At 43.5% G+C, this 72,089-nt stretch overlaps 2 protein-coding genes across 5 annotated transcripts; one reads left to right on the top strand and one right to left on the bottom strand.

Moving 5' to 3' along the window:
* Positions 1-41,638: 41,638 nt before the first annotated feature.
* Positions 41,639-45,269, bottom strand: LOC109504180 (uncharacterized). 2 transcript variants are annotated; one of them, XM_025299448.1, is made up of 4 exons: positions 45,124-45,269; positions 44,782-44,940; positions 44,579-44,719; positions 41,639-44,459 (listed from the first exon to the last, which is right to left on the bottom strand). In XM_025299448.1, exon 4 carries the CDS (start codon positions 43,270-43,272, stop codon positions 41,929-41,931), a length of 1,344 nt encoding a protein of 447 aa, XP_025155233.1. In that variant the 5' UTR covers positions 43,273-44,459; positions 44,579-44,719; positions 44,782-44,940; positions 45,124-45,269; the 3' UTR covers positions 41,639-41,928. The 2 variants fall into 2 exon arrangements, with proteins under 2 accessions (XP_025155233.1, XP_025155234.1); XM_025299449.1 differs by having other exon boundaries at positions 43,310-44,459; positions 45,124-45,247.
* Positions 45,270-45,345: 76 nt separating this feature from the next.
* On the top strand, positions 45,346-51,250 carry LOC105186908 (small integral membrane protein 14). 3 transcript variants are annotated; one of them, XM_025299451.1, is made up of 5 exons: positions 45,346-45,531; positions 47,291-47,401; positions 48,020-48,074; positions 49,901-50,049; positions 50,107-51,250. In XM_025299451.1, exons 2-5 carry the CDS (start codon positions 47,330-47,332, stop codon positions 50,167-50,169), a joined length of 339 nt encoding a protein of 112 aa, XP_025155236.1. In that variant the 5' UTR covers positions 45,346-45,531; positions 47,291-47,329; the 3' UTR covers positions 50,170-51,250. The 3 variants fall into 3 exon arrangements, with proteins under 3 accessions (XP_025155236.1, XP_011145742.1, XP_025155235.1); XM_011147440.3 differs by having other exon boundaries at positions 47,288-47,401; positions 50,125-51,250; XM_025299450.1 differs by having other exon boundaries at positions 47,288-47,401.
* Positions 51,251-72,089: the final 20,839 nt, after the last annotated feature.

Genomic DNA, 72,089 nt, shown 5'->3' with positions numbered 1-72,089 from the left:
CGTCACGGCCGCCATCTTGCTAGCGTGACATCGTATCCCCACCCACAGTTCCCCTTCCCCGCGCGACGTCATACCCCGCGCCCTAGGTTTCCCGCATCCCCGCGGCCCCTTCAGCATTCCTGGATTAGAACCGGCCCAGCTATTCTACTTTCTATTATATTATCATCTTTCTCTACCAATTTATTTAAACAACTTTTGTTTGAAACATTTTTTTATTTGCTTAATATATTTTGAGATATTTAAAGAAAACTTGGTAACTTTTCCATCGTTTACTTTACGATATGTCACTTATTATTCGTCGAAAGAAAAAATAGTATTAGACTTTTTTACTTTATTTACTATCAAGAATATATGCTGTGCGTACGGTATTTGAGGACACTCATACATGTGAATGTAATTTCTGGAGAACAATTTTGTTTGTTTTTTTCTTGTCAGATCATCAATGGAGGACTATAAAATAACGCAAGAAATGAAGAGACATGCAGTTATCGTCGCTATATGCGCGAAACACACCGATTTAGAAATCTCCAATTTTCTCAATTGCGCCCGATCATTCGTACATAAAGTTCGTCGTGAATTGGAAGCGTCAGCTGGTGATGTAGAAACTGTTGCAAAACGCAAAAAACATGAGGAACGTTCAGACACTACTAGAAATATACAATTAGTCCAACAAGTGCAAGAGATCGTTGACGAAAACCCTTTAAAGTCCATGAGGGTCATTGCGAGGGACCTGAATGTCTCTGAGAGCCTAATCCGTCGAGTTGTCCACGAAGACTTCCGCTATACGTCCTACGTTATGCGCAGAGGACAGTTTATGTCGGCACAAACTCGGGAACAGAGACTTATCCGAGGAAAAAGTCTTTTGAACAAGCTTAAGCACCCTGAAGTTCCTAACATGTTGTGACTTTTTTCTGACGAAAAAAATTTCGACCAAGACCAAAAAATCAATCGGAAAAATGACAGGTGGTTATGCTCACATCCTACAGAGGTTCCCCGTGTTATGCACACGAAGTTTCCAGCAACTGTCATGGTTTTAGAAGTTGTGAGCAACGAAGGACATGTTATGCCACCCCACTTCTTTCGTCAGGGGTTTCGGGTGAATGCTGTCGCCTACATCGAGGTTTTAGAAACAGTTGTGAAACCCTGCATTGATAGTGTACGTGGGGACAGACCATACATATTCCAGCAAGACTCTGCTCCTTCACACAAAGCCATGATGACACAAGATTGGATGACCGAAAATTTCTATGAACACATTACCCCAAACTTATGGACACCTAGCTCCCCAGACCTTAATCCCCTGGATTATTACGTATGGGGCGTAGTTGAGCGGGAGACCAATAAACATCCTCATAATAATATTTCATCACTGAAGGATGCTATAACAATAACAATGATCAAAATGAACAAAGAGCATTTGATTCGGAATTGTTCCGAATCATGCAATTGTTTCCGACCCCGGATTGAGTCCGTTACTGCCGCTAATGGGGATTTTATTGAGTAATTGTATAGCCTAGGAGTCAATTAACGTCGTGTAAAAATTTCATGGAATTATAATAAATTTTGCAAAAAATATGAATAAATTAGTTTTAATATCAATTTGTCCTCAAATACCGTACGCAACCTGTATTATTAGATGTACAAATGAATAATCCAAATTATTTTAAACAGTTATGAAATCAATTTTAAATTGAATAGATTTTCCCGCCCTTTTGTGATTATGCAATGTTGACATATAGCTATTAAAAAGAACATAGTTCGGCGAAAGGCCCAACATAACCTTCAAAAGTATTCAGTTCAGTACAGTCGAAAATAGCAACAGATAAGGTGCACATCCGACACTGTATTCTTTATGAACTCCAACAAGGAAAAATGCTGTAAGAGCGTGCGAATCGATTTGTTCCTTTCTCGGCGAAGATGTTGTATTGTACGATATGTGCGCATTTTTATTTAAGCGGTTTAAAAGCGGTAATTCCAGTCTAATCGACAAACAACGCCCTGGAGGACCTCCGAAGTGCGATAATGATGATTTGGAACAACTGCTCGCTAAGAATTCGGCACAAACACAAAAAGAGCTTGCAGAACAGTTGGGAGTGACGCAGCAAACGATTTCCAAACGCCTACATGAGATGGGAAAGATCCAGAAGGAAGGAAAATGGGTTCCGCATGAACTCACTGAAATTAACAAAAACCAACGAGTGGCAGTGTGTCTTTCTCTTCTCAATAAGCAGCGTCGAAAGTCTTTCTTATGAAAAATCGTTACGGGCGATAAGAAATGGATACTCTATGACAATCCGAAACGCAGAAAGTCACGGGTAAATCCCGGCGAATCATCAAAATCGGTCGCAAAACTCAATCGCTTCGGAAAGAAGATTCTTCTCTGCATTTGGTGGGATATCAAGGGCGTGCTTTATTATGAGTTGTTGGAACCGGGTGAAACAGTTACTGCGGACTGCTACCAATGTCAATTAATCTGCTTCAAGTCAAGAATTGGAACGAAAACGCCCGTATACTGGCAAAGGAGAATGTCCAGTGAAATTGTTGCATGACAACACCAGGCCACATATTGCTTTCAATATAAAAGACACCATAATGAGTCTTGGCTGGGACCCGGAGTCTTACAGCACCCGGCGTATTCACCAGACATTGCTCCATCCGATTATCACTTGTTCTGGTCGATACAACATGCCTTGTCCGATATGCACTTCCAAACAGTGGATGAGATCCGAAAATGGCTTGACGACTTTATCGTGTCTAAAGACGTAACATTTTTCCGAGATAGAATTCATCAGCTGCCTGAAAGGTGGCTTAAAGTTATAGAAATCAACGGCGAATACTTTGATTGAACAATTTAATTTACTTTCTTTTAAAATAAACCTTGAATGTAGCTGAAAAAATTGGATTATTCATTTGTACATCTAATACTATAATAGTACCCTAACTTTTATTAACTTATCGACCTTTGAAAATTTCAAAATTATTAAATTAAAATTTAGGGTACTATTGGATTGGCAACTAAGTGATTGCGGATATGGTCGACAGATGGATTTTACACTTTCTTTTGTTTTGTTAACGTGTTCAAAGTACCTAACCTATATTTTTTTCTTATTGTTTGGACTACTACCTTTCATTTAGTACAAAAATTATATCGATTAGTTCTTTAGTTTTATTTTTATCCCAATTTAAGAATGGGAGAGCAAGACGTGCACTTCAGACATATTTTATTGTATTATTTCCGAAAAGGCAAGAACGCATCGCAAGCACACAAAAAGTTATGTGCCGTATATGGGAATGAAGCCTTGAAAGAAAGGCAGTGGCAGAAAATTGGTTTGTCAGATTTCGTTCTGGTGATTTTTCATTGAAAAGTGCTCAACGATCTGGCCGTCCAGTTGAAGTCGATGAGACCCGTATCAAGGCCATTATCGATTCAGATCGTCATAGGACAACACGTGATATTGCAGAGAAGCTCAATGTATCGTATATATGCATTGAAAAAAATTTAAAAAAGCAAATTTAAAATTTTGAATTTTCATTCTTATTTAAAATCTGCAATCACTTAGTTGCCAACCCAATATTATAGTAGTTCTATTACTATAGTAGTTACTATTATAGTAATTATATTCTTGATAGTAAATAAAGTAAAAAGTCTGATACTATCAGATGTAGTAAAAAGAAATCCATTATTTTTGCATGAAATTGAAGGCTTTAATTACCATAGTTAGAATGATCCGATTTAGGTCAAATATGCGCCGTTTTGTTCGATAACTTGTTGCCATTTTGAAGGTAATTTCATTATGCCTCTCTCATAAAAGCCCTCGTCCCTATTGGCAAAAAATTGAGACAGTCGATTTTCTCAAGCCTCTCTTGAAGCGAATTTTTCACCAGCAAAATTGATCGCCATGGACAGGAACAGATGGTAATCACTTGGTGCCAGGTCCGGACTATAAGGTGGATGCATAAGAACCTCCCAACCAAGCTCCCGCAGCTTCTGGCGAGTCACTATCGATGTGTGTGGCCTGGCGTTGTCCTGATGGAACACAATTCCTCTCCTATTGGCCAAAGCTGGCCGCTTCTGGGCGATTGCTTCCTTCAGACGGTTCAATTGTTGACAGTACAGTTCCGAGTTAAGAGTTTTGCCGTAGGGGAGCAGCTCATAGTAGATAATTCCCTGCCAATCCCACCAAACACACAGCAAAACCTTCCTGGCCGTCAATCTTGGCTTGGCCACCGTTTCCGCCGGCTCACCGCGATTCGACCACGACCGTTTTCGCTTGACGTTGTCGTAAGTGATCCGCTTTTCATCACCAGTGACCAACCGCCTCAGAAATGGGTCGATTTTGTTGCGATTCAGCAGCGATTCGCAGATGGAAATTCGGTCCATGAAGTTTTTTGCGTTAACTCGTGTGGCACCCATAGATCGAGCTTCTTTTTGTATCCAGCCTTATTCAAATGGTTCCAAACGGTTTTTTGTGCAATCTTTAGCTCTTGGGCAATCGAAACAGTGCTTACATGACGGTCGGACTCGACAATCTCCATGATTTTATCGATATTTTCGACAATTGGCCTTCCAGTGCGTGGTGCATCTTTGACATCGAAATTACCGGAACGGAATCGACGAAACCAAAATTGCGCGTGATTGGCTGTTACAGTATCAGGACCATAAACACTATTCATTCACATTTTCAGCCGCCTGGCTTGCGTTTTCGCCTTTATCGAAGAAAAACTGTAAAATATAGCATATTTTCTCTTTGCTAGTGTCCATCTTTGACGCGCGCTCAAACAAAACTGAGCCAACTAATCACAAAACTGTCAGAAAAGTTTTTTTAGTACGAAATCTCATCTTTCTAACGCCATCTAGTGGAACCCGATCGGACTTATACAACGCGAGATACAGATAACTAAAGCCATCTATTGGAAAAATAATGGATTTCTTTTTACTACACCTGATATATGGTTAGTTGCCGTCAATGTGTCAAATTTGTAGAGACGCACACAGTCGAAATTATATAATATCATAAATATGATAATTATTTTATTATTTAATGATTTAATTTAACACGTTGACTGCCAACTACGAGATATCTCGTAGGTTGTTTACTTGCCCAGGACGCCTAACTACGAGTTATCTCGTCCCTTCATTACTTGCCATATTTGTACAGCTACGAGGAAACTCGTAGCATAACAGTGTAAATATGAATAGATGGCCTCAGGAAAGGGAAAAAAAATGTTTAAAAAAAACAGTTTTATGCTTTTTGATTATTACTATGTACTATTATTAAAGTTTTTAATAATATAACATGATTAAATCAAATTGGCTCCTTAGACCGGAATCGTGAAAAATTCCGTGGCAGTCAACGTGTTAAAGATACTTTGCTTTTGGAAGCCATGAATATAGAGATATCGATTTTTAGTAATAAATTGATATGAAACATATTTGTAGAAAACTTTTCAGGCAAATAAATTTCCAGAACATACAATATATGAACTAGCTTTGCGAATAGTAAGATGACTAGAGATTATATTTATTTTATACCAATGTAACTTGTTATATTTTGATAAGTTATGATTCATCTGGCAATATTTTAATGAATTCCTAAATATTAGACATATTAGAATACGGGGTTCTCAAAAAGTCTTCGAACGATAAAATATCTTGAAAACAATCAGTTTTTGGAAAAAATGTTTCAGGCAAAAGTTATAAGGCTTAAAATGATCTATTTACTGATCTTATCGGTTTGACCTTGGCTAGCGTCAACAAGGTCAGGGCAAAGTCATCTTAAACTTTTCAAATAGAATGCTCTACTTTTTTTGGCATATTCTTATAACGTATTTTAAGAGCTTTCCAAAACACTACAACAAAGTATTTTTTTGTTAAGTACATCCTGAGTTATGAAGCTTCAAAGTTACAGTACCGTCGGCATTAGCATTACCCAAGATGTACCGCGTGGAAGTTACACGATCGGATTTATACCTCTTGTGTGTGTGTGTGTGTGTGTGCGCGCGCGCGTGTGTATGTGTGTGTGTGTGTGCATGTGTGTGTGCGCGCGTGTGTGTGTGTGTGCGTGCGTGCATGTGTGCGTGTGTGTGTGAGTGTGTGCGTGCATGCGTGTGTGTGTGTCTGTGCATGTGTGTGTACGCGCGTGTGTGTATGTATGTGTGTGTGTGTGTGTGTATGTGCGTGCGTGCGTGCGTGCGTGCGTGCGCGTGTGCGTGTGCGTGTGCGTGTGCATGTGCGTGTGCGTGTGCGTGTGCGTGTGTGCGTGTGCGTGTGCGTGTGTGTGTGTGTGTGTGTGTGTGTGTGTGTGCGTCTGCGTGTTATGTAACAGAAACAAGGACCTCACGGTTCGTCACTCCCATAGTATTTCATGACTCCAAACCCTTTCTGTTGTGTAAAGTGACTTTATCTCATCTTTTAAGATGTGCAACATTTTTCAATTAATTAAAGTTCAAGTTGTCTTCCTTCTACCATTTGACAATGAGCTAAACGTTCATAGGGATAGCAGTATTTCAGTAATAATTTGGCCAGTGATTAATCACTGTAAATTTTTCAGTAATTCTTAGTACTTTATTTTCGTAAGGGAACTCTTAAGAAAATCTACTTTAACGAACTAGGAGTAAACTACAAAGCTCATTAAGAGTTTAGTTTGCAAGGAGTTTACTTTGGCAAATTGATCTACTAACATCAAAGGCGATCATTAGTGAACATCGGACACCACGAGGACTTACAGCTAAAACTCGTGCATACTGGTGGTTTTCGAAAACGCTTCTTGCTCCGTGTATTCTACAAACTAATCGTATTCGCTTGCGTCTCGATCTTTATCTGTTTTGTTCTTTTTTCGTTCTACAATTTCAAATTTCTATCTGAAAAATGTTGATTGAAAAAGAAAGGATTTTGCTGCTTATGTATCGAGTGTTTGAAGACCGTGTTAGATCATATCAGGAAGTAGCTGATCTCTTCAATGCTACACATCCTGATCGCAACCCAATTTCTAAGTCTATTGTTCAGTACACAATAACACGTTTTTTGGAAACTGGAACAGTTCAAGACCGACCTCGTAGCGGAAAACCAAACTCCGCAACAAATGATGATATGAGTTTGGATGTTTTGCTGTCATTTCAAGAAAATCCTTATACATCTGTGCCAAGAACAGCGGAAGCCCATGATATCAGTCAAGCATTCTTAACATTTTAAAAAAGCATAAATATTATCCTTACAAAATTGTTATCACTCAATAACTTATGGAAGACGATTTTGATAGAAGAATTCAATTTTGTGAAGAAATGATGAATCGAATTGATGATAACCTTTTGAATTTTATTGTTTTTTCAGATGAAGCTATGTTTCAAATAAACGGTTCTGTTAATCGTCACAATTGCAGATACTGGAGTGATAAAAATCCACATTAGATGAGTGATCTTCGCACACAGTATCCACAAAAATTGAATGTCTGGGCAGGAATTTGCAGTCGCGATATTATTGGTCCATTTTTGATAGACGGTAATTTGAATGCGGAAAAGTATGAAAATTTATTGCGAGATCATATTATACCCGACATACGAAATAAATTTGGCGCAGACATGCAACATGTTTGGTTCCAGCAAGATGGAGCACCGCCTCATTACGCAATAAGAAGTCGAGGATTTCTGAATCGTTCTTTTCCTGGTCGATGGATAGGTAGGAGAGGTGCTATTGAGTGACCTGCTAGATCACCTAATTTGTCTCCTCCAGATTTTTTTCTTTGGGGAAATCTCAAAAACAAGGTTTATGCAACAAAACCACGTAATTTGGAAGACCTTAGCAATCAAATAATGCGGGAAGCATCTCTCATCACTTTAGAACAAATAAACGATGTGCTCAGTCATTTCTATGAACGTTTAGCTCATTGCCAAATGGTAGAAGGAAGACAATTTGAACATTTAATTAATTGAAAAATGTTGCACATCTTAAAAGATGAGATAAAGTCACTTTACACAACAGAAAGGGTTTGGAGTCATGAAATACTACGGGAGTGACGAATCGTGGTGTCCTTCTGTCACATGACACGCAGACGCACACACACACACACACACACACACGCGCACGCGCACACACACGCACCACATACACGCGCGCGCGCGCGCACACACACATATACACACACGCACACGCACGCACGCGCACACACATACACACGCGCGCGCGCACACACACACACACATACATCCTGTAAATCCGATCGTGCAACCTCCATGCGATACACCTTGGGTAATGCTAATGCCGACGGTACTGTAACTTTGAAGCTTCATAACTCGGGATGTACTTAACCAAAAAATACTTTGTTGTAGTGTTTTGGAAAGCTCTTGAAATACGTTATACGAATGTGCCAAAAAAAGTAGGGCATTCTTTTGAAAAGTTCAAGGTGACTTTGCCCTGACCTTGTTGACGCTAGCCAAGGTCAAACTGATAAGATCAGTAAATAAATCATTTTAAACCTTATAACTTTTGTCTGAAACATTTTTTCCAAAAACTGATTGTTATCGAAATATTTTATCGTTCGAAGACTTTTTGAGAATCCTGTATATTCACCATAAAAATTTGTGGATGCTGATATAAAAGATGAAAACTTGTTAATGAATTTACAATCCTACAATCAAGTTTATTTAGTGGATTTTAGTTTAGCTTCTCACTGTACAACAAGCACTGAACTAAAACTGGATCTAAAGAAGGCACATAATGGAACTTTACAATACATAAGCAGAGATGCCCATATGGGAGGTAACAATTAAGGAAAATTCTAATTTGTATTGCAATATATGTTTCTTCTTGAATCTGAACTAAAAAAATAATATATTCTAAATGTATGTCTCTTCTTTTAGTGCCAATACTATGCGGTGATATTGAAATTTTGTATTATAATATGATTCTTTGGCTGTGTAGTTCACTTCCGTGGGAAAAATTGACTGATAAAGTTAATGTCCAGGAAGAGAAGGAAAAAGCTTTCGGAAATATAAAAAGATATAGAAGATATAGATCCTGATGGTGAATATGATATTAAAATTGTTCAGAAAACAAAGAAATTAGAATTGGTTGATGAAATACCTAAAGCAGTAGAGAATGCAATTGAGTAGTAAAAAAATACGAGTTAATCATATCCATGATGAATAATAATAATGTAGCAAATACACAAAAAATAACGTGACGTGTTTATACGCACGCCGTTTCACGGTTTCTATAAAATGTCGAAATACGGTGGACTGGGACAGAAACGCAAGATAATTAATTAATTATTAATTATTAATTACTTCTGAAAAGACTGCGGGAAGGAGGGAGGAATAAATGCAACATCCTCCTTTAAATGCTATTTAAAATGTAGGCTCCGCTCTTGAAAATATAAAAAGAAATTAGGAGACTGAATAATAATAAAAATTACAGTAATAATAACGAGACTCTATACAGCATCTCCTGAAACCAGAGAAAAAACCTTTTTTTTATATAAAAAAGTCGATCGATCGACTTCAGCATGTAGTTACATACATATTCGAAACATGTCTATCTATCGTGTGAACTAGCGAAATTAAAAAATATTAATTTTTTATATGCACCGCGCTGTCTCTATACGTGTCTCGCTCGCTGTAATAGCCACGTATCGCGCTTTTCTCTTTTCTCCTTAGCAGATGCCGATTATTATATTATATTATTATTATATTATTATTATATTATATTATTATTATATATATTATTATAATTATATATTATTATATATTATTATTATATGCGAGGGGGGGGTGAGTGGGAGAGAGTGTAAGAGTGAGTGTGAGAGAGGAGAGTGTGAGAGAGAGAGAGAGTGTGAAAGAATGAGAATGTGAGAGAGAGAATGGGTGTGAGAGAGAGAATGAAAGAGAGGAAGTGCGAGAGAGAGGGAGTGAGAGAGGGAGAGAGTGTGAGAGAGAGTATGAGAGAGAGAGAGAGATTGTGTGAAAAAGTGAATGAGAGGGAAAAAGAGAGAGAGTGTGTGTGGGAGAGAAAGAGAAAAAGAGTGTGTGACAGAGAGTGTGTGTGTGTGAGAAAGAATGAGAGAGAGACAGAGAGAGGGAGAGAGAGAGAGAGAGAGAGAGAGAGAGAGAGAGAGAGAGAGAGAGAGAGAGAGAGAGAGAGAGAGTGAGAGAGAGAGAGAGAGAGAGAGAGAGAGAGAGAGAGAGAATGTGACAGAGTGACTGGTAAGAGAGAGTGAGAGTGAGAGAGAGAGAGAGAGAGAGAGAGAGAGAGAGAGAGAGAGAGAATGTGACAGAGTGACTGGTAAGAGAGAGAATGTGACAGAGTGACTGGTAAGAGAGAGTGTGTGTCAGAGAGAGAGGATATGAGAGAAAGATTGTGCGAGAAAGTGTGAGGGGGGAGTGAGTGGGAGAGAGAAAGAGAATGTGAGAAAGAGAGTGGGTGAGAGAGAGAGAGAGAGAGAGAAGGAGAGATATTATATATATTATTATATTATTATTATCTGTAATAATAAATGGTCGTATCTAGATATAAATAAACAAATTATAATTACAATTACAAACATAAAAATTACAATTATAAATAATAGGTACTCATCTTCATTAATAACATTTATTTGTTGTTTTCTATTTTATTGTTTTATACTCACTTCGAAATAATTCTTTTCTTTATTAATCTAGATGATTCGAATGCACATGATGCTTCAATTTCTTTACTAATCTCACATAATTGAAATATAGGTTTTTCATGCTCATGTTTTCCACTAACAATATAATTATCACTTACAATTTTTAATTTTGCTTTATATTGCACTTTATTTTTACGAAAACTACATTCATAATATCTATGAAAAAATCATTCATAATTAAATACATCAAATATATGAAATAAATCTAATACATAAGTACATCAAATTATTCATAATTAAATACATCAATACATCAAATACTGATACGCTTCTGTGCTGATTACGTAAATTAATAAAAAATTATCTTCTGAATAATTTTTACAAAACTATATAATGAATTAAATAAAAATTTAGATAGATTCTCAAAAATTAATAACTGTGATTCAAAAGAAGATAGTATATACGATTAAACAATTATTAAATTATAAGCTGTTTTTCTATTCATAAATCAGATTTTTTATGGCATAATAATTTAATGAATTAATTTTATTCTGTTTAAGAAATCTGCTTACATTGTATCCCTATAGGATTTATTATAATGGAAATGATATCCCTCGTATTCTAATTTTGGATGTTGTATTCTTTTATTGCACTCAGTATTGCACTTCTTTTTTTCTGTCATCTCGAAATATAATATAAGATGATAACAGTACAATAAACAATTCATTCACCATAATACCACTGTAAAAGTGCAAAAAGACAATCGGAAAAAGTGACAATCAAAAACAAAATCATAATGAAGCGCAATATTTGATTTCGAAAAAGTTGAAAAATATTACAGACTTCTTCATCGCATCACAGAAATTTAAAATAAAAATCATAAAAGAAAGTTTTAAAGAAACGATTAGTAAGAAACGATGAAAAAAAATGATGAAGACAATCTGCTATTTATAATTTGTAATATAATTTATAATATATAATATAATTATAATTTATAATATATATATTATATATATATATATATTATAATATGTATATTATAATTTATAATATATAATATAATTTATAATTTGTAATTAGTATATTTACACATAAACATAAATATTTACTGGACTTGACAAGTATTCTAATACTGAACAATCTATTAAACGTTAAAGAAAAAAAATATTAAACAGATTTCAAAAAATCTTAATATGATTTACATGATTACTTATAAGAAAAAAACATGGTAGGAAATATTAATAATGGATGCAACAAACTCTTATATTGTTGATTATATGATTATAAATAACAACATAAAAGCTGTTCTTATTGATAAAAGTAACAATCAATTACAAATATAATTAATGAAAAATTAACTATTTTTCCCGATGAATGTTTGCGACAGTACTCCAACTACAAATATCAATTATAAAAAATTACAATGAGACATGATAGAATGAATAAAATAATTTATCATTTCATTCATTATTAGTAATTAGTTCATTTAATTGCAAAATATCTTTACATTCTATGTAGATATATGAGTAAATTTAATTGCGCGCAAAGTTCAAATATGTCCAACTCTGTACACAATAATGGAAGAACATAATGCCAAAAATTATGTATTATATTAGATGTGTATATATTATATTAGACGTGTTAAGAAAGGTAATAAATTTTGTAAACATTAAATCTGATAAAGCTCTATAAAGCTAATAAATCTCTATGAACTTCTATGAGACATCCATAATTCTTATCGAAATCGGAGTATGATACCTTCAAACAGAAAGAAGTTGAAGTCCAAAAAATTTGGAATAAAATCCAAGAAATCTAAATTTTTAATATTTTATTAATATTACATTCATTATCTGAATTAGTTGGAAAAAAAGAGATTATTTAATAAATACTTTAATATACTTCTTATTCTTTTTTTAATTTTCCTTGTTGTTCCTCTGGCTATTGACATTCTGCAAGTACTCCTGGTTAGCTGGGAAGCTGGAACAAAACAATTAATCAAAGAAAAGAATCAATCCAACAACATCTACAATTACAGATAGCACATACATACATAATCTTTTCTTTCATGAGAATATTTGTTACTTATCTGATATATATTTGTCTATTTTCCATTTACTTCTTTCATTATTAATGCTCCTTTCATCTTGTATAGACTTCATTCCGTTATTGACGATGACAGAAATGCGAAGAACGATACCACAACTATAAGTAATATTTATCAAGATACGTTGAAACATTGAAGAACTCAAATTGTTTAATTGCATATAATAATTAATCCACTTATACGTATAATATCATTGTTTTTCATTTCGTTCATATTAATAAATTTTACGTTTTCTCTTATTTGTAATATTTTTACTTAATTTTATTTTAAATAAATGTCGTAATATATATATATATATATATATATATTATACTTACATTTATAAAATATTACGATCGTAAATATTTATTATAAACACGCGCGCACATCTGTCAAAAAGATTCAACAAACTGGCAGACTACTACTTGAACAGTGTTACTAATCGACGGAAATTGAAATTAGGTTGCCTAGAGGTTTTCGTTGATGCCAACGTTATCCCCTCTACTTTTCGGGAAAATGTCGTGTAACCGAGAAAGGACATGATCCTAGTTGATGGGGACTCCGATCTAGAGAAAAGTTTTTATGTTTCAAGGATGGGGTGAACAAAAGAAGAGGACGACGCTCATGTAACGAAAGAGAATGTAGCAACAAAGCACGAGAAGAATTACTGTATCTTAGAACGAATATACACTATTATATTAGAAGTGTTGTGATTATCTGGTATTTCGTAACCTTCCCGCCTCTCAATATGTATATTCCTATGTAAACGCTTGATCAGTAAATTAATCTTTAAGTTTAATGATACTATTTAATTATCACGTAGTTGTGCAATATTTGAAATAATAGAACGCTCACAGCTCGCAAAACATATTACTATTTACATTTGTCTTTATTTTCAGATAATATTGTGCAACCAGACAATATTTTATTCATTTATTACGTAAGAAATAAAGGCAGTACTTATTTTATTAACTTTTCATTATTTAAGCAATACAAATATGAAAGCAGGTCAAATCCCGGTATTGTTCATAATTGATTCTTATTATTTAAAATTGCCTTAAGCACAGTCTTAAAATGTCGTAAACTAATCACAAGAGAGTATAAGCGTCTTAAAAGACACTACTTATGATTACTAATCACGGACTAGGTACATGCGAGTGAGGCGCGCGCGCCGGCTCTGAGCGCTACATAGACAAGAGCGCTTATTCGTTAAATTTAACACGCTCTTCTGCAAAAACTACTTGTCGGACGCAATTTTAAGGAAAAAGTTGTTTGTTTTAGCATAAAGTATCATGTCCTGTACTCCGAATGCGGGAATTTCGGATCACCCAGTATATGCCGCTGATATCTATAATTTTGTATTTTCTATACAATTATTTTATAAAATTATATAGACATAAAAATTCTATCATTTCATTTTACCTAATAATTTTGAAATTATACATACTCATACAACTCAATATGCATGCATGTATATATACAATCTTATACAAATGTGAACATAGAAAAAGAAATATTTTTTAGAGGTATTTTACAAAACTTTATTAATAGGGCAAAATAATGATTAATTAGCATGTATAAGTAGACATAAAAATAAAATTTTGTAAAATACTTCTTAAAAATATTTATTTCTCTGTGTTCACATTTGCACAAAACAGTACCACGGTAGGTAAATATGAAACCGGAATTTTTGTATAGAAAATGCACGTTTATTGTATGAAAATGATAAAAAATATTTTATTCGAAGTACTGCCCATCGCTAGCTATACATTCTTCCCACCTGTCTGACAATTTGTGGATGCCACGCCAAAAAAACTGTTGCTCTTTTGAGGCAAACCAGTCATCGAGCCATTTTCGTACATTTTGGTAAGAAGTGAAGCGCTGCTCAGCAAGTGCGTGTCCCATCGATGCAAATAAGTAGTAATCGGACGAAGCCAAGTCTGGTGAGTAAGCCGCATGCGAAAATATTTCCCAACTAAACGCCTCAATCATTTCCTTGACCAGTTTTGCTGTGTGTGATGGTGCATTATCATGAAGCAAAATCACTTTGTGTTGCCTTTTTTGATATTCTGGTCGTTTTTCACGCAAAGCTTGATTCAAATCGATCATTTGTTGTCGGTAGCGTTCAGTATTAACGGTTTCGCCAGGTTTTAGCAGTTCATAATAGATCACACCCTTCTGATCCCACCAAACACAGAGCATTGTCTTCCGTCCATAGCGATTTGGCCTTGCAGTCGATGTCGATGGTTCGCCTGAAGTTATCCATGATCTTTTACGCTTAGGATTCTCAAAATATATCCACTTTTCATCGCCAATCACAATTCGATGGAGAAATGACTTTCTTTTGTACCTGGCGAGCAGCATTTCGCAAGTGGCTTTTCGGTTTTCCTGCTGTCTTTCATTCAGTTCATGTGGAACCCATTTTCCCATCTTCTGGATCTTTCCCATGGCTTTCAAACGTATGGAGACGGCTTCTCGTGTCACAATTGATCCGCGAGTTGTTGTTGCGTTTGAACGTCATCCTCATCCAACAATGCTTGCAATTCGCAGTCTTCAAAATTTTTCGGTGGTCTTCCACGTTCTTCGTTTCTCACGGAGAAATCGCCACATTTAAATTTTTTAAACCATTCAAAGCACTGTGATTTACCAAGAGCATGCTCATCGTAAGCTTCGACAAGCATTCGATGCGATTCTGCAGCAGTTTTCTTCAAATGGTAACAGAAAATCAATACTGTCTGCAAATCGTAGCTTCCAGGCACAAAATTCGACATGTTCAACGCTATTACAAACTATGCTGTTGTATGAAACTTGTATTGTTGTGAGTTGAAAATCTTTGTCAGATGTCAACAAATGAAAATGGCGCCAATGACGTGGTTTGACGGTAACTACATTGACAGCTAGGGCCATCTATGGACAAATTCCAGTTTCATATTTACAGACCTGGTATATGTATGAAAGTGCGCGGCTGCATGGGTTTGAATACCACGTATCCCCACTCCGTGTCACGTGACCCATTGCAGTTCAGCACATCCGGGTACAGCTCCAAGTGGCGCCTGGCACTCGTTTTTCAAGAGGGGAGTCTGTACAGAGTTGCTGGATGCAATATTGCGACGCTACAGCGCATGCGTGAGATGACGTAGGAGCATGCTGCTTGAGTAAAAGTCTCAATATCATATCTTTTTTAAGGTATTATAACGCCTGTATTATACCATGCATTGAAAATTGCAATCGAGTAAATTAGATAATCTAAATCGTGGTTATTTTAATTGGTCCGATGGTCTCAATCTACATTACAATTTTTCACTTAATAATGTCATTGTTACATAATACAAGTATTATGTAACAGTTACATAGTCGAGTGAGAAATTATAATGTTAATGTAACGTAACTGTTACTTATAGCAAATCCGGTCGCTTGCACTAGTGTACACTGAGTGCGACAAAGGCCTATTCATAGTCCGTTTTTATATTTAACCCTCGGAGAACACAGGGTCAATTTGACCCTTACCACGAGTTTGATCGTAAATATCTCGAAAGCATTTTGAAAATTGGCGAGCCTGAGGCCCTCTAACTGTAGTTTGGGGTACTAACTATACATTAAGATGCTCCCTTTGTACAACACAACACACAGTAGGCGTTGGACATTATTTGAGGTCGGTGTAGGGTCATTCTGACGCTGTTGTGTACTAAGCGTCGGTTTGCTCCGGATAAACATTTTTAATTTCCACCTTCGTCACTTAGCAAAATAAATACCTTTTTTGAAAGGTACACTAAAGGACTATTCTGTTTTTAAATACAAGTATATCTTGGGAATATGAAGATAAATTTTTAGCCAAGAATATTGAAAATTAAAAAAGATATTTCTTTTTACTAAAGTTTGAATTTTGCAGAAAACAATTTCTTGTTGTTAATTTTTTAAATATATAAATAATTCGGACGACATTTTTTTTCTACATTAATTGATTCTACGATGTTTGAAGTGTATCTGAGAATTTTTTCAAGCTGATCGAATGCGTGTATGTGAAATGGTAGACAATCAAAACGTATGCAGGATCAAATTGACCCAGAGTGTTCTTCTTGATCGAAAAAAAGGTGTGTTCTCCGAGGGTTAAGATCGCAGATTGCGACTCCGTCGCAACATTGCAAATTTTTGGATTTTGAACTCAATTCCACCACATATATTATATCGCTCCCCATAGATAAGAAGCGTAAACTTCTCCATCTTATTAATTGTACACTTCGCCGTTCCACTATAAAAATCAGAGAATTTGCGCAGTTGCTAGGAAAACTCGTAGCAGCATGTCCTGGAGTGCAATATGGTTGGGCTCATATAAAAAAGTTTGAACGTGCGAAGGAGTTAGCGTTAGTTTTCCATGATGTAGATTATGAGCAACATCTATCTCTTTCATGTACAATTAAGACTGAATTAATTTGGTGGAGGACACATATTATCACAACAAATTCATTTTTTAGACTCGCAGTGATAGATACGACTATTTTTATTGATGCGTCGATCTCGGGATCGAGAGTGGTATTAGAAAACAAACAAATTCATGGTTTTTGGACGGAGATAGAGAAACGACAACATATAAATTGGTTAGAACTCAAAGCCATTTGGCTTACTTTGCAGTCATTCGAACCAGAACTAAAGGATCGTCACATTTTGTTACGAGTGGACAATACAACGGCTGTTGCATATATTAATAAAATGGGAGGTATGAAATATCGAAAGTTCAATAAACTAGCAACACAAATCTGGAGTTGGACAGAAAACAACAACAATTGGTTACATGCAGAACATATACCGTCTACCAGTAATGTTGTAGCGGACAGACTATCTCGTTTAAAAAATCTCGATACTGAATGGGAATTAGCGACATACGCCTTCAATAAAATTACAACATCCTTTGGATTTCCAGAATTAGACTTGTTCGCTACAAGTCTTAATGCTAAATGCGAAAAATTTTGTTCATGGGCCACAGACCCTAATGCATGGGCCATTGATGCTTTCTCGATATCGTGGTCTACATTTTTCTCTTATGCTTTTCCTCCGTTTTCCATGATTTTGCGAATGTTAAATAAGATAGTTCAAGATAAGGCTCAAGGCATTATTATGGTTCCAAATTAGAAGGGCCAAGCGTGGTACCCCATGTTTCGTAACTTACTCATGACAGAGCCCAGAATTTTTACACCATCTAGACACTTATTATTATCACTTCGCAGATCGAGGATACATCCTATGGCTTCGACGCCTACATTAATATTCGGCATTGTTTCAGGGAAGCATATTTGAGGAAAGGATTACTTACCAATGGATTCGATAGAAATATTGATGGCCTTACTAGCGGATAATCTTAAGCAATATATGATTCATCGTTACGAAAATGGTGGATTTTTTGTGCAGACAAAAAACAAAATCCTTTTCTGGTCAGGACTAACAACTTATTAGAATTTTTAACGAATTCATATAGGAACGGTGCATCATATGGATCTTTAAATATACACCGTAGTACAATATCGTTATTATCGCATACAAAAATAGGAGAAAACCCGATAATAGGTCGTTTTTTCAAGGAAGTTGCAAAATTAAGACCGATAAATTCACGTTACGCTTCTACATGGAATACCAATGTGGTATTAGAACAAAATTAAAAGTTAGTTTCCCTTATGTAAGCTTAGTTTATAACAGCTAACTGAGAAAGCAGTTATATTGTTAGCTTTAGGATCTGCTAGTAGAGCTTAGACATTAGCAGCAATTACGATAAATAATATTAAACAAACTATGGAAGGTTTGGAGATAAGAATTATGGAATGCACAAAAACTTACCGTCTAGGGAAGATGCGACCGCTATTATGCTTACCTTTTTTTAAAGAAAAACCAGAACTCTGTATTGCGAGTACAGTGATTCAATATTTGAAAGTCACTTCTGCGTTGAGAGGCAATACTCAAAAATTGTTCATTACGATGCGAAAGCCATATAAAGAAGTTACAGCTCAAACAATCAGTCGATGGATCTGCTCGGTTTTACAAAAATGTGAAATTGACATTAAGATTTTTTCATTTCATTTGACAAGACATGCGTCATCTTCTGCAGCTTTCGGTAATGGTCTCGACCTTGAATCGATTAGGAAAGCTGCAGGTTGGTCAGCTGATTCTACAATGTTTGCCAAGTTTTATAATCGCCCTATTTCAAAAAATTTTTCGTTTGCGAGAGCGGTAATTAAATAGACTTCAGTGTCTTTCAGCGTAAGAGAGATTTTCAGTTTAATTTATCAAAATGTTGCATTCCTCGCCACTAAATAAAGGTTGAGTATAAGTTTACCAATTTGTGTTAGTTGCAGGCAATAATGCTTAAATAAATATATTTTCACCAATAATAAGAAAGCCATCAAAGTCGACATAACATCTATCAGAAAGGGCAAGAATTACTTGTGCTCTAAACAACTACATGTTGTAATCTTGAGAACGAGGCCTGAAATATAATTGAAGATCAAATGAACTTACCTGTAAGTGAAGTTCGATCGAAATTATATGAAGAGCCTCGTTCGAGGAGATTACAACCCTCCTTTGAATTCTCAAATAGCAATAGAATTTCCTTAATTATGTTAAATCTCTTCCCTCCCTATATAGGCAGCTACACTCTTATTTCGGCCGCTTACTCTAAAAGTAATGAAGATCATGTGACGCGGCCTTAGAAGGAAGGAGTTTGAAATCTGAACGTTGTGAATCTAGCCACATCGGAGAGATACTACATGTTGTAATCTCCTCGAACGAGGCCCTTCATATAATTTCGATCGAACTTCACTTACGTAAGTTCGTTTGATCTTCAATCTTTCACGTTAACATTTTAATAAAGCGCAAATATATAATATTATTAAATGTTAAAAAATATGAATATATATTTTTTATGTTTATTATTATTATATTTGTGCTATATTATTATGATAACTCTTGAAATATTGTAATTAGAAGAAAAATACTGTCTATGTCATATATTAATACTAAAAACTTTGGTTCCTTGTTAAAAAGAAAAAAATTAGTAATTACATTTGTAATAGGATTTACATTACAATTATGCAAAAAAAATTATAGTAACAGTAATAAAAATTATAATAATATTAATAAAAATAATAGATAATTAATAAAATTAACATTAATTATTAAGTTATTAATTTCTAATAGCTATGCATTATGCTTATTTTTTGTTAGCAATAGTTTCCAAAATATTTAATAAGCGTTCTTGTCTTGCCTCAGTACCTTCGTACATTTTTTTTCTTTCTTCTTGATTTTCTTGTGCAATTATTGGGTGAGTGCAAAAGTTCGTGCGGAGTTTCAATAGATGGAGTTATAAGCGTCGTAAAGTGTTGTCATTAATACTTCCATCTACATATTATATAACGTTGGGAAGATGACGTCTTCAGCTGTTATTAAAAAAAAAATCATTTGTTTTCATACAAACTGCTTCGAGAAATATCACTTTAAAAATGAGTATCGATAAGGTGCATTTACGGCATGTTATGCTTTACGAGTTTCGGAAGGGAATAAACGTTGCCGCAGCCGTAAAAAACATTCAGGATGTTTATCAGGATGAAGCACCAGCTAAACGAACTGTGGAAAAATGGTTTGCTAAATTTCGGCGCGGAGAATTTAACCTTGAAGACGAGCCACGCTCTGGTCGACCTTCTGACATTGATGACGATGTTTTGCGTACTTTAGTGCTCAATAATCCGCGAATTTCAACAGAAGAAGTTGCTACAGCACTAAACGTTGACCGATCAACCGCTTTTCGGCGTTTAAAAAAGATGGGATTCGATTTGAAGCTCGATATATGGGTGCCCCATTTGCTGACCGAGAAGAACAAAATCAAGCGAATTTCTGCAGCCGTTTCTTTACTCGGGCGGCTCAATAACGAGTCGTTTTTGGATCGACTAGTGACGGGCGATGAGAAATGGGTCCTCTACAACAATGTTCAGCGCAAACGGACATGGAAACAATCAGGTGAGCATGGTGACGCAATGCCAAAGGCTAGTTTGCACCCGATGAAGGTGATGCTCTCTGTTTGGTGGGATTGCAAGGGCATAATCTATTTCGAGCTTCTCCCCGCTGGCGAAACGATTGATTCGGACAAGTACTGTCGCCAATTAACCAATCTGAATCGAGAAATAAAAGAGAAACGTCCGATTTTGTCAAATCGCAAGGGAGTCGTCTTTCATCACGACAACGCCAGACCACACGTTTCGAAAAAGACGCTGCGCAAACTGAAGAGCCTGAAATGGGATGTCTTAACGCATCCACCGTATTCTCCTGATATCGCACCATCTGACTATCACTTGTTCCAGTCATTGCAAAATTATTTAAATGGAAAAAACTTTGACTCTTTGGAGGCCTTAAAAAACGGCGTCTCTTCGTTCTTCAAATCTAAACCGCGCAGTTTTTATGATCGAGGCATCCGTATGCTGCCAGAACGTTGGGAAAAGATTATAGAAAACGATGGAGAATATATCATTGATTGAATAAAGATTTTTGTTTGCCTAATCACTGTGTGACTTTTACTCACAAACTCCGCACGAACTTTTGCACTCACCCAATATAATAAGTTTTTCTAACGTAGTTTTTTCCATTACTCTCTTACCTAAATCAAAGATAACAATATATAACAAATTTATTACAATGCATGATGAAAAAATAATAAAATACTCCAGATAGCTACATTTGCGATTTTATACAATGTATACTGCAGACTCTGTCAGCAGCATATTAGCAGAAATACAATGGTGCGGGAATGAGTGTGCCGCCAGACTCCCCCGTGGACGCCACCTTGCCGTGGTGGGGGAGCTTGCGGGTCCCAGTGATGTACACAGCTATACCGGCGGGGGCTTCGGCCCCTGGCAGGTTCTACCATGCCGGGGTGGCCTGTACGGAGGGACCTTACTAAGAGCGTCCACTCCTGGATGGGCAGCTGCGTCCAGGAAGTAACTAGGGACTGGAGGGTCGTACTTGTACGACCTAAAGGTCCCTACAACGCGGGTAGAGCAGGCTCGTTAGTCTTGTGTAGACAGTCGGTCTAGGGTAAGGAAAACCCCGAATTCAAACCCGAGTGGGTCGGACTCGTAATAATCCGACAACTGGATGGTTTCACATATGACAACGAAGGCAATCGATTTCTCGATACTCAGACCCGAGAGTCGGCGTACGGATGGGGGTAGAGTCCCGCCCTCCCCCCCCCACGTCGTTATCAAGCGACGGACAAGCACAGGGATTGACCCCGGCTCCATGTGCCGATTTGATGACCGCGAAGCGTCGTGGCGGGAACATGGTCCTGACCTCCGACACGTCGTCAATCGACGACAGGCCAACCTCACAAGTACGCTCCGAAAGGAGCAGGAGCCGGAGCAGAGGCGGTAGTAGCACGAGCTACGACCCGCCTTCCGACGAGGACCCTGACTATATTGGGTCCTCCTCTGAGCGTAGACGCCAGAGGAGGACCCCTCCAGAGCGTAGACCCCTCCACCGGAAGGGTGGCGAGGTGGGCTCTCGAGGTGCTAAAGAGCAGTCACCCAACGAGGGACAGGAAGAGGCCAGGGGGCAGGAGCAGAGTTTCCAGTCCCGGCGCCGAGGACCGGAGAACCGGGCCCTCTTTGCAGTAAAAACGGGGCAATGTGAGCGAAGGGGGATTGAGCGGACGCGGACGTGGGGGGGTGAGGACCACTGGAAAACCAGTGGTTGTTTCAGACATCAATCTCTCCCAAAAGTCTAGGTTCCGAGGAAACAGAGACCCGAGAACTGGGAGGTTCATTCCAGCGGGTCCCACAACTAACACCAGCAAGGCGACCACCAGTCGGGCGACTACCAGCCGGGCGACCCTCGCCAGCAATGCTGGTGTTGGCGGGAATAGCGCCATCGGCATGACGTTGGGTAAAAGAAGGAGAGAAGGGATAAGCGGGAGTTCAGCCTCTTCACTTGAGGTAAAGGTGTAGGGGCTTCCCGACTTTCCCGAGTTGGTCCGGAAAAAGGACCCAAGGGGGAGGAAGCCGACAACCGGACTCGGAGTGGGCCTCCAGGAGAAAAAAGAGGCAGAGGCCATCATGAGGAAAGTGGAGGCGGAGAAAAACTTAAAGAGGGAGGTGGAGGACCTCCTCGGCAGGGGCATGGTTCGCACTATGAGCGATAAACGTCCTGTCGAGGAAGTTTTCAAGGATCCTACCTCGAAGGCGCTGTTACGGGAGGCCGGGTCGGCAGAACTGGCCTCGGAGGTTGGCTATGCACTTGGCGCGGTTCGGCTGGTGGCGCAGAGGACCCGAACACTCAAAGGGACCTTCGTGGCACTGCTGAACCGCGCAGTGGCCACCTCCGAGGCGGTTTTGTCGACCCTCCTGGCAAGGATAGCGGCGCATGATGGGGGAGACGAAGCCATCTCGGAAGTGTGGAAAGAGATGGAGGCATTGCGAGATGAGCTGAAGGGGTGAGGGCGCAGAATCGGGGACTCCAAGAGAAGCTGAGCGCGACCAGGCTGGCCGCAACCGACACTGCCCCCCACTCTCGCTTCCTCACTTCCTGGCGGAGGGAAGACGTACGCTGTTGCCGTGACGGGCGATTCCTCAACAGAAGAGCAGGAGAGGGCTAGACCACCTAGCCGTAAAAGGGTCAGGAGGAATAAGAAGAGGGAGGCGGTTAGATCCCCGATCCGGGAAGACTCCAGCACAACAGAGGACGGAGAGGCGAACGTCGTCGGTAAGATTAGGTCTTACGACAACAACTTAGATCTGTTTAGGAGGGACAAAGCCACTGCCCCGTTATCAGTCTATAGATCAGCAGTACTGGGTAAGAGGAAGGAGCTGGACGACTCCTTGGCGTTCAGCAGCCTGGACGCTGAGAGTAAAGAGGCGTACAACCGACTGTCAAGGAGGATAGAGACCTGCGTGGACGCGAGGGAGTGCCTTGACCCGGAGAGCGAGGCACACAAAAGCTGGACGCAGTGGCTTACGTCGAAGAGAGATGACGTAATCAAGGGTAAGACAGGGGAAATGGTCACGGAGCCGGTGGTGCAAGCCAGGGTTCTCGACCCCGCCCCTCTCCTGAAAGGGAAGGCAATAGCCAACCCGGTTGGGAGTGCGGGGGGAAGGGGCTGACAGGCAGGCACATAAGGCTCTAGTGACCAAGTCTCAGAAAAAGAAGGAGCAGAAAAGGAGGCAGAGAGAGAGAAGGAGGCAGGCGGAAACCATCCGGGAGAAGGCAGTAGCCAAATTGGACCCCGTGGCACAACCGGGACCAAGCAGCCCCCAGAAGGAGGGGGAGATTACATATGCGCAGGCTGCTGCCCGCGCGAAAGGAGAGGGGCGAAAGGAAGGGCCCACCAATAAGCACCAACCCTCCATGGAGCCGAAGGAAGGAGAGTGGACTATGGTGAGGAACCAAAAGGAGAAGAGGAGGATGAAGAGAGAGGAGAGTAGAGATCCTCCTGTCCCTCCCAACCCTCCTCCCCAGTCCACCTCGGGGAAGAAGAAGGGGGGACAAAAGCTGAGGCCGCCGAAATCAGCCGTCGTCACCTTAACGTGCCCTGAAGACGAATATGGCAAATTTATGGTCGAGGCCAGAAGTGTCTGTGGGCGAGCTCCGAGTACCCCAACGAGGGACGGCGACAGTAGTGATACGATGTCCGCAAGCGGCGGCTGCTAAGGTCGCTGCTGCAGAGCGAGTCCAGGTTGGCTGGACCCGCGCCGGGGTGGTGGCGTTGCCTGCTCGCGCGGCGCGGTGTCTGGAACGCGGCCATGTTAGCGAGCGGTGCAATAATGCCGCCGACCGTAGCGATACATGCTATCGCTGCAGTAACCCCGGCCATCGCGCCAAGAACTGCGAGGCGGCCTCGGCAAGGTGCAGAGTGTGCACAGAGAGGGGCGGGCCGACCGACTACAAGGTTGGTGGGCCGGCCTGCCCCCGAGGAATCGGGGGAGGAGGGGTAAGGCGAGGAGGACCACCGTAGAAAAGACCGGGGAGGGGACAGGGAACTCCCCCTGCCGATCGAGGGGAATTTGCGCCGAAGAAGGGGGAGACCAGACCGAACTCCTCCCCAACGAGGGACCCCACACAGGAGAAGGGGGAGGAGAGAAGGGACTATACCCCGGAGATGGAGTGGGACCTGTGGATGGAGGAAGCACGAACCTCAGGCGCCAGGGACCCAGTTCAGCCGGAGCTGCTCCAGAAGAGGGCCCCGAGGAAGAGAAGGGCGACGGAGATAGACACCGCTGCACCCATGGAACTGGAGACAGGAGGAGAAACAGGGATGGAGGATGCGGAGAAGGTGAGGAGGGTAGAGCCTACCGGCATGCCTCCATCAGCCCTAGAGATAGAGGAGTCAGGGGATGCGCCCTCCTGGCTCCACAGATCGACGACCCCTCCTCATACTCCCCAGAGGAGGGGGACTCACAGGTAGGGACTCCGTGTGCCATCGTGGAGGCAACCGTTGATGTAGAGGTCACCATGGCCGAAATCCCCCCCGGATGGAGCCGGAGCGACACCAGTGTCGCAGGAGACTCTAACCGAGGGGGCAAAGGTGGGTAGCCCGGAGGATGGACTGGAAACCTAGCTTTCACGCCCCTCCTCCGGGTCCTACAAGCCAACCTTGGCCACGGCGCCCGGGCCCAGGACCTGTTTATACAGGGACTGGGGGACTGGGTGCCGGGCTAGGGTTGGTCACCGAGCCGTACTGGACCCCGATGAATAATTGCAATTGGTTCGGTAGCCAGGACGGCTCGGTGGCCATGGTGGCCAACCCCACATCGGGGTTCCCTTCCTATCAACACAGGAAGACGGGGACCTCGTACGTGACGGTCGACTGGGGGCCCGTTACTGTGATGGGGTGTATCTCCCCCACCGCAAAAACGAAGCTGGTCTCGGCGAACTGCCCCGAGTTATAGGGATCCTAGACGAGGTCGGGGCTGTGGGGCGGCACTGCCACCCCTGACTCGTAGTGGTTGCCGGGGACTTCAACGTCCACTCCACGGAGTGGGGTTGTCGTCCCCGGCAGGGAGATTCCCAGAGGGGTGACGCCGTGATCGGCTGGGCGGGACTCGGCCTTCTGTTAATGAACAGGGGGTCGGCCAGCACCTGTATGCGGCCAAACGGGGAGTTGGTCATTGATTTGACCTGGGCCAACCCCTCGGCCGCCCGGATTTTCTGGAAGTGGCCGGTGGTGACCGAGGGCGAGACGTTATCTGATCATAGATACATAGTCTGGGCCCTCGGTCCCGCCGCGCCTCCGCAGGTGCTGGACCGCCGCCCAGGGGGAGGGAACTTCGGTTCCCTCCCCCGGAGATGGGCTCTCAGTCAGCTGAATGCGGACATGTTCCAGGCGGCCACCCTCGTGGCCACCTGGCACCTAGAAGAGGAGCTAGGTGAGTAAAACACTAGCCCCCTGGAGGAGGTTAGGAAAATGGTGGGCATCGCGACGGCGGTTTGCGACGTCGCGATGCCCCGGTCCCACCCCCGTCGTCGCCGGGCTGCATATTGGTGGAGTGAGGCCATAGCCGAACTCCGTCAGGTCTGCATTCGGACCAGACGGGGGTATTCTAGGACCAGGGAGAACGATGGGGATGCCGCGAAGGAAAAGGAGGGCTATCTCAAAGCGAGAAAAGCTCTCAAGGTCGCCATCGCCGAGGCGAAGAAAGGAGCCTGGAGGCAACTGGTGAGCTCCCTGGACGACGACCCGTGGGGGCGCCCGTACAAGCGGATGGTCGGTAAGATCCGTCCGTGGGAGCCCCACCCACGGAGTCGATAAACTCCCAGGACCTCGCGAGGCTCCTCGACACCCTCTTTCCGAGAGTGGAGGGGGGCCCTCCCCAGCTCCCCTCCCCAGGGGGAGGGGAGTGCAGCGAGGAACTGGAGATCAGTCCGGAGGAGCTCGCTGGGACCAGGAAAAAGCTGGAGGCCAAGGGCAAAGCCTCGTGCCCCGACGGCATTCCTGGCCGCGCCTGGGCTCTCGTCCTTGGCGAGGGGAACATGGTCGCAGCCACCAGGCGGGAAATAAACAGGTGCCTTAGGGAGGGGGTTTTCCGCCAGGAGTGGAGGAGGGTCAAATTGGTCCTCCTCCCAAAGGCCAGCAAGGTACCCAACGGGCCGCCGGCTTATAGGCCGATTTGCCTGCTGGACGAGGCCGGCAAAATGCTGGAACGCATCGTCGCGGACCGCCTCGTCCAGCATTTGTCCTCAGAGGGGCCGGACCTCCACGACAGGCAGTATGGGTTCAGGCCCGGGCGCTCGACGCGATACAATACGTCCGGGACCTGACCCGTGCCATCGTGGAGGTGAAGGACGGGTTGTTGGTGGCGGTGTCACTGGACATAACAAACGCCTTCAACACCCTGCCCTGGCCGAAGATTGGGCGAGCTCTCGAACACCATCGGGTGCCCGTCTGTCTCCGGCGCATATTGGCGGCTTATTTTGAAGACAGGGACCTCGCCTACTCCAGGAAAGGCAGAATCCAAGACCGGCAGAACATGGAACGCGGTGTCCCGCAGGGGTCCGTATTGGGCCCTCTGGGACATCGCGTTCGATCGGGTACTGCGCACGCTTTTTCTCCCCGGCTGCCACGTCATCTGCTACGCGGATGATATGCTAGTGGTGGTTGGGGGGGAGAACTGGGGGGACGCCCGCCTTCAAGCGGAGGTGGCGCTGGCCTCGGTGATGGGAACCATCGAAGGCCTGGGTTTGAAGGTGGCGCCCCAGAAAATGGAAGCTGTTTTCTTTCACCACGGCAGTCGTGGGGCGCCGCCGAAACCCAGGTCTCGGTGGGCGAAGTCCGCGTCCGCGTCGGGCCCAAGATCAAATATCTGGGCCTGACGTTGGACAGCTGTTGGGATTTCAGTGCCCATTTTAGGGCACTAGCTCCCCGGGTGCGGAATACAGGTCTCGCATTGGTCTTGCACTTATGCGCACCCAGGGGTCCCGTGGTGGTACGTTCGCCGCCTATATATGGGAGTGGTTCTCTCGCTCTCTATGGGGTGCCAATATGGGCGCCCCAACTGATGACCGCCGTCCAAGGCAATCGCTTAATGCGCCAAGCGCTAAGGACGGTGGTTGTGAGGACGATACGGGGGTCCCGCTCCTTATCGTACATGGCGGTGACGACCCTGCCCGGCTGTTCCCCCTGTGGAGCTCCTCGCAGAGGAACGGAGTATCCTCTACTGGAAGATAAAAGAGCTCCACGAGAGGGGGAGGGGTTATCGGCCAGGGATTTGGCGGCCCTGAGATTCCACGCGGTCGCCCGAACTCTCGAAAAGTGGGAGGACGCGATGTTCGCCCAACGGGAGCGAACTTTGGGCGACTGACGACAGAGGCTGTCCGCCCCTGCCTTGCGGAAATGCAGGGCAGGAGGGGGCGCGGACTAACTTACTATCTGGTGCAGATGATGACGGAGCACGGCAGCTTCGGGCATTACCTGCACCAGATCAGGAAAGAACCCACCACCGGATGCCACCACTGCTCGGAGTGGGACGACACCGTGCACCATTCCCTGGCGGAATGCGAGTCATGGAGCCGGAAGCGCGGTGTACTCGCCCGGGCAGTGGGGTGCAGGGAGCAGGATCTCTCGCTCCCGCGCATGGTGCAAGCCAGGAGGTTTGGGGAGCGGCGACCTCCTTTTGTCGCGATGTAATGTCGTGGAAGGAGGCCGCCGATTGGGAGCATCGTTCCGGAGTCCGTCGCAGACAGCGACGGGGAGGACGGCGCTCCCTGGGTTTGGGCAGCGGGCCTGAGGGGGCGCCGACCGAGGAGGAGGATAGGCCACCGGCTCGCCGAAGGCCGCCTCGGGCCCGTCTTCGGACGAGCGGGGTGGAGCGGGTCGACGGATGTGTGATACCTACTCGCCTCCCCCTAGACGTCGGATAAGGTAGGCGAAGGGGGAGTGGAAGCCTGGTTGGGGCTGGGCTCCACTCTCCCGCCCCCCTCCTTAGGGGTGTAATGGGGGACGCGGGGGGAGGGTGGATGCCCCTTCCCCCCAAGTCAAAACCAGAAGGACAACCCGGACGGGAAACCGGTCGGGAGACCGCGCCCTGGACTCACTTAGTGGGACAGGGCGCGGTACTCGAGGCGTGGGGCTTCCGAAGAGCCCTGGGGCCGGGGTGTTGGGGAGGGAATACGGGAGTAGTTCCTCTGACTCCCCTCATCACGGCCCGAATGGTAGACATCCCGCAGGGGTTTTAGTCAGTAAGAGTCTGACATAATCCCCGACCCCTCAAGGGTCGGAAGTATCCATGATGGATTTCCCCTGCGTTACCAAAAAAAAAAGTGTGCCGCCAGAGAAGCGAGCGGAGCCCGCCTGTCCTGCATGACGGGCGGCATTGGTTCCCGGCGCCGGCTTACTCGAAGTCAGCGCAGCGCTCCGGTCTCTCGCAGGCGAGCGCGAGGCCGTCCTGCCGGTCGCCCTCGCTCGGCGAGTAGCTCCAGCCGTGGTCGTTACGAGGCGCGCCACCCGACTCCGCAACCCGTGGGCAAGAGTGCGCCGGCCGGGTATATACTTCGTTAAACGGCCAGCTCTTTGCTTTCGCCTGGCCCAACGCCGATTGTGGCAATCTCTGGTGTCTGGTCTGTGTGACTTATAGTGCCCATCTTTACCGACCTTCTCTCTAGGCTTTCCTAGGACAGTTTTCGCGCGTAGTCGAGATTCGAACCTACACAATATATACTCTGGTGAGTTGACGGCGGTGCTAATATATGAGGCTTTACGGTGAGAATCGACTTTAGCTTTGAGTTCGCCTTGTTGCCATGATTCAGGAGCGAACTTAATCACCTCCGTGTGAAACAGGTGAACTCGCTCGTTTCGAATGTCCATCGAGGACCTCAGCTGATAGGAATGGCCGTAGCCGTCTCCTCTAGCGCTACGATCTCTTTTTCCAAGCATCCATCGAGGATCTTGGTGATTTCTGAAGCGACATGATCGCGTCTGTGAGAACTCTAAGCTCTCGGTCCAAGCGTCCGCAAGACTTTGGCTAATCGCCCAGGAGCGACTCAGTAGCCTCCCGCGTGACAAGAGTTCCGCGTTTTCGCGCATCTCCACGGTTCTCAGGACCGTGGCAGATTGTAGGCCGTTTAGTCCGGAAGGGCAGGCCATCCGAAACGACGGAGGTCTTTTCACTTATGCGCTCGCAGACGTATCTGTCACGAGTGTCTCTCGGGTTTCTCGGCTCGGATTTACGACCCGAAGAGGCCGTACCTGAGTCTAGTATCGTCCTTGACTCCGATCCTTCTGATAAGGGTGTTCCGGCATCCGAGCATTTTCGCTCATTCTTGAGTAAAGTCGCAAACAAATAGGATTTGAAACAAAGTCTGTTTCAATATACGTAAATAGAACATATTATAGATCTTTCTTGTTTTCTGCTATTAATCTGCTGTCAGTAGGTTGTCAACGGAATAACAACATATTGTAAAGATAGGTGATTATGGAACTGTTAACAGAACCAGTTTAAATCTGACATCAAACTGCTAACAGATTACTTACTAGGACCTTTATTAATTCTTAGATTATTAATAATTACGTTTTCGAAGCCTTTCAGAAACAACTTCGGATGATGAAAGTAGAGATGGCAAAATAGTGCCACTATTGTCATTGCAAACAGAGATACTAGGGGATGGTATGAATTTTATAGAATTTAGCGTTACAATTAGACTTATCCATGGCTTATGACTAAACATTTTATCCATAATCAAGCAAAACAATAAAATGCATTTCAGTTTTTTCACTTCATTTCTATTCTAAATCTGATACTAAATCTAAATGTTGAAGATACACACATATAAGTAGGGGCAAGTACGTCTATGGTTACCACTCTTAGCGTTGTGGTCTTTAATGTTTTTGTAGGTTTTTTTAACCCATTTAATTTACTTTTGCACTGTAATCCCGTGATGTCGTATGATGCTTTTTTCAATTTTTCAGAGATTATTCCCCAAAATCTTTTTACCGATACTTTCCTACTGTTCAATAAATCTTCTTGTTCTTTGTATGTTGCTAAGAATAATCTAATAGCTCCATCTACCCATCTGAAACCATTTGAAAGTAAACGTTATACATAATCTATTGAAACTCATTAAAATTTTACTTGTTAAAATGGATATAAGGACAAAGCATATATCATTGTATGCTTCACTAGTATTGGATGCTTCTTTTTCTTCTTCATCCACTGTATTACTACCTTTTTTTTTGTTCACGCAGGGGAAATCCATCATGGATACCCCCGCCCCCTTGGGGAGGAGCGGGGGTTATGTCGGACTCTTACCGACTAAAACCCCTGCGGGATGTCTACCTGTCGGACCGTGAGGAGGGGAGTTAGGGGAACTGCTCCCGCATTCCCTCCCCAACCCCCCGGTCCCAGGGCTCTATTCCAAGAGCCCCTCGCCTTCTTGTACCGCACCTCCCCTTCTCCTTTCGGGGAATTAGTGGGAGAGGTGCGGTCCCCGGCGGGTATCCCCGCCGGTTGGCCTTCTGGTGTTACCTTGGAGAAAGGGGACATCCACCCTTCCCCCTTATCCCCCCTCTTCCTTAAGGGAGAGGGAGGGATTTTGGGAAGGTGGGCCCGACCCCAATCGGGTTCTCCACCTCCCCCTTTCACCCCTATCCAATCATTCAGAGGAGCGGGAGTTGCCCTCCCCGCTCCCCTCTGAATGACGGAGCCTAGCCCGAGGTGGCCGAGGGAGGCGCCGACCCGTGTAGGCCGGCGCCCTCTCCTCGTCTGATGCCACCTCGGGGCCGCTTCCGACTCCCCCTCCCCCGGGGGAGCGCCGGCCCCGCCGTCCTCTCCGACGGCGTTTGCCAGTCCGGCGCCTCCACTCGGCGGCCTCCTTCTGGGAGATTACCTCCCCGCAGAAGGAGGCCGCCGCATCCCACGCTCTCTCGCTCCCGCACATGGCTCGCACCAGGTGCGGGAGCGAGAGCTCCCCGCCTTGGCAGTTCACCGCCCCGAGCAGGACCCGGCGCTGCTCCTCCCATGCCGCGCAGGCGGCTAGGGTGTGCAACGCCGTATCCTCTTGCTCGGGGCAGTGGTGGCACCGAGCGGTGGGCTCCTTACTGTATTACTATCTTATACCATATTTTGCGTTTTTACTTTTTCACGTAATTGTGTGCAATATATTAAATCTGAGAAAAGAGAAAAGATTTATGCACACCAACAAATTACAAAAATACTTTTCTAACTGTTCGCGCGTAAAACTGTGGCGAACGTTCGCCGGGACCGCTCCGCACGAAGCGCGGTAGAGAATGGAACGGACTGAAGAGGACGGGGTGCAAAAAAACTCTTTCACAGCGGCGGGATGCAATTAACTATGTTTATTCCAGCCGATTCACAAATAATCCGAGCGCCGGGAAAAGTTTTTCGGAGCTGCGAGCGGTTGAATCTCGCGGCGGCTGCGAGGTGCGTGAGCGGCGGATGGTCGGCGCGCTCGGCGATCAGAAGCAGTCGGCGGAGGACGATCCAACGTTTTAACAAAGACTCGCGAAAAGAGACAATAAGATTAACGATTAATAGAGCATCCGTCCAGAACAGCGAGAAAATTCGGAGTGAGATCAGGCGGCGGAATTCTCGTTAGCAAAAGACTGCTTCGAACGGATTCTCGATTAGAAAAAAAAAGTCTGATTTGGGTACTCGGCGCTCGGTGATTGGCTCAGCCTCGCGACACGTCACAAGTTTTGTTGTGATTAAACGTTTTCAGGTGTCGGGAGGCCGAACAACAATCACGCCGAAAACCACGAGTATCGCACGAGGCATGAAAATGTCGGAGACTCGCCTCGCACGTGTAAGCCGACGTCAAGCAATGACCCAGCGACCATGGTCGTGTAAATATCACGCGCAGAGTTGCTGACTCTCAGCGAATCTGCAACACTAACCTAAACTTTTTTATACATATTTTAAAATGTACGGAATAACTACGGAACATATACCTGTTGAAGCACAAGAATATTCTTCTTCGGTTAAATTTAATATGTAACACATTTGTTTCGTCGCTTATTATTTGCAATTGAGACATTTTGGCAATCACACTTTACATTTTTAACTACGCACCACGCAACGTTCTTCACTAATTGATATTGACTGCGTTCAGAAAACATAACGGTTACAAAACGGTTAAGTAATTCGTCAACCATGAAAGAAGGAGGGCGTACTAAGTGGCGACGGGACGCTATGCGTTCGGGACCTGCACCTTATTTTCGTTCCGAAGAGAGAAAAATATCGAGAGCGCGGTAGTCGCCAGACCGGGTCAACGTTATTGGTCTGAATGTAAGGATCTAACAGTAAGGACCAATAGCTATTAAGCGTTCAGTGAGCGCTTTGTTTTCTGAACGCAACCATTTCTCGCCAGATGTAAGAAATGCTACCGCTAACCCACCTCTTAAGGTGAGGCGTTTGGAGCGCGATGAGAGCAAAAATAATTACTTGATGACGTATTTGATGACCTCATGAAGGTTATTGTAGCGTTTCAAAACACAAGTGGACCGGCCGTAGCGTCGCTACATACCAGAGAGAAGCCTGAGAGCGAGCATGGTTGCATTTACAGCGTTATGGAAAAGTTGGCTGATTCGCAGCGCCAATCTGGGTCCATTTTTCATGGACATGAACTACTAAGCCAATGTCCACGATTTGTTGGTACTATTCCGTACTATATCCATAATTATTTGGTTCTGTTCTGTCCTATGTTCACGAGCGAGCTAGATTAGTTAGATAAAAACGAAGAATCGGTCTTTGTCTCACCACCAGCGAATAGACAATCGCGACGAAGCGAGCCAGCAGCGATGTTATCGTAAAGCAGACGTCGCCGCCTCTTCTTTCACCCCCTTATTTTCCTTTCCACATTGTTTTATATTCATAATTCGGGAAGAAAATAATTTCGAGAGTTCGGACGATTTCTAGCAATGACGCGACAAAGATAACACACGGCCACATTCATTTGTCATGACTTTTATATTACTTATGATTACATACATAAACGCTCATATATGCAAATTATAGATAATTATTGCGCGTATGTTTTAACATTGTACAATATGGTATATAATAACAAAAACTTCATTTCTTGCAGTAATTTTTTTAAGATCTTCGTTGAGATCGTGAATTAATTTTCTTCTTCATCAATCAGTTTTCTGCAAAAATTAAGATTTTTTAAATAAAATATAAAATGTTTCTCTTCTCTTCTCTCCGAAGAGTTAATTAAAAAATATGTACTCCACAGAGTCAACTAACAAATGTGTAGTCAGAAGAGTCAACTCAAAAGTGTACTCCGAAAAATCAGTCAATTTAATAGCGTATTCCGAAAAGTCAATTTTAAAGCGTACTCTGAAAAATCAAATTAATATTGTAATCCGAAAAGTCAATTTATAATAGAATATTTACTTCGATGATTCAGCTAAAGAAAAAAACATTTATTTATTATTATATTCAGAGAATAATATTTAATTTATTATTTATACTTATCTTACTTATGCTTACCCTACATATGCTTCTTTGAATGAAAAATTTAATTTGTTGACTGATTCAGATGCAGATTTGTTGAAATATCTCTTATGCGCAACTCTTGAACAGGTAGGTAGTAAAATAATTTTTTTTCTTTACGAATTTTATAAACTTTTCACGAACATAAAAATTGAAAGATTCTCAGAGAACAAATAACTTTTCTTGAACATTTAAACCAAAGGAAAATCTTTTCCCATTAATAAAGAATGAATAATTAATATCTCACACAAGAGGAATCTTCATCCTTGAAATCACCGTGCGATTTTGCTTTTAGAAAAGTATAATATTGATGTAATAGTAACAAATGCTATCCAAAAACGGTGCAAATCTTAAACGTTTTTGAGAAATGTAGTTTGCAGTTTAGTCTTTTCTGTTAATGTCGTTATAGCAGAAGAATTACCAATTTGCTTCAGTAGCGCAGTGGATCAGGCTTTGTGATATGAGCGTAGAGGTTGTTCAAGTGTGTTATTTTTACTATCACAGGGAGAACTATGTAGAATGTATAATAATACGCAGACAAATTCTTTACATAATCATACTTATTTCTTTTAGCATGAATAAAAATGATCAATGCTAACGTAATAAGTGTATATCGCAATTGTACATGTACGCAATTGTACACATACACACGTACACACGTATACCAGTGATGTCAAAACTGAACAATTCGTGAAAATTTTTTATTGGTCGCAATTGTACGCAAATACGAAAGAGAAGTACACGGGTCTCCGCGGGTATCTCGTCATATTAATTGTCTATGAGCTGATAAACAGTTGATCTCCGGTATTTACAAGTTACGCTTGTCCGCAGCTTGTCCGGTTTTGATATCATTGGTATCAGTGATGCGAATTTGGTGACGGGCTTGCACGAGGATTCTCTCCCCCTTCCCCCCTATACGCACACAGCCAGCTCGGTCAATCCGTGTGAGCCACGCGATCGGCAATTGTCGACGCGCCGAGCGAGCGAGAGAGAGAGAGAGAGAGAGAGAGAGAATATCATTCCCTCCTTGTCGCTCTCATTCTCGCTCAGCGAGCGAGCCTAATTCTTTCTTACCCATAATCTGAATCACGGGCGCGACTATCTCTCTCTCCTTTCCTCTCTACGACAATACTGAAAAGTTTTGTCTACTCGGCGCACCGAAATTATTACAAATAATATTTTATTATTAATAATATTATTATTTGTAATATATATTATTTGTAATATTATTATTTGTAATTTTATTTGTAATTGTATAATAAGGTTACAAATAATACAAATTTTTACAAATTTTATTTGTAAAAATTTATATCACTCGTAATATTATTTGTAATAGTATTAATAATATTCGGCGCCAAGAAAATGAAATATATTTTAATAAAATGAAATATATTTATTAATTATTTTGCGGAGTCGGGCAGGTTCACAGGTTTGATTATTGAATTGTTTAATAATATTTTAAGAATAATTTTAAGTTATACAAAGATGTAGTATGAAATATAAAAGAATATTGTAACAGAATCAAGAAGTACGAAATGAAACCTCTTTGCTTTTATTACAATATCCTGTAAGTTAATAAATATTTTTCATACAGTATTAAATAATCTCCAGAAACAATTACATCCGTGAAATTTGTTATCTGCGCGAAAAAAATTCATAAAATATATTTGTTTCGTCGCTCTAAATGAGAATATTCTCAGAACAATGTTATAGTTGTTCAGTGCACTATTCAATAAAAATATAATAATATGTTTGTATGTGTGAAGAATATTTGCTAACTTACAGGATATTGTAATAAAAGCAAGGAGGTTTTATTTCGTACTTCTAAGACCACGACTTGTTAACGGCTAAAGACATATTCGAATTGATCTTGCCTTAATTGGTCGGATCAGTGCTTGGTCTTGCCTTAAGTTTCAAGCCTCACAACTCGGAAAGTACTCGATGAAATGTAACTTTGTTAGAGTGTTTTGGAATGCTCTCGAGATAAGCTACAAAAATATGTAATAAAAAATTGTAGTTTCTATTTAAAAAAACATTAATGACCTTGGCCTGATTTTGACAAGGTCACTTCACTCAAGGTCAAGTCCACATTTCCGTTATGTGTCGTCCTTCAAGCCATGCAACTTTCGTTCGAAAAATTTTTTAATAAAATCATCGATAATGGACCATATCACTTTAGTTAGAAAAGTCTGGAAACGGTCAAATACCGCGAAAACGAAACATTTTTAAGACAAATATTTCCAACTAAAGTTGTAAGGTTTTAAAAGTTCTGTTGAATGATCATATCCGGTTGACTTTGAGTGGAGGAGTCAAAGCGAGGTCAATGCCAACATGATTTTTTTAAATGGAATATCCCATTTTTTATCACACAGTGTTAAAGATGACAGCGAGACATTTCCGAAATACTACTTGATGACCTATTTTTCCCAACAACTAAAGTGTCAGTAGCAGGACAGTTGTATAAAGTAATGAGTGCCATATTTCATCATGGATCGTGCATTGCAAGCGGTCATTACACAAGTATATGTAGAGAAGGTAAATCTGATTGGATTGAAGCTGATGATACGCAAATAAAAAACACTGGCCCAGAGGCGCTACAAATGTTTATATTCTTTTCATGGCAAAAATTTAACACGTTTATTAATAGTATCCAATATTTCAAAAAAATATCTTTTTAAAAGTTATTATTATTCAAGAAAAACCTAACGACAGAAAATGTACGTAACGTAAATTTTTACAATTGTAAAATTTATTATAAAACTTACTTTTTTAAACAAAAAGGTAAAAAAAGGCGCCAAGTATAAGCACAACATTTATTGTGTTATTATTAGAAATTTCAAATTCAAATTTTTTTTTGAAGGTATATATGTGTACATAACAGGTTTTTACAAGTAAAACTTAAAGATAATACATACGATTTTACAAGTATAACTTATATAAAAATTACCTTCTTAAACAAAAAGGTAAATAAAGGTGCCAAGTACAAGCGCAACACGTATTGTTATTTTTAGAAGTATCAAACTCAAATTATTTTTTTAATGTATATATCAGGTGTAGTAAAAAGAAATCCATTATTTTTCCAATAGATGGCTTTAGTTATCTATATCTCGCGTTGTATAAGTCCGATCGGGTTCCACTAGATGGCGTTAGAAAGATGAGATTTCGTACTAAAAAACTTTTCTGACAGTTTTGTGATTAGTTGACTCAGTTTTGTTTGAGTGCGCGTCAAAGATGGACACTAGCAAAGAGAAAATACGCTATATTTTACAGTTTTTTTTCGATAAAAGCGAAAACGAAAGCCAGGCGGCTGAAAATGTGAATAGTGTTTATGGTCCTGATACTGTAACAGCCAATCACGCGCAATTTTGGTTTCGTCGATTCCGTTCCGGTAATTTCGATGTCAAAGATGCACCACGCACTGGAAGGCCAATTGTCGAAAATATCGATAAAATTATGGACATTGTCGAGTCCGACCGTCATGTAAGCACTGTTTCGATTGCCCAAGAGCTAAAGATTGCACAAAAAACCGTTAGGAACCATTTGAATAAGGCTGGATACAAAAAGAAGCTCGATGTATGGGTACCACACGAGTTAACGCAAAAAACCTCATGGACCGAATTTCCATCTGCGAATCGCTGCTGAATCGCAACAAAATCGACCCGATTTCTGAAGCGGTTGGTCACTGGTGATGAAAAGTGGATCACTTACGACAACGTCAAGCGAAAACGGTCGTGGTCGAATCGCGGTGAGCCGGCGGAAACGGTGGCCAAGCCAGGATTGACGGCTAGGAAGGTTTTGCTGTGTGTTTGGTGGGATTGGCAAGGAATTATCTACTATGAGCTGCTCCCCTACGGCAAAACTCTTAACTCGGAACTGTACTGTCAACAATTGAACCGTCTGAAGGAAGCAATCGCCCAGAAGCGGCCAGCTTTGGCCAATAGGAGAGGAATTGTGTTCCATCAGGACAACGCCAGGCCACACACATCGATAGTGACTCGCCAGAAGCTCCGGGAGCTTGGTTGGGAGGTTCTTATGCATCCACCTTATAGTCCGGACCTGGCACCAAGTAATTACCATCTGTTCCTGTCCATGGCGATCAATTTTGCTGGTGAAAAATTCGCTTCAAGAGAGGCTTGTGAAAATCGACTGTTTCAACTTTTTGCCAATAGGGACGAAGGCTTCTATGAGAGAGGCATAATAAAATTACCTTCAAAATGGCAACAAGTTATCGAACAAGACGGCACATATTTGATCTAAATCGGATCATTCTAACTATGGTAATTAAAGCCTTCAATTTTATGTAAAAATAATGGATTTCTTTTTACTACTACACTTTACTACACCTGATATGTGTACATAAGTTTTTACAAGTAAAACTTATAACTATAATAAAACACTGCAACACTATTCTACTGTACAAAAGAATTGATATATTAGTTTCACTATATAGTGATATAGTGATATAGTGATATATAGTAGTTAAGTGATATCAAGTTTTAGTTCGATATAGTTTTTTAAAGTCAAATTATAGATGTCATTGATATTTCGTTAATTATAATAAGAATAACATCTTTGAATAAAAAAATATCAAAATATGTAGAATATATATACATTCGATATGTATATTCTATAATGAAGGTTTATAATTTATTATAATACTATATAAACTTAATAACAAGTAAAATAAGCATATAACTCAGTGTTCTAATAAAGAATGATAAATTTTACTTGTAAGTTAGGTTTTCTTGAATATTTTGAATAATATAAACTTTAAAAAGATATTTTTTTGAATATTGGACACTACTAACAAACGTGTAAAATTTTTATAACACGATATAATTTTTACTTTTAAAAATTTATGTTCATATATTATATAATATACACTCAAACGCCAAAAACCTGGTACACTAAAAATTTGGGAAAAAATTACAAAATTTCAAGTGATCATAACTTGGTAAATAATGAAGATACAAATATGCGCAGAAATGCAAAATGAAGTTTGAAACGTCTTCTTTAAGAATATCTGAATGGCAATTATGCTCGGCTATTTTTTTCAAAATGGCGGATGATAAAGTGAGAGGATGCAAAATTGATAATCAAAGGTCCGTGTTTGCGATAGTGCATGGTGTGCATCAGATATCGCAGCGTAATGGGACCAAATGCACATGAAAGTATAGAGTGTTATCTTTAAAATGCTACTTTACCGAGCTCGATATGACCATTTTTCACTGAGTTGTTCCAAATTTTGCTAAAAATGCGGTTTTCTTGCTAAATTTGCATAATTCAGTGAATAAGTATCGCATCAAGCTCTATAACGAAGTATTTTAAAGAAAACATTCTATACTTTTAGATACTTTTCGTCCTATTGAACTGCGACACTTACTTTGCTCCATGCGCTGTCGCACGCTCGAACCTTTTTTTAGTAACTTTTCATGTTCTCCTTTTTATCATCCGCCATTTTGAAAAAATATCGTTGCGCACAATTTCGATAGATCTTTCGAAAAGTACGGTTTCAAAGCTTTCAAACCGTTTATGAAATTTGCTGCTAGGATATTTAGGTGTCGAGATATTCAATTTCGAATTTGCAACAAATGTTGATTCAGCGAGGCTTAAGGGGCTAAGAGGCTCTGCGGTTCGTTTGGCTCTTTCATAATTTCAATAGCTGTGTTCATGTTTCTCTATATAATAATTTACATATCCTGCACAATATATTCAATGATTTGCATTTATTATTTTGAAAGCCAGGGAAATGAAAGTAAAATTCAATTTAGGTTCTTCATTTTGTGTAATCGATATTACGTAATAAAGATGAATTGCGTTTTAAGATACCGCTGTTAGCGGTAGCTTAAATTATGGTTGTAAGTCTTCCCAATATAAACCGCTTGGAGTTTTACTGGTAGGAAAAGTTCCATTGTATGTAGTGTGAGTGTGTGTATGTGTGTGTGTGTGTTTGTATACCATAAGGATAAGCACCCCGTGGTTCGTCAGCTCCACAGTATTTCAAGGTTTCACACCCTCCTTGTGGTGTGTGTGTGTGTGTGTGTGTGTGTGTGGAGTTACAGCAGAGATAAGGACCCCGCAGTTCGTCACTCCTGCAATAATTAATGACTCCAAACCCTCTCTGCTGTGTGTGTGGTGTGTGTGTACTAATAGTGGGTATGACTGCCTCGTGCGCGTATTACCTCATTCATACGATCAGGCATACTCCTTATTAGTCTTTTAATTTCATCCTGCGTAATTGTATTCCATTCGTTTTCGAAAATTATTCGCAGTTCTCGCAATAAATTAAATATTATTCTCTGAATATAATAATGAATAAATGTTTTTTTCTTTAGCTGAATCATCGAAGTAAATATTCTATTATAAATTGACTTTTCGGATTACAATATTAATTTGATTTTTCAGAGTACGCTTTAAAATTGACTTTTCGGAATACGCTATTAAATTGACTGATTTTTCGGAGTACACTTTTGAGTTGACTCTTCTGACTATACATTTGTTAGTTGACTCTGTGGAGTACATATTTTTTAATTAACTCTTCGGAGAGAAGAGAAGAGAAACATTTTATATTTTATTTAAAAAATCTTAATTTTTGCAGAAAACTGATTGATGAAGAAAAAAATTAATTCAAGATCTCAACAAAGATCTTAAAAAAATTACTGCAAGAAATGAAGTTGTTGTTATTATATACCATATTGTACAATATTAAAACATACGCGCAATAATTATCTATAATTTACATATATGGGCGTAATTATAAGTAATATAAAAGTCATGACAAATGAATGTGGCCGTGTGTTATCTCTGTCGCGTCATTGCTAGAAATCGTCCGAACTCTCGAAATTATTTTCTTCCCGAATTATGAATATAAAACAATGTGGAAAGGAAAATAAGGGGGTGAAAGGGGAGACGGCAACGTCCGCCTTACGATAACATCGCTGCTGGCTCGTTTCGTCGCGATTGTCTATTCGCTGGTGATGAGACAAAGATCGATTCTTCGTTTTTATCTAACTAATCTAGCTCGCTCGTGAACATAGCACAGAACAGGACCAAATAATTGTGGACATAGCACGGAATAGTACCAACAAATCGTGGACATTGGCTAAGAAGTTCATGTCCATGAAAAATGGACCCAGTTGGCGCTTCGAATCAGCCAACTTTAGTGTCCCTAGAACTAAGAGTCTGGCCAACATGTACGTCTGTTTTGATTGGCTGATGTTAACTTGCACACACAATGGCGGCTCCAATCAGAATCGAGCGTCAATTCAAACACTTGTACACGTCAAATAACTAAAAACATATTTCATATTTGCTATTTATTCATATTGCACGTTATACATACTAGAAAGTAATATAATTGTCTTTATATAAACATAACGTAGCATTATAATGTAACATAACATAACATATTAAATAACAAGCAAAACGATGGCAAATCAATCCACCGTAACATATTATTAAAATGAAATATATACTTAAATATATTTGTAACATATTATGTTACTGTGGAGTGCATTGCCATCGTTTTGCTGTTATATGTATTTTTTAAGCAATTTCGCTTGCAAGAAATGCGCATTCGATATATAATGAAACGCTTTTGTATCTTTAACAACAAGTCATGACAATTCAGAATTGTAGTACATGTAACATTTTTCATTTTATCTGTGTAAAACTCTAAACAATTTATAGTGTTATTTTTGACATAAGAAAGATAACGTCTTATAATAAGTTCCATTATATGAACGTAGTTAAAAGTTTCGTCATTCACAAAAAACTATGTTTTTGCACGGAAACATCTCAATTGCACAAATTTATTATATTTTTGAATGGGATTATACGTTTTAGAGCCAACAGAAAGTAAACATTTAGAACATATATTCGTGCATATTGCAATACTCGATATAATATAGCCAGCTATATTGAATAAAACATTTAATTCTATATTATCTAAAGAAATATTACTGTTAGACTTCAAAACATGTAATATATCCACAGACGTTTGTGTACACTCTCCAATATCGTTTACTATTTTGGGTTTATTGAAAAAATCACCAATAATTTGCCCATCATCTTTTTCATACGAAGAGGTATGTGGTGATTGTAAATATTGCGATATTGCGATAAGTTTCAGATTTTGTTTAAATTGCAAGGCAGTAGGAACGGGATGCTTTACTCGTATGGAAGAAAACAGGTTTTCCAGGCAGTCTTGCGTGAAACGAGATGTCAATACGTATACATATTTGCGTTCATCAATAAGAAATTGTGTCAATTCAATAAGTGACGTTGTAGTAATCATAACACCGCTCTGTACAGGTTTAAATTTCGCGTCGTGACCAATTTTAATCTCTCTGAAAAGTTCCACAACTGATTTTAGGAAAGCGATATTATCGTTAAATTTAATTTGTATATTTTCATCACTCGCTGTTTTTCCTAACGCAACTTTTGATGTTCGTGATGTTGCTAAAGTGAACCATTTTGAAACAATTTCAACAAATGCCGCTGTCGTATTAAATTCAGTTTTCTTGTTCTCTTCAGCATAAAAATATATTGCGCTACTGACATCCCGACTCCAAATATGTGTCGCCTTGTTCACTTTCATTTTGTTGAATGTACTATACATCATGTCGCTTTTTTTAAGTTTTGGTATTAATTTTAACTCTAAGTTTTCTTGAATTTCTATCAATTCAAGTAAATGTTGGCATTTCACAACAGGTTGGGATAAATTATGTGCCTGTACAAATTCTATGGGTAACTCTATAACTTTATTATTTAATGAAGACGCCCTTAAGTATTTTAATAAATGCGGAACATCGGCCATAAAAAACAATCGTCGTGTATGATCTATAGGATGCACTATAGAATTTTTAATTTTTGAGTATCTGTTACCTATGATACCACCAAATGCTCTCCACATTCCTAAATTAAGTGGACCCATGTCAGATGTTATACTATGGACGTACAAACCAATAGCTTCTGCCTTTGCAATAATAGTTTCTACAATAGGTTTCAATATAGCACCATCTACGCTATTAGGAGTAAAGTGATTGGCAACGGGTATTTTCCATCTTGTAAAAATGCCTCCAAGCATGAACACTAATGCATGAGTAGCGTTGATCATCTCACCTACATTAATATAAAATTAGAAACGACTGTAATGTTCTTTAAATAAAATATGTTATTAGATATGTACAAAAGTTATGGTCTTTCGATCATATGTAAATACAGCAAACATTTGCGTGTAAAACAAAATCTTTTGTGCATACATAAGTTGCTGTCCTACACAAAGCATAAATTATACCACATGACATTATGTTGCCTGTCGTTTGCTGTAGAGAACATAATCATAATATATGCAATCTACTATATAAGACATATACAAGACATATACAAGATATATACTTCCATATACAGGATGGATATTAATGGAATCAGTGAGCTGATTAGACATATCCACTCTGTAAACATAGTTAACATGTATAATTGGATATATTTCAAGTTATAGTTTATCATTACGATCAGAGAGAGTCGAAAAGCCAATACGTGACATTATACTTGGATCGATTTGTTCGCCTACATTGATCATCTCATCGATGGCGAGCATACAGTCTCTTTCTCGATTATCGGTGAAGTGTGATATTCGTTCACTTAGTACGTCAAAAATATGATCAGAAATTCCAGGAATAAAATCCATTCCTTCTAATCTTCTTCTAAGTGTGCGCTCAGAAGATAAAGGAATTCCCTGATGTAAAATCTCTTTGTACCCGTTACTGCCGCAAGATAATTTCAATCTAACAGCTTTTTGCAGAGTAGCTTTAGACCAACTGTTACATCGTTTAGATGGTTTACACAGAGTTGTGATTTGATCGTCATTCAGTATGTTTTTAATGTTCTTACTTTGTTTCAGATAAAACATTTCTTGTATTAATTTCTTTTTTTCATGCGTTAGAGTGTTCACGCGTTTTATCAACATCCTTTTTGATTTATTTAATTTTGTAATTATTTTGTTTGCTTCTTGCAACTTCAATTGTGCCTGTCTCTCTTTTGATAGAGCTTTCTAAGTTCTATTCTCAACATCTCTAACAATTTCTTCACGTTTTCTTCATTTATATTTAATTGCACAGGTATGGCAGGTTTTGCAATGGGTGACATTATTGGAATTACAGCTGTTTCTGTTTCATTTAAAATCTTGCTTGTGTACTCAACATTGTCATTACTTGATTTTATTTCTTCTATATCCTGCTCCACCAAATCAACTGAGAGTTCTTCATCACCGGTTCTATTTAATGTTGTACTATTGACGTCAACCTATAATGGATAACCAACACTATTATTAACGATATATCTCATGACATGTAAATTCTGCAATGCAAGTACATATATACATGATACAATGTTACTGTAAACTTACTCACTTATATACTTACATTTGCTGAAGTAGAATCCATTTGAACAATATTTGAACTTATTTCCTTGTTTGTTGAAAAAATTGTTGGAACTGCACAACGTTTTAATTTTTTCTTGCTGTCCACACGTGGTTTCTCCCACATTTCTGGTGCAAAATGTGCCTGTTAAATATAAATAATATTAATATAGATTGTCAATGTTGTAAACTACAAAGATAGCTTACCTCGCATACACAATATATTGCTGTAGGATCTAAATTAGGCCTATTAATATTCTGCACCCATTTCTTTCTTCTTTCTGTTTCAGTAGGCAAGCGATGTACTGAATTTTTTTTTTGACGAATTTGTACATTGTACTACACAGCAAGAAGGCATCTTGTATCCTGTAAATACATTTCATTTCAATATTATCATATATAAATAATAATGATATAAATGTGAACATTTATTTTGTGTTTACAGAGTACATACGTGTTTTATTCTCTTAAAGTAATACGTAATAACTGATAGTTACATATAATTTCCGTTTCTTATTAGAATAATACATCTTTCCATTTATTACTTACCTTTCTGACGTCTTCTTATTTGTCCTTTTATATCACAATTTTACGTCTTTTATTCATAGCCTCTCTTTGTCACTTTAACGACCCTATTTTTCGTCTGTTTTTCAGCGCGAAAAGTGCAAAGAGTACAAGCACCACGAACACTTATCTACACTATTTAGTCGCCATTTTGTGTGCATGGCCAGACTCTTAGTTCTAGGGACACTAGCCAACTTTTCCATAACGCTGTAAATGCAGCCATGCCCGCTCTCAGGCTTCTCTCTGCTGTACCCCCTGTTCTTGACGTTCGTAATGGCTGACAAGGTCCAAAGAATATAATCGTAATACATTTGAGGTGTAGTGACAAGCTGTTTTTTATTAGCGAAGATAATCAATTTTTATTTCCGCTCATTTTGTTCTTCTATCAGTACGGTAAGTTTAATAGAATATGCCGTCTTGACGGTATTTTCCATTATAATAATTGTTCAATATAATATACTAAATTGACATATGGACTACACCTTGGCCATCCGGTAGTTATATATAACACAACATACCATTCAGTGTCATTATACTCGTATTCTTTTGATACGCATCATAGTATGATGTATCAAGTTAACCAATTATAATCGACTCTCGAGAAAATATCTGTTCATATGATTGTTTATTATATGATCTAATGGCATATTTTACATTGTTGATATTGAAATGTGTTACATGTTATAAACTTGCAACACTGACGAATTTTATTTTTGTTGTATAAAAATTGTATTTTAACACTGGAATCAGATACTTGAAAATATCATAAGAAAGCAATTAGATTTTTTACTGTATTGTCTCATTGGTGCGGGTTTCATAAATTATATAGCAACCTGAATTTATGCAAACTATCCGTTTGCATTTAAATATATATGAGAAATTTATTAACATTATGATTTTGATTATACCAACTATTTCATGAATTGTTTGTACTTTTACATTTCACCACAAATATGTAAAAAATCAAGGAATATCTATCTTAGTTTATTTTGTGTAAAATGTGACATTTTCTTGACAAGCATATAAACATTGCATTATGTTTATTATGAAAACAAAGTAACACAATGTTTTATTATTAGAACAAATGGATATCTATCTGACTGATTTAATGTGTAAGAAGAAAGTATGTTATTGAGGTTATATATATATGTACGAGGGCAGTCCAAAAAGTTCTCGGCCTAATAATGAAAAAAATTTTTTTTGCGGTGAAACGTATTTTATTTTTCAATATAATCTCCTGAAACTTCAATACATTTATTCCAACGTTTTTCCAATAATTCAATACCATCATTAAAGTGTGATTCCGGAAGGTTCTCACTCTGGTGTATAGTGGATCCAAGATTCATCAACAGTTATGAAACGACTCTTGAAATCTATTTTATTTTGCTTAAAACAATCCAAACACGCTTGAGAAATACACATTCGAATGCGTTTTTGGTGAATTGTTAGCAAATGTGGCACCCATCTTGCACAAAGCGTTTTCAACTGGTACTACTATTACTCGAATAATTTGATAGATCAAATAAAATGTTACATTGGTTTATATCAGGGATGCCACTTTCCAATACAATTATAGTTTGACAGTTTCTAATGCCATGTATGTGTCAGATCGAGAACTTTTCAAACTGCCTATGTATATACTGTATATTTAATTATAAATTATATATATACATAAATATATAAATGTATATATATATATAAGCATAATAAGCATGATTCTTTTTTTTTAATTGAATGTATTCTTTTCTTGTTTGTACAACATTGACAATTAGCTATTTTGTGCAAGATGTTAAAACTGTGTAAAACTTGATATTCATGACATTCATGATATTTGACTTTTTTACATGATAATCAATGTTAAGACTACATATTTTAAAATAATATATTAAAATAATATATTTCAATAAATCATTATTAATTGCAAAATAATGCAACATCTGATGTCTCAATAAATAAATTTGCAAATTTTAACTTCTATATATCTTATTTTATATTTTTTATTTCATGTAAAGTTGAATAATATATATATTATCATTGACAAAATATCTATTTGAGTATCAGAGCAATATGTTAAATTTACAGCAAATTATGTTAAATAATTTGAAACTATAAGTATTTATAAATAAAAAAATTCTGTAATTATATGCAGCAGTTGTGGATTATAAATCTGAGGAACCAATTTCCTACCACGATGAGTGGCAAAGAATTTGATCCATGCGAATGTATGCAGTATCATTTGTCCATACAGCATTTACTTTCTATTGTAAGTTACAGGATATATAATACAAATTATCAGTGCCATCATGATGTAAAATCATATGCAAATGAAAGAGATAAATTTTCTTATTTTTCTTTTTTTATACATACATAGCATATTAACAGTTTCTTTGGATTATTAATGATATAACCACTTCAATTAGACTGCAAAAATTTTTGTACTTTACAGTTAAATAAAAATGTTTCCATTGTACAAGTTGATTGCTGATGAATATCTGTTGTAAATTGAATATGAAGGTTTAAATCACATAAATAAAAAAGGACCAAAAATATTTAGTTTTATATTTGTTCACTCTTGAAAAAAGAAAATTTATGATAATAATGACTAAATTTTACAAGTACTAAAAGTTAAAAAATTTACAAAATATTAATGAATGCAAAAGGTAATTTTTATTAAATTAATTATGTCAATATCAATTCAATCTTTAATACTTATGATATATAATGTATTATAACATCTTTGCACTACTTATCATTACCATTACCAGTTACCATTACCATTACCAATTAATTGAAATACCTACAAAAATTGAATGTTATTTATTTCATTGCACACTTTCCAAAGTTAAAGCATGTATATTTTTATTATAAACTACTGTTCCAGTTGCGACAATCACAGGACTATTGTACGGATATTGAATGTCTTAATGTATCTAGATGTATGTATCATGTTTTGTACCATTACTGAATACTACTCTAATCATAATAAATATATTAATCTTATAGCTAACAGAGATGTGCAAATTATTTGAATTCGAATCAACTAACAAGGGGAGGACGCATCAACCGGGAAACGGTTTGGAACGAAACTTACGGAGTTAATAGTATTTGACTACTAATAACTCATGGTAATAGCATACGACACAATACCTCTTCGCTTTCGAGAAAAAACGGTCTAAAGAAAAGAGCCAACAAAGTGTACGAGTTAGTTAAGAAGGGTATTCAACAAAGCGGCGTAGCGCAGCAGCGAAGATAACGGACTACCGAGCTGACGGCTGAGGTTCAATCCCTACTGTATAAATTTTTTTATTCTGTAAGCATAAAAATGAAACAGAAAACATTAATAAGTAATAAAACTGTGTTTCTTAAATATATTAATGTTTGTTAAATATACCATTAATGATTTAAATTGCAAAAAAACCGTAAATCTTATCTATAAAATATATAGTGTATGAGAAAATTTTTATATAATAATTGCAATGGAAATAGGAATAAAAATATATTATATTTTCGATGGAGGATTTTTCGATAATAATTCATTACTCTCATAAATAGAATTCGCATATACGAGAGCATTAGTGAATTCACCTTTAAAATTTTCATTTTCAAAAGATCTTTCTTTTAGCGATTCTACATCAACTATTTTGCTTGTTGAAGGATTCTCTGATATTGTTATGATATATGTAATTTAAATATGATCACCGAATTGCTCTGTACCACTAGTAAGTGCACACTGCTGCTTGCTCTACTGACGACTGTTCCGATGCTCGAATCATTTCGTCATTCTTAACGTTTAGAATGACACAAAGAAAGTTTTTGGAGGGGGATTGCCAGAAGAGATAAAGACACAACACAACTTCAACACAACACGACTTCAATACAACATAGAGAGTTGTAACAGAAATAAATATTTTATATATACGATATAAGATTACGAAAAATTATCTCATACTAGTTTAACCCTTTGCGATCGGCCGATTTCGAAGAGATCGATAAACATGGATATCTGTAAGTTGATCTAAACATTTGAATCTAGCATCAGGAGGATAGTTTTCTTTCATTATCGCTAGCCTCATTTGCCGTGCTGCACGCCAGGCGATCATGAATGCCTGGCGGCATCGACTTCTACAACGACTTGCGAATGCCGCCACTATGGCGACATCGACCGCAAAGGGTTAATAGCATTCCTATATATTTCATAACAATATTTTTATTCCTATTTCCATTGCAATTATTATATAAAAATTTTCTCATGCACTATATATTTTATAGATAAGATTTACGGTCTTTTTGCAATTTAAATCAATAATATATTTAACAAACACTAATATATTTAAGAAACGTAGTTTTATTATTTATTAATGTTTTCTGTTTTATTCTTATGCTTACAGAATAAAAAAAAACCATACAGCAGAGATCGAATCTGAGCCGTCAGCTCGATAGTCCGTTACTTTCGCTGCTCTGCTACGTCACTTCGTTGAATATCTTTCTTACTAACTCGCACACTTTGTTGGCTCTTTTTTTAGACCATTTTTTCTCGAAAACGAAGAGGTATTGCATCCTATGCTATTACCATGAGTTATTAGTAGTCAAGTACTATTAACTCCGTAACTTTCGTTCCAAACCGTTTTCCGATCGATGCGTCCTCCCCTTGTTAGTTAAATTCAGTATTTTTTCATATCTAAATTCAAAGCTAAATATAGAATTGACAATAAAAAAGTAATTTATTATATCAATGAGAACTTCTCTTTCTTTCTCTTTCCAGTATCAGAACCTCAAGTCGTCCAGGAATCTCCAATTTGTTTCCTTAATATTTGTCTAATTTTGGGTGCTATTATTTTCATGTATGCATTAAGACCAAGATCTTTGCAACAATTGAGCAATGATATTATTAAAAGAAACAAAAATGAACCTGTGAGTGTATAATATACTTATTCTTTTACTATTTTTTTATATGTATATAATATATAGATTTATTTGTGTTTACAGGATTCACGTCATGATCCACCCTCGTCACCACCGCCAGCACATTAATAATATAATAAGTATCGTTGAAGATTTATTATATATGAAATCTAGTAATATAGTTTAGTAATATTACGACGGAAGAACAAGGAAAAGATTATTTATACACTAATAAGTAATGCATACAGTAATAAGTAATGCATAAAGTTAATGTTCATGAAGTTAACGAGTAAGACATACTTTAGTGAGATGTATTAGTTAAATTTTTTGTATATAAAATACGCATTTTCTGAACGTGCTATAATTGTAATTTCATACAATGCACATGAATTTCTTTTTTTTCTATACATCTGATATATTACTGATATTCCTGATATATAATTCTTATGCTTAAAATATATGCGAGCATTCTATAACATATTTTAAATATAACTTCCCGAAAAAGTAAAAGTAATAATAAAATTTAACAATTGCGTGACTAATATGAGAACGGTAATAAGATGTTTATATTGATGTTCTATATAATGATGCTTTACACTTAATCGCGTCTTTCAAAACTAGTAATAAATGTTAACATCTATTGATAACGCTCATTTTAACTAGTTTATAATTTGAGCGAATATAGAATGCATAGTTTCATTTGCAAAGAAGCGTTTAAATAATTAAATAATTATATCTATGAATGTATACATGTAGACGTACAATTATGTATTTCTTAAATTTTTTCTTTGTATTACACAAGTAGAAGTGCAAATTAGATTAACTAAAATATAAAAATGAACGTAATTGCGCAACAATAAGAATATATTTGTGCGTATGTGCGCGCGCGTATATGTGTGTGTGGTGTATAATCTATCGAAAAAACGACATTGAAAGAATAAGTACTTGTGGACGAATAGTCAAAATATAGTTACTTGTTTGATATTTATATCTAAAATATAAATATGAACACGGTTATATATATATATTACGCGTGTCCGTCTCGCGCGTACCGGATCCGCGAAATGAACCAACATGGGATTAGAGGAAAAGAAGAACTCCGCTTTACTTCCAATATGTACAGACTCACGAAAATCCTCTCGTCTTAACAATATTAAAAAGAAACATCTAAGTCACGTCTGCTCGCGGCGACGGCTCGTGACAGACTCTGCTGCTGTTGTTTTTCAACAAACTCCCGTCGTCCAGACAAACATCCTTCAACTGTCAAAATCCATATGCCTAAGGCTCGCGGACAACGGACGCTTCCATACTCCTTGTGGCTCGTACACAACAATATACAGGGTGTTATAAAAGTCCGGGAAGAGCAGAATAACTCGAAAAATATGAGTCTTAGAAAAAATGCGAAGTACTGGGTTTTTATGATTTTTTCCTGGCTATCTAACGGTGACCTTGGATTTGACTTTCACAATGACCTCGAAGGTCATTTCAAGGTCAGGTCAAATTTTTTAAATGGGACCCCATACTTTTGACCCCAGAAATGAAAAGAGTGGAAAATTTTACGTTCGGGTATGACCTTGAACACTGCCAAATTTTACCTCTGAAGGTCACATGAAGGTCTAAACTTGTTTTAGGCTGAAAACGCGAAAATACACCTGCTAGGGAGCAATGTTACACATAAGAATAAGAATGTAGAGGTCAACGAGGGACATTCAGCCGTGACCTTGCCCTTATTCTCAAGGTCATGAATTAAGATTATTATTAAGGTCAAACCGGACTTTTTTAGGACTGAAAATCCATATTTTTGACCTAAAAATGTCAAGATTGAAAAATTTTACGTTCGGATATGACGTTTTCAACCTTGATCTTGTTCTCAAAATTATGCGTTTTACGTTACGTCACTGATCGTGAAGTCTACTGAAAGTAAAGCGTCTCGGAACCCGACCACTGAAGGCAAGGTGTCTCAAACCCGACCACTGAAGGCAAGGTGTCTCAAACCCGACCACTGAGGGCAAGGTGTCTCAAACCCGGCCACTTAAGGCAAGGTGTCTCAAACCCGACCACTGAAGGCAAGGTGTCTCAAACCCGACCACTGAAGGCAAGGTTCAGTTAGTCCTGGCCACCGAAGGCAAAGCATCTTGTAACTCGGCCTGAGATTACAAGAGATGTTCAAAATGTTCCCCATTGACCGTTTGACAGTGTGCTAAGCGGACGTACAAATTGTCAGTCGCACTCCTTATAATTTCTGGAGGTATTGCAGCACATTCATCTATGATCCGTTGTTGAAGCTCGTCCAGGTTACGAGGTTTAATGAAATAAACTTTATTCTTTATGTAACACCAAAGAAAGAAATCAAGTGGTGCAATGTCGGGCGATCTCAGTGGCCATTCGATTGTTCTTCTTTTACCTATCCATCGATTAAAGGAAGTATCGTTTAAATAGTGCCGAACAATGCGTCCATAATGTGGCGGTGCCCCATCTTGCTGGAACCAAACATCATCAAAATTATCACCAACAATCTCCTGTATTGATGGAACAATTTAGTCTGTTAGAAGCTGCAGATAGGTTTCTGAGTTCAAATTCCCATTAAAAAAGGCCCATAAAGAAAGGCCCAACCACTTGGTTATCATATAGATCTGCCCAAACATTCAATTTTTGAAGTCGCTGCGTATGTGCTTCAAGCATCCAATGAGGATTTTCGTTGTCCCAATATCTAAACTTATGACGGTTTACCTTACCAGTAATTTCAAAAGACGCTTCGTCTGAAAAAACGATATTATGCAAAAAGTTCGGTTGCTGATCAATTTTTTGCATCATAACTTCTGAAAATTGCACCCTGCAGTCAAAATCATCCTCATTCAACTCATGGTGGAGATGAATTTTGTAGGGGTGAAACTTAATGGTCTTTAGATTTTTGGAAATTGACAATACACTCATTTGAAGATGTTGAGATGCTTTTCTAATTGACAATCTGGGATTTTCAACAAATGATTGGGCTACTTCAAATTGTCGCTCTTTTGTCGTTTAGGACCTTGGCCTTCCAGATTTTTGACGGTTTTTATTACTCCCAGTTTCTACAAATCGTCTGATGGTGCGAGATACAGTCGATATTGAAATACCTTCGCCTTCATTACGAAAGTTTTCATTGAACAACAATCACTTCACTGTATGACCTTTGTCTATCCCCCCATCCTCTCATCATCAATAGCGAAACTTTCATGCTCTGTAAGAGAAGCCATTTGGAATTTAAAACAAAAAATTTGCAAAAATTTGGTATAAAAGATTCGGTTTCTTTACCTTTAAATAAAAATAATAAGTAATGTATCATTGATCGTTAATAATAATATGATAATAATTCAAAACGGACTAGAATGACATCAAAACTTGTTAAATCGATGAAAACTCAAAAACAATCTATTATCTGTTTGACACTGATAGAATCGAGACAAAAACTTTGAAGCATACACTTTAACGATGGCGAATAAATTTATCGGATACCGATCCTGGGATTTTTGAGCTTGCTAAAACCGAATCCGACATCGGGTTTTGCAAATTCAAGATAGTGGCCGAAATTTAAGAATAACAAAAATTGGATCTCGTTTAAGGAGTTCTTGAAGTCGTTTCTGAAATCGAATCCGACGTTGGATTTTACAAATTCAAGATCCAAATGGCGCCCGATATTGAGGAATTACCAACAATCGGAGTGTGACCTCGTACGTAACGTAAAATCTCACTCTTCACATTTTGAGGGGGGGGGGTAAAAGTATGTGTTTCCAGCCTAAAAAAAATTAATTGATCTTGATATGACTGACACATAACCTTGAGAACAAGGTCAAGGTTGAAAACGTCATATCCGAAAGTAAAATTTTTCAATCTTGACACTTTTAGGTCAAAAGTATGGATTTTCAGACCTAAAAAAGTCCGGTTTGACCTTAATAATAATCTTAACTCATGACCTTGAGAATAAGGGCAAGGTCACGGCCGAATGTCCCTCGTTGACCTCTACATTCTTATTCTTATGCGTAACATTACTCCCTAGCAGGTGCATTTTCGCGTTTTCAGCCTAAAACAAGTTTAGACCTTCATGTGACCTCCAGAGGTAAAATTTGGCAGTGTTCAAGGTCATACCCGAACGTAAAATTTTCCACTCTTTTCATTTCTGGGGTCAAAAGTATGGGGTCCCATTTAAAAAATTTGACCTAACCTTGAAATGACCTTCAAGGTCATTGTCAAGGTCAAATCCAAGGTCTATGTCAGATAGCCAGGAAAAAATCATAAAAACCCAGTACTTCGCATTTTTTCTAGGACTCATATTTTTCGAGTTATTCTGCTCTTCCCGGACATTTATAACACCCTTTATATATATATATATATATATATATTCCAGCTTTACATATATATATATATACCAGCTTTATATATATATATATATATATATACACGAGCTTTATATATATATATATAAAGCTGGTATATATACAGGTTGTTTGATAGCTGATCATGCAGACGAAAGTTGGAGATGGATTGGGTATAGCCGAGGCGAAAAGTCATGTACCATAATGTCAAATTGGCAATAGTTACCGTGTTATTAATTAAAACATGTGAGTCAACGAGAGCATAGAGAGCGGAGGGCGGCCGCAGTAAGCACATAGACATTTGACAGGCGGAGTCAGCGAGTGTCGATAGGCGAGCGCGCGCGATGAGGAGCGAGCGAGCTTTCTCCGAGTTGTGGGAGGGGGACTGGACGAGGGTCTGGAGGTCTCTCCAGAGGAGCTCACTATGGTCAGGAAAAATCTCGGGGCCAAGGGCAAAGCACCTGGCCCCGATGCTATACCTGGCTGCGCCTGGGTTCTCACCCATGGCGAGGGAATCTGTTCATAACCATGCGGGACACGTCCAACGGGTGTCTCAGGGAGGGGGTATTTCCCCCAGAGTGGAAGAGGGCCAAGCTGGTCCTTCTCCTGAAGGACAGCAAAATGTCCGATGGTGCGCCGATTTTAGGCCGATAGGCCTGCTGGACGAGACGGACAAGATGCTTGAACGCATCATTGCCGACCGCCTCGTCTGTCCGCATCTGTCCTCAGAGGGGCCGAACCTCCACGACTAGCAATATGGATTCAGGCCAGGACAGTCCACGCTGTACGCTATCCAGCGGATGCGGTACCTGACTCGGGTGGTCGTGAAGAGGGAGGACGGGGTTTTGTTGACGGTGTTCTTGGACATTACCAACGCCTTTAATACTCTGCCCTAGCCGGAGATTGGGCGGGCCCTCGAATATCACGGGGTGCCCGCCTATCTCCGGCAAATCCTGTCGGCCTACTTCGGGGGCAGGGATCTCGCCTACTATGGGAGAGGCGGGGTCCAGGATCGGCGCATCATGGAGCGTGGTGTCCCGCAGAAGTCGGTTCTCGGCCCCCTGCTATGGGACTGAGAATGCTATAGGCTTCCGAACGGAAGCTGCACTGCACTCCGTGGAGGGAGCCATCACGAACCTGGGTCTGAATGTGGCGCCCCAAAAAATATAGGCCGTCTTTTTTTACGACGGCAGCCATGGAGCGCCGCCGGAGACCCGGGTCTTGGTGGACGGAGTCCACGTCCGCGTCAGGCCCACGATCAAATATCTGGCCCTGACGCTGGATGGCCGGTGGGATTTTGGGGCCCACTTCAAGGACCTGGCTCCCCGGGTCCGAAAGACAGGCCTGGCTCTAGCCGTCCTAATGAAGATCCAGGGGGCCCTGGATGGCACGCTCCTATATAGGTATGCTAGTCTCGATCGCCTTCTACGGGGCGCTCATATGGACGCCCCGGCTTATGGCCTCCAGCTGCAGCAAGGCGCTCCTGCGTCAAGCCACGCGGTCGATGATCGTGCGGGCGATTCGAGGGTACCGCACCGTCTCGTACAGGGCAGCGACGACCCTTGCCGGCTCCCCGCTGGTGAAGCTCCTAGTCGAACAGAGGCACACCCTCTACTGCAGGGTGAAAGAGCTCCGCGAGGAGGGATAGGGTTTGTCGGCCAGGGGCCTGAGGGCCCTAAGATACCAGGCCGAGGCCTGAGTCCTCAGAACGATGGTCGGCCATACTGGCCGACTCCCGAGGATTCGGGCTTCGAACGGTCGTTGCCGTCCGCCCCTGCCTGCCAGAAATGACAGGTAGGAGGGGACGCAGACTCACCTTCCATATGGTGCTGACCGGGCATTGATGCTTCGGTCGGTACCTGCACTGGATTAGAAGGGAACCCACTGCGGAGTGTCACCACTGCCCGGCGCGGGAGGACACGATGCAGCACACCCTGGCGGAATGCCAGGCATGAGACGAGCAGCGCCGTGTCCTCGCCCGGACAGTGAGATGTTAAGGGGGGACCCTGTCTTCCGCGCATGCTTAAGGCGATGTGCGGGAGCGAAGACGTATGGGGAGTGGTGGCCTCCATGGAGCGCGGTGTCCCGCAGAGATCGGTGCTCGGCCCCCTACTTTGGGACATCGGCTTCGACCGGGTTCTTCGTATTCCGCTCCCCGATGGCTGCCACGTCGCCTGCTACACAGACGACACGTTAGTGGTGGCCGAAGGGGAAAACTGGGGGGAAGCCCGCTGCCGTGCAGAGGTGGCAGTGGCATCGGTGGTGGGAACCATCGGAGACCTGGGTCTCAAGGTGGCGCCCCAGAGGACTCAGGCTGTGTTCTTTCACGGCCGGGGTCGGGGGGCGCCGCCGGAGACCCGGGTCCTAGTCGATGGCGTCCACGTCCGCGTCGGGCCGACGATGAAATGTCTTGGCCTGACGTTAGACAGCCGGTGGTCATTCGGGCCACATTTCAGGCAGCTGGCCCCCAGGGTGCGCAAAGCCGGACTGGCCGTGGCCAGGCTGATGCGTGCCCAAAGGGGTCCAGGATGGCAGGCTCGCCGCCTGTATGTCGGTGCGGTTCTCTCGGTCGCCCTGTACGGGGCGCCTATCTGGGCTCCTCAGCTGCTGGCCACCGCTGGGCAAGCGGCAGATGAGGCAGGCCCTTATGCCCCTTATGATCAGGGCGATCCGGGGGTTCCGCACCGTGTCATACATGGCGGCGACCACCCTGGCCGGCTCCCTCCTGTGGAGCTCCTGGCCGAGGAGAGGAGAATCCTCTACTGGCGGGTAAAAGAGCTCTACGCGGGCGGAGAGCTGACGGCTAGGGGTCTGAAGGCCCTGATGACCCAGGCCAGAGACCGGACCCTGGAGCGGTGGGAAGGCTTGCTAGCCGACCCCCGAGGGTCCGGTCTCGCAACGGCCGAGGCTGTCCGCCCCTGTCTGTCAGAAATGACAGACAGGAGGGGGCGTAGAATGTCCTACCTGGTGCAGGTATTGACCGGGCATGGTTGCTTCGGGAGATATTTGCACCGGATAAAAAAGGAGCCCACCACTCGGTGCCACCACTGCCACAAGCAAGAGGACGCGGCGCTGCATACCCTAGCTGCCTGTGCAGCATGGGATGAGCAGCGCCGGGTCCTGCTCGGGGCGGTGGATTGCCGCGACGGGGAGCTCTCGCTCCCGCACCTGGTGCAAGCCATGTGCGGGAGCGAGAGAGCGTGGGACGCGGCGGCCTCCTTCTGCGGGGAGGTAATCTCCCAGAAGGAGGCCGCCGAATGGAGGCGCCGGCCTGGCAAACGCCGTCGCAGAGGACGGCGGGGCCGGCGCTCCCCTGGGGTGGGGGTATTAACAACGGGCCCGAGGTGGCATCGGACGAGGAGAGGCCGTTGGCCTACATGGGCCGGCGGCTCCCTCGGCCAGGCTCCGGCACTCGGAGGGGAGCGGGGAGGAGACCTCCCGTTCTCCCGAGTGATCGGATAGGGAGGAGAGGGGGAGGTGGGTAACCCGATTTGGGTCGGGCCCACCTCCCCAAAAATCCCCCCTCTCCCTTTAGGAGGGATAAGGAGGAAGGGTGGATGTCCCCTTCCTCCAAGGTGACACAAGAAGGCCAATCGGCGGGTTTACCCGCCAGAGACTGCACCTCTCCCACTAATTTCCCGAAAGGGGAAGGGGATGCGGTACAAGGAGGCGAGGGGCTCTTGGATTAGAGCCCTGGGGCCGGGGAGTTGAAGAGGGAATGCGTGCGGGAGCAGTTACCCTAACTCCTCTCCTCACGGTCCGACAGGTAGACATCCCGCAGGGCTTTTAGTCGGTAAGAGTCCGACATAACCCCCGCCCCACCCCAAGGGGGCGGAAGTATCCATGATGGATTCCTCCTGCGTGAACAAAAAGAAGAATCCCGAGTCCTGGAACGGTGGTCAGTCATATTGGCTGACCCCAAAGGATTCGGAATCCGAACGGCAGCCGGCTGTCCGCCCTTGTCTGCCAGCAATGGCAGGGACGCGGACTCACCTTCCATATGGTGCAGGTGCTGACCGGGCATGGGTGCTTCGGTCGGTACCTGCACCGGATTGGAAGGGAGCTCACCACGGGCTGTCACCACTGCCCGGAGCCGCAGGACACGGCCGAGCACACTCTGGCCGTGTGCCAGGCTTAGGCTCCGCAATGTCGTGTCCTCGTTCGCGCAGTGAGGTGTCAAGAGGGGCCCTCGCTCCCGCACTTGCTCAAAGCTATGTGCGGGAGCGAGGAGGTTTAGGGAGCGACGGCCTCTTTTTGCCAGAACATCATGTCCCGCAAGGAGGCCGCCGAGTGGGAGTGCCGCCCCCGAGTCCGTCGAAGGGAGTGACGGAGGTGGCGGCGCTCCTTAGGGGTAAAAAGCGGGCCCGAGGTGGCGCTGGCCGAGGAGGGGCCACTGGCTCGTCGAAGGCCGCCTCGGCTGCCTTCGACGTACAGATGGGGGTGGGTGGGAGAGGGGGTAAGCCCTCGGCCATTCCGGGCGTTGGTGATGGCAGGGAGAAGGGGAGCGAGGACCGGTTGGGGCCGGGTCTCGCTTCCCTGCCCCCTTACCCACCCAGTAGGGAAGGGGGAAGGCGGGGCGAGGAGAGAGGGCGGGTGTCCTCTCTCTCCTAATTAACACCGGAAGGCCAACCCGGCCGGACACCGCGCCCTTGACTCCCAATCTGGGAGGGGCGCGATACTTAGGTGTGGGGCTCCATGAGAGCACTGAGGCCGGAGTGTTGGGGAGGGAATGCAGGCGTAGTTCCCCTGAGTCCCCCCCACCACGGTCTGAACGGTAGACACCCCGCAGTGGTTTTAGTCGGTTGAAGTCTGACATAACCCCCGCCCTGCCCAAGGGGCTGGGGAATCCACGAGGATTTCCCCTGCGTGAACAAAAAAAAGGCAGAGTGTTGAACACGTTCGTGATATCTAAGGACACCGCGAGCAACATCCCGCCCCCCTTCTCCACGACCGTGCGGGTCATGTTCCGGACGTACTGAATTGCATCCAGAATGGAACGTCGGGATTTTAACCCATATTGCCGTTCGTGGAGATTCGGCCCCTCCGAGGACAAATGCTGGACGAGGCGGTCGGCAACAATGCGTTCCAGCATCTTGCTCGCCTCGTCCAGCAGGCATATCGGCCTATATGCCAGCGCCCCTCCGCGTGCTATGCTCTCCTTCGGGAAGAAGACCAATTTGGCCCTCCTCCACCCTGGAGGGAAGACCTCGCTGGGGCACCCATTGAGCACTTCCCGCGTGGCCGCAGACAAGTTCCTTTCGTCGAGGGCGAGAGCCCAGGCGCGACCAGAAATACCATCGGAGCCAGGTGCTTTGCCCTTGGCCCCGAGTTTTTTCTGACCTTGGCGAACTTCTCTGGAGTGATCTCCAGATCGTCGTTCCTGTCCCCGTCTTCCCTCTCAGGTACGGGGATCCGGAAGAGGCATCCACCCTCGGGATGAGTGTGTCTAGGAGCCCCTCGAGGGTCCGGTGTTCCATCGACTCCGTTGGTGGAGGCGCTCGCGGACGAATCTTGTCGACTGTCCGCTTGTAAAGGCGCCCCCACGGGTCTTCATCCAGAGAGTCCACCAATTGCTTCCAGGTTCTCTTTTTCGCCTCGGCAATGGCGGTCTTGAGGGCTTCCCTCGCTTGGAGGTAGCTCTCCCTCGCCCTTGCGGCATCCCCATCTCGTCGCCGGGTCCGGATATAGGCCCGCCTGGTCTGGACGGAGGCCTGCCGTAATTCGGCTATGGCCTCCGTCCACCAGTATGCGGCCCGGCGCCGACGGGGGTGGGACTTGGGCATCGCGGCGTCGCACGCTAACGCCACGATGCCCACTATCTCCTTAGCCCTCTCCTGGGGCTAAGGTCCCACTTACCTGGCCTCTCCACAAGATACCAGGTCACAAGAACGGCCACCTGGAACTTGTCCGCGTCAAGCCGACCGAGGGCCCATCTTTTGGGGAGGGGAATATTCTCCTCCCCTGGGCGGCGGTCCAGCACCCACTATGGAGGGGTGAGGAGACAGAAAGACCACCTTATGTACTTATAGTCCGACTTATAACGTCTCACTCTCCGTCTCTACCACTCACTCTCTGAAGATTCGGACGGCCGAGGGGGTAGCCATGCCAGATCTGTGACCGACTCCTCCCTTAGCCGCACGCAGGTGCTGGCTGATACCCTGTTCATCAACAGGAGGCCAAGTCCCGCCGCCCAGTCGACCCTGCCCCTAGTGTCCCCTTACCGGGGATCGCAACCCCACCTTGTTGACTGGGCGTTGAAATTCGGCAATTATTACGGGCAATTATTACGGGTCGGGGATGGCACTTTCACAACCAAATCGACCCCGACCCTGTTGAGGACCCTCTCTATTCGGGCAGGGTCACCGAGGCCAACTCTATTCCTACGGTGGGGTTTACCTCCACCCGTTGGTCCTTCCTCCACCCGGTCTAGCGACTATCCCGCTCTCGATATTTTTCTCTCTTCGGAACGAAAAAAAGATGCAGGTCCAGAACGCACGGCGTCCCGTCACCACCAGTACTCCCTCCTTCTTTCATAGTCCTCCACCCGTTGGAGGTAAACCCCCACCGTAACGGGCCCCCACAGCGACATACGAGGTCCCCCTTTTCCTGACTTTACAGGAGGGGGACCTCGTCGCGGGGCAGGCCACCACGGCCACCATGCTGTCGCGGCTGTCCGACCAGTTTCAGGTACCAGCCGGCAGCCATGACGGCTCGGTGGCCACCCCCAGCCCGGTGCCCAGTTCCGCAAGCCTGTGAACACACAGGTCTTGGGCCCGGGCACCGCGGCCAAGGTTGGCCTATAGGACCCGGAGGTGCGTGAAGACTGAGACTTCTACGCCTCCTTCGGGCGCCCTACTTCTTCCTCCTCGGAGGAGATGTCTTTCGGAGTGAATTCCGACACAGTTTCCTCCTCCGAGGTGGTTTCGGCTATGATGGCCTCTTTCTCAGGTACCTCTGCAGAGTCGGAGGCATAGGCGATCCCTACCTCTATGTTCCCCTCCTCTCAGGAGTATGAGTGGGGGACATCTAATTGGGGAACCGGGGGTGACGCTCCTTCCGGCTCCCCTTCGGCGGCTCCACACTCCTCACCTTGTCCGCTACTTCCTCCGGTGACGAGGTCCCTCCTTCCTGTCCTCGCCGGGGGGGCGATTTCATCGCCCGTCGCCCCCTTTTCCTCGGTCCCTCCTCCAGGATCCTCTTTATGAGTTGGTCCGGGGAGGTCAGGGTCAGGAAGTCTTCCATCTCCATTTCCCTCTCTTCCCTCGTTGGAGGGGAGGCCGGTCTGAGCTCCCATCTGTCCAGCGGCAGGTCCTCCCCCTAGGCGTCACAAGAGTCGGGAGTTCGGGCTTGTCCCTCCTTTGCTGCAGCCTCCCTCGGGGGAGAGACCAGGGCGATCTCCTCCCGGCTCTGCACATGGCCTCCTTCCTTCTTCCCTCCCTTCTGTCTTCTCCTCCCGAAGCTTATGTCCGGCCTGCCGGCTCGCCTCGGCATACACAGCACAGTACGCCATTGCCGCCTTGCAGTCCTTGGAGCGGTGGCCGGGGTTACCGCAGCGATAGCACATATCGCTGCGGTCGGCGGCGCTCGTGCACATGGCCCCGCTCCAGACATCTGAAGCAGACCGTCGCGCGAGCGGGCAGCACCGTCACCCCGGCGCAGGTCCAGCCCACCTGGACCCGCGCCTGGGCCCACATGGACCCGCTCCACGGCGGCGATCTTCGCGGTCGCCGCCAGCGGACACCGCACTACTACTGCTGCCGTCTCCCGCTGGGATAGGCTGAGATCACCGACGGAACCCTCCGCCGGTGAGCAGCCCTCAACGAAGGACACCGCGGCCGCTACCTCGTCGGTCCCGATTGTCAGGTCCAGGCCGGTCATTCGCAGCGATGAGACCTTGACCGGCCTTTGGATTCTGTAACCGGAGCCCTTTTCCGTCGCCAGCTTGCCAAGTTCCTTAGCAAGCCGGTCGGCGACCGCCCCTGAGTTGAAGCCAGGCACCTCTACCAGCAGGGCCTTGTTCAGAGCTTGACGGACTCGAAGGGAACCCTCAATTCCAAGGTCCGCCAGCTTGATACGGCGCCTGGCCTCTACCATAAATTCATGGTACCTATCGGGGAGGCATATGACTGTAACGGCCGCGGATCTTGGTGGCCTCGACTTGAGTCGCCATATCCCCTTCTTCTTGGTCCCAGCGTCCTTTGGTGGGGGGTGGAAGGAGAGTTGGTCCGTTTCCTTTTTTCTCCGCCTCTTTTTCCCTCTTCTTTTCTTCCCTCCCCAGGACTTTAGACCACTACTCCTGCTCCTGGGGAGCTGCTATTGGCTGTTGATTACGATGGAGGGCTTTAAACAGCATTAGATCCAGATCAGGCCTCCTTTGGCCAGGCTTCCTGTCCTTCCCCGCTTCCTTCATGTGGTTCCCAGCTGCATCACCGAAGGTGTGTGGGGTCCTTTTCGGGACCCCCAGACCCCCCCTTAGGTGAGGAACCGAGGGGGTTGCTACCATACCTGCCTTCGGGGGCAGGTCTTCTTTCCCCGAGGCTCCATCCGCTGCTGCCCCATATTTGTAAGTGGCGGGGGTCTCATCCTGGTTCAGGGCTATTTCTTCTTGGCGCGGGTGGGGGTGTTCCCTTAGCAGGATCGGCCCACCCCCCCGCTCCTACCTGACCGATGAGCCCCGGTGGCGGGGCCTCCTTTGGCCTCTACTCTACCGGCGATCCCATCGGCCTGGGATGAGGGAGTGTGTGGGGAGAGCTCCCCGATCTTATCCCTCACACTTCTCGCATCCCGCCTCCGCCAGGAGGGCAGCCGAAGCTTCGACCTCCATGTTTGCGTTCGCCTCGGAGATCCCCGTCGGCCTATCCGACGACGGTGAGTCCGGCGCAGGTGAACTGCCGTTGCTCCATCCATAACCAGCCCTGCCGGATCTGTGGGTAGTGGGGGCAGAATTACCTCAGCCTCCATCATCCCCTTCCCTACCTCTTTAACCCTGTGGGCCACAGTGGGGATCGCAGTCCCTGATCTAACTTTTTCGGCAGCGCTGTCGACGGGCCGAGGCTGCACCACAGCCCCCGCCCCATAGGTACCGCCCTTTCCCCGCGCTTCCGTCGACTGCGACGGGGAGGGACTCCTCTGGGAGCAATCCGGGGGACTGCTTTACAAGCCCAGCCCCCCATTCGGTGGCCGGCATCCTTACCCTCTTTGTGGCACAGGAGCACCGCACCGCACTTCTGCAGTGCAACCCCATGCCACATGCCCAGCTCCTCCACACCTAAAGCAGTGACCCCCAATCCCTCGTCGGAGGTCACTGTCATGTGGCCGTATCTTAAGCAACGATAGCAATGGAGGGGCCTTTCTTCCAGCACTCTTACCCTAGCCTTCGACCATTACACTAGTAGTCCCCCGGCTACTATTATTTTCTGGGCCGGTGCCAATGGGCACCGGACCCAGACTGCTCCTAGCCCTCCAGTCGACCTCCTGACTTCCCTAGTCTGGAGGTCGTCTGGAGGGCATCCGATGAGCTTCATCACCGCGGCTCTCACCATAAGTGGGGTGACCAGTCGTCCAGGCCGACGAAGCGAAGCTCAGTCCTTCTCGCTGGCCTGGCAACCACAGCCTCCCCGCATAGTACGTCTTGGAGATCCCTGGCCAGGCGGTCGGCCTTAGCCTTAGAGTCCTATCTAGGGATCTCTAGTAATACACCGCCGTTTCTGGCGCGTTTAATCTTAAATTGGCCAGGCTCCAGGCCGAACATCTTGAGATCAACCTGCTGCCTGGCCCGCGCCATTACCTCATTGATGGAACCCCCGACACGGCGATCACAGTTACGACCGGATTGCGCGGGGGTTCCTAACTTGAGGCCTTTTAACGGGTGGGAGGACCCTTCTTTGGGACCCCTCCCTCCCTGGCCTTCCCTCCCTTGGGAGGGGGTGCAGCCTCCTTCGCTGCACCTCCTCCCTTTTTGGGGTCGGATTGTTTGGACTGTCGCCTCGCTCCCTTCCCCTTACCCTTCTAGGTGGACACGGTTGTCCACCTGTCACGACCCTCCCCAGCAGCCGCCGTTTGCCGCGGAGGGGGTGGCTGAGGGAGAGAGGATACGCTGTCCGCAGGTGCGGACGCTGGAGAGAAGAAAGCCCTCTCCAGCACCCGTCCAATGCGGGCGATTTCCGCCTTGAGGCCCCGAACTTGAATTTCGAGGGCCGCAAGGCGTCCATCAGGCCCTCCCTCCCCCACCATCCTCTCGTAGTCCTCCAACGCTTCCTCCACATCATAGAGGCAGGCGTTGGTAAACTCATTCAAGGCAGGGGCTTGCCTTTGTAGCCTCCGGCTGTCTTCTTGCCCGGCTAGACTCGAAGATCCCGGAGGTATTTAATATCTCCAAGAGCTCCGGCGGCCAGGCTCTTCTCCACTCTTAGGGGTCTCCGCACGGGCGGAATCCCCTATTGGTGTTGACGCACCCCTCTACCCTCGGCAGCTCCCTCCCGCGCGTTCCGGAGAGAAGCTCCTCCGGCCGTGGCATATTCGCCCTCGATCGGCGGGAACCCCTCCCCTGAGAACTGCCTCTCCCAGATTTGCGGAGGCGGACAAATCTTTTCCAGACGCCCTACCCTCGCGTTCCCAGGGGGTCTCACTCTCACCCACCTCATCGTCCTCCGACAAGTGCAGGAGCAGGACTCCCTGTCCCTACCGTGAGAGATGGACGATCCCCCCTCCCTTCTTCGGAAGAGGGGTCCAATATTTCTCCTCTTTTTAGGCTCCCTTGGAAGGTCCGGGGGCGAGTCATACCGAATCGTTCCCGGCACCCCTTCAGGAGCCCCCCTACGGACGGTAGTCCGTTCCGACAGCACGCCCGCCTGGCACGCGCCGTCTGGCCCGTTGCATAATGACGATGAAGGAAGGCCGGGACAATACGCCTCCGCGTGCCGTTTTCCGGCTCCGAGTACCGGAATGTTTCCACCTTTCTTAGACATATTCCATAAATTGTGGGGGTTTTACGTGTCCCCACACACACCAATGAAAGATCCAATCATTGATTTGGAAAGAGCCCTCGAAAACTCTCTGAAACCATTTTACTCCATGAATTTTACCCCATATGAAAGATATAATCAGGTAATAATAAATTTCCTATTAATTATTCGGACTTCAAGCCGCCATATTGGAACCGTCATATTAGTTTTCTGAAAAGGCCGCGGTTTAAACAAAAGTATACATCAATAGCTTCAAAATGAGCCCGGGTACAGTTTTTTGTTGCTTCAATTTTTGGACAAAGGGAATGTCAGATTTGACAGAGAATGCCCCATATATATTGTTGCGCGTGTCTGTCTCGAGCGTACAGGATCCGCGAAATGAACCGACACAGGATTAGAGGAAAAGAAGAACTCCGTTTTACTTCCAATATATACAGACTCACGAAAATCCTTTCGTCTTAACAATATTAAAAAGAAACGTCTAAGTCACGTCTGCTTGCGATGACGGCTCATGACAAACTCTGCTGCTGTTGTTTTTTAACAAACTCCCGTCGTCCAGACAAACATCCTTCAACTGTCAAAATCCATATGCCTAAGGCTCGAGGACTACGGACGTTTCCACACTCCTTCTGGCTCATACACAACACTGTTCCCTCTCTTTACAAATTGTTGTCCCGACAATTCTCCTGAGCAAGGTCATCCTCTTCTTTGACTCCAGAGAAATCCATGGTTCCTGTTCTACCCTGAGCTGCTGCTACAGGTTACCGAACTCCATATTCTCAATCAAAGGGTTCCGAGGAATATGACTACTTGTTCCTAGAGCACCATTCTTATCTTCGTCCTCCAGGAAGTAAAACATCTCCAAGGCCTTTCTAAAAACGATCCCCTTCTCTTTCGCTTCTTCGTCCGTCTCCTCTTGCACACCCTGGCAGAGTGCCAAGCGTGGAGTAAGCAGCGCCGTTTCCTCGCCCGGGCGGTGGGGTGCTAGGGGGAGAATCTCTGACTCGCACACATGCTGAGAGCAATGTGCGGGAGCGAGGAGGTTTGGGGAGCGGCGGCCTCCTTTTGCCGAGACATTATGTCCCGCAAGGAGGCCGCCGAGTAGGAGCGCCGACCATCCCGTCGCAGTGAGCGACGAAGGAGGCCGCGCTCCCCAAGGGTGGGGAGCGGACTCGAGGTGGCGCCGGCCGAGGAGGAGAGGCCACCGGCTCGCCTGTGGCCTCTCCTCCTTCGGCCGCCTGGGCCCCTTCGGCCGCCTCGGGTCCGCCTTCGACGTACCGATGGGGTGGCTGGGAGAGGGGGTAAGCCCTCCTGCCCACTCCGGGCGTCGGTGATGGCAGGGAAAAGGGGAGCGAGAACCAATTATGGCCGGGCCTCGCTCCCCTGCCGCCCCTACCCACATAATAGGGAAGGGGAAGGCGGGAGCGAAGGGAAAGGGCGGGTGTCCCCCCTTCCTAATTAACACCGGAAAGCCAACCCGGCCGGGGCACCGCGCCCTTGACTTTCAAACTGGGAGGAGCGCGGTACTTGGGCGTGGGGCTCCATGAGAGCGCTGGGGCCGGGGTGTCGGGCGGGGAATGCAGGCGTAGTTCCTCTGACTTCCGCTCACCACGATCCGAGCGGTAGACACCCCGCAGGGGTTTTAGTCGGTAGAAGTCCGAGAAGTCCCGGTCAGCACCTGCACCATATGGAAGGTGAGCCCGCGTTCCCGCCTGCCCGCCATTTCTGGCAGGCAGGGGCGGATGGCCTCGGCCGTTCGAAACCCGAATCCCCGGGGGTCGGCCAGTATGGCCGACCACCTTTCCAGAACTCGCGCCTCGGCCTGGGTCTTCAGAGCCCTCAAGTCCCCGGCCGATAATCCCTCCCCCCTTTCACGGAGCTCCTTCACCCTCCAATAGAGGACATGCCTCTCATCGGCAAGGAGCTTCACTAGGGGGGAGCTGGCCCGGGCCGTCGCCGCACTATACGAGATGGTGCGTTACCCCCGTATCGTCCTCACGACCGCCGACCGCATAGCTTGGCGCAGAAGCGCCTTGCCGCGGCCGGAGGCCATTAGCCAGGATGCCCACATGAGCGCCCCATAGAGGGCGATCGAGAGCACCACATCGACGTATAGGCGGCGAGCGTGCCATCCGGGGCCCCCTTGGGTCTTCATCAGGCCGGCTAGCGCCAGGCCTGCATTTCGGATCCGGGAGGCCAAGACCTAGAAGTGGGCCCCGAAGTCCCACCGGCCGTCCAACGTCAGGCCAGATACTTGATCGTGGGCCCAACGCGGACACGGACTCCATCCACCGAGACCTGGATCTCCGGCGGCGCCCGGCGGCCGTTATGGAAGAAGACAGCCTCCGCCTTCAGGGGCGCCACCTTGAGTCCTAGGTCCGCGATTGTGCCCACCACGGAATGCAGTGCAACCTCCTCTCGGAGGCGGGCTTCTCCCCAGTCCCTCCCCTTGGCTACCACTAACGTGTCATCCGCATAGCAGATGACGTCGCATCCGGAGGGAAGAGGAGAGCGCAGCACCCAGTCAAACGTGATGTCCCATAGCAGGGGGCCGAAGACCGATCCCTGCGGGACACCACGCACCATGGCGCGTCTACCCGGACTCCGCCTCTCCCAGAGTAGGCGAGGTCCCTATCCCTGAAATAGGCCGACAGGATGCGCCGGAAATAGGCGGGTATGCCGTGATACTAGAGACCCGCCCGATCTTCGGGCAGGGCAGAGTGTTGAAGCCGTTGGTAATGTCCAGGGACACCGCTAATAACACCCCGCCCTCCCTCTCCACGACCACCCGGGCCAGGTCCCGGAGTCTCTGGAATAAGGGGGGGGACTACCGTGGACCCAACGTTCTTTTATATAACATCTGGAGTCTCTGCCTCGGCATTAGGCTAAAGTTCCACGGAGAAACCACAATCAAAAACCGTAGAGGAGACAGCCTTTTCTCCTTTCTTTCTCCCGGATGTGGTCCTCCGAAACCGCTCTCCAAAATTAAACCTTAAAGTAAAGAAAATGAAGGCAAGATTCTGTTCTAAATAATTTTACCATTAAAAATTTACAGGTCTCTGATGTTCTCCCTATTCCTATTCCTCTCACTAAAAGAAGCTAACCTATCTGCATGTACTATTTTATTCCTGCTCTTACTCGATTTCCTAATACAATAAACGACTTCATTCAACCGTTTCACTACTTTATAAGGTCCTTTCCAATTACTTTATAACTTAGGAACTTTCCCAATTTTCCTCTGTGGATTGAAAAACCAAACTTTCTGACTTTCTTCAAATAAACATTTCCTAGCTCCCTGTACCACCTTTTAATCTTTTCAGAATTTAGAGTCATTTTCTGCCTAATACTTTGATAAATTTCATCTAATTTTCCTTTTAAATCAGAAATATAATCTCTAAAGTCTATGACACAATCTTTCGGAGGAGTTCCACGAAGTAAATTTAAAGGTAACCTCAAATCTCTTCCGAAATTCTATTCTGCTGGAGTTATTCCCATTGTTTTATGTTTTGCGGATCTAAATGCTAAAAGAAATAATCCATTTATCACAATTTTCTGATTTTCGTCAACAAACTTGGACAAATATTGAAGAATCGTTTGATGTTGACGTTCGACTTGCCCATCAGATTGAGGATGAAGAGCTGTAGTCCTTGTTTTTTTAATTCCTAACATTTCTGAAAGTTCCTTAAACAATTATGATTCAAAATTCCTTCCCTGATCTGTGTGAATTTCTAAAGGCACACCGTATCTCGAAATTACCTGACTGACGAATACTTCAGCTACGGTGTTTGTCCTGATATTTTTCAAAGGAAAAACTTCAATCCATTTTGTAAAACAATCAACTATAACTAAAAGATACTTATTTCCTGAAGAAGGTATTGGCAGCGGACTAAGTATATCCATTTGAAGTCATTCAAAAGGAGTTCTAACATTGAAAATCTGAAGAGGAGATTTTCCTTTATCTGAAGGCCCCTTTTTGGTTACAGAAATCCTGCAAGTTCTACAGAAATCTTCAACATCCATTGTACATGTTGCCCAATAAAAACGTCGAATTTTCCCTAAAGTTTTATTAAAACCAAAATGTCCTCTAGAAGGAGCGCCATGTGCCTCTTCCAAAACGTTTAACTTCCGAACGTGAAACAATAACTTGAAGAATACTTCCTTTAAGATTAGGTGCTTGCCATTTTTTATGAACAATTCCGTTCTCAATAATTAAAGTGTCTCAGGATAAATAAATTTTGGAGAAATATCTCCATTGGCCATCTCCTCCCGAGTAGGACGTCTATCGGATTCTTTTATCAGAAGAATTGTTGAAATGCTTGGATCATTAAGCTGTTCCTTCCGCCAATTTTGATTAAAATTTTCGCTAAAACTTATTCGTGCAACTGATTCACATTCCTGATTTTAACTTTCACTTTTATCCTAGGACAATACTTACAATTTTCTTCTGAACAAGGTCGTCTAGACAAACCGTCTGCATTCTTATGTAGCTTCCCTTTTCGATGAAAAATTTCGAAATCATACTGTTGCAGTCTTTCCATCCATCATGCTAATTGACCTTCTAATTCTTTGAATGACACTAACCATTTCAACGATGAATGATGTGTCCTTACCATAAATTTCGTCTGAACAAATACTGATGAAAGGATTTGATCGAATCCATCACAGTTAACAATTCTCTTCGAGTCATAGAATAATTCCTTTCCGTTTTACTCAAAACACGACTAAAATAATCGATCACCTTTTCTACTCCTTTTTGAACTTGAGAAAGTACTGCACCAATACCGTGATTCGAAGCATCGGTGTCTAAAATGAAATCTTCTTCTTTTGGAAAAGACAGAACCGGTGAAGATGTCAGAACATTCTTCAAGATATTAAAAGCTTCCTGACATTGAGAACTCCAGTAAAACTTTGTTCGTTCTTCTGTCAATCCGTAGAGAGGTTTTGCAATTGAAAAAAATCATTTGACGAACTTCCTGTAATAAGAACAAAGTCCTAGAAAACTTTTCACTTGCTCTTTATTCTTAGGAATTGGCCATTTTTTTACCGCTGCAGTCTTCTTGGGATCTGGTGCGATTCCTTCTGAAGAAGCTATATGACTTAAGTATCTAACTTGCCTCTCAAAAAGATTACATTTTATCGGATTGACCATTAAATTTGAAACTTGAAATCTTCGAAAAACTTCCCTAAGATTTTCTAACATTTCATCAAACGTCTCTCCAGAAACAATAACATCATCCAAATAAACTAAACAAGTTTCTGATAATAATGATTTCAAAACTTTTTCCGTAAATCGTTCAAATGTCGCAGGTGCATTACATAAACCGAAAGGTATAGCCGTGAATTGCCACAAACCATTCCCCACAGAAAAAGTAGTTTTCTCCCTATCTTCTGGACGAATCTTAATTTGCCAATATCCACTTTTCATATTTAAAGTGGAAAACCATTTCGTTTCCTGACAACCGGTCTAAAAGATCATCTATTCTAGGCCGCCATCGTCGAGGCGAAGAAAAGAGCCTGAGACGAGTTGGTGAGCTCCTTGGATGGGGACCCGTGGGGGCGTCCGTACAAACGTACAGTTGGAAAAATCCGACCATGGGCGCCCCCACCGACGGAAGTCCTTGAGCCCCAGGCCCTCGAGGGGACTCTCGACACTCTCTTTCCGAGAGTAGTCGGGGGTCCACCCCGGATCCCTGTCCCGGAGTTGCAGGACGGGAATTGGAACAAGGGCCTGGAGGTCACTTCCGAGGAGTTCGCCATGGCCAGGAAGAAGCTCTGGACCAGGGGCAAAGCTCCCGGTCCCGACGGGATTCCTGGCCGAGCCTGGACTCTCGCACTCGGCGAGGGAAACTTGTCCGCAGCCACGCGGGAAGTGTTCTCACGGTGTCTTAAGGAGAGGGCATTCCCCCAGGCGTGGAGGAGAGCCAAGTTGGTCCTCCTCCCGAAGGAAGGCAAAGCGGCCGATAGTCCGTCGGCGTATAGGCCGATATGCCTGCTGGACGAGGCGGGCAAAATGCTGGAGCGCATCATTGCCGACCGCCTCGTCCAGCATCTGTCATCGGAGGGGCCGAACTTCCACGACAGACAGTACGGGTTCAGGCCCGGTCGATCAACGCTGGATGCGATTCAATGCGTCCGGGACCTGACCCGTGCTGTCGTTGAGGAGGGCGGGGTGTTGTTGGCGGTGTCTCTGGACATAACCAATCCCTTCAACACCCTGCCCTGGTCGGAGGTTGGACGGGCTCTCGAATATCACGAGGTGCTTGTCTACCTCCGGTGTATCCTGTCGGCCTACTTCGGTGGCAGGGACCTCGCCTACACGGAGAGAGGCGGAGTTCAAGGCCGGCGGACTATGGAGTGTGGTGTCCCGCAGGGGTCGGTACTCGGCCCCCTGCTATGGGACATCACCTTCGACCGGGTGCTTCGCTCGACCTTTCCCCCGACTGCCACGTCATCTGCTATGCAGATGACACCTTAGTGGAGGCTGGGCGAGAGGACTGGGGAGATGCCCGCTTCCGTGCGGAGGCTGCGCTGGCATCGGTGGTGGGCACAATCAGGGGCCTGGGGCTGAAGGTGGCGCCCCAAAAAACGGAGGCCGTTTACTCTCACGACGGCAACCGTGGGACGCCGCCGGAGTCCCAGGTCCTTGTGGACGGAGTCCGCGTTTGCATCGAGCCTCAGATAAAATTTCTGGGCCTGGTGTTGGACGGCCGGTGGGACTTCGGACCGCATTTCA

This window comes from Harpegnathos saltator, unplaced genomic scaffold, assembly GCF_003227715.2.
Source record: "Harpegnathos saltator strain DR-91 unplaced genomic scaffold, Hsal_v8.6 scaffold278, whole genome shotgun sequence".
Classification (NCBI taxonomy): domain Eukaryota; kingdom Metazoa; phylum Arthropoda; class Insecta; order Hymenoptera; family Formicidae; genus Harpegnathos; species Harpegnathos saltator.
This window is presented reverse-complemented; position numbering and strand designations above follow the sequence as displayed.

Excerpts from the sequence above, each read along its gene's own strand:
- LOC109504180 (XM_025299448.1), bottom strand. The coding sequence starts at position 43,272 with ATGATCAACGCTACTCATGCATTAGTGTTCATGCTTGGAGGCATTTTT.
- LOC105186908 (XM_025299451.1), top strand. The coding sequence starts at position 47,330 with ATGAGTGGCAAAGAATTTGATCCATGCGAATGTATGCAGTATCATTTG. Across the intron at positions 47,402-48,019 it reads TACAGCATTTACTTTCTATT|TTGCGACAATCACAGGACTA; the intron begins GTAAGTTACAGG and ends CTACTGTTCCAG. Across the intron at positions 50,050-50,106 it reads AAAGAAACAAAAATGAACCT|ATTTATTTGTGTTTACAGGA; the intron begins GTGAGTGTATAA and ends TATAATATATAG.